We start from the raw sequence: 71,805 nt of genomic DNA on the forward strand, positions 1-71,805 counted from the left end.
ATAGAATGTATGATTGATATAACTGCCTTGCCAGTAATGTTAAAAGAATTTCATTGGAGAGAAGAAAAATTATATAGATTAGAAATTTGGATCACACACACACAAACAGTCTGAGAATTACATGAAGACATTTGACATTCTTTAGTTTTCTTATACCTATCTGATCTAATATAATAGATACAGGTTTGCTCAACATAATAATATCAGCAATGTATTGGGCAATACAATAGAGGAATTCAGAATAGTTTGTTATACCAGCACTACCCCTGAAGCCGGTATAGTGTTATTTGAAACTGTAGGCTCATTAGTTGTGAATGATATTCTACAAACTCTAGTGAATTCACTAGTAAAATTTAAGAAACAAATAGATTTACTCTACTCATAGAAGTAAGCAAATGGAATCATATACATGCTCAGTCAAAATGAAAGAAGGCAAAAAGGAGAAAGTTGAAAAAACAGAGTGTACAATAAATAGAAAACAATAACATATATGTGATATTAATCCAATTATATCAGTTATAACATAGAACAGTTATAACATAGTAAAAAAGGCAGGCACTGGCAGAGTATAATGAAAAAGAAGGCCCATCAATGTGCACAAGAAAACCATTTTAAACAGAAAGACACAGATACATTAAACAGAAAGGTATGGATAAATATATGCCATTCTAGCCCTAATCAAAAGAAATACGGAACAGCGATACTAAATTCAGATAAATAAGATTTTAGGTCAAAGAAAATTACATGCGATGGAGATATTTCATAATGATAAAGAGGTCAATCCTACAAGACATAATAATCCTTAATATCTATGCCCATAAACACAGATCATGAAAATACATAAAGCAAAAACTTATAAAACCACAAGGCAGAATACACAAATCTACAACTATAGTTGGAGGAAAACAACTCATCTCTTTCAATAATTGACAGATCAGTTTGGCAGAAAATCACTAATGATACACCTGAACTCAAGAATACTATTAATTAACTAGATTTAATTGATGTGTATTTATATCTTCATTGTACACCAACAGGCTACACATTATTTTCAAGCCCACATGACGTATACACCAAGATAGACCATACATATTCTGAATCATGAAACACACTTGAACAACTTTTTAAAAATAGAAATTCTATAAAGTATGCAATCAAACTGTATTATAATTAATGTAGCAATAAATAACAGAAACATACTTGAAAAGCCTAAAAAACCTGGAGATTTAAGTCACAAACCTCTCAACTTTTAAAATGTCAAAGAGAATTCTCAAGCAAATGTAAATACTGCAACATTGATAAAAAAGAGTATATCATAGCAAAAGTTTTAGAAAGTAGCAAAGGCAGTGCTTAGAAGGAAACTTAAAGATTTTAATGCAGGCTGGGTGCGGTGGCTCACGCCTGTAATCCCAGCACTTTGGGAGGCCAACGTGAGCGGATCACGAGGTCAGAAGATCAAGACTGTCCTGGCTAACACAGTGAAACCCCATCTCTACTTAAAAAAAAAAAAAAAAAAAATTAGCCAGGCATGGTGGCAGGCACCTATAGTCCCAGCTACTCCAGAGGCTGAGGCAGGAGAATGGTGTGAACCCGGCCGACGGAGCTTGTAGTGAGCCGAGATCACACCACTGCACTCCAACCTGGGCAACAGAGCCAGACTCCGTCTCAAAAAAAAAAAAGAATTGAATGCAATCTCTAGAGAGAAAAGATATAAAACCAATGCTTAAAAACCTTCCACTTCAGGAAACTAAAGAAAATTTAGTAAGATACATGTAAATCAAGCAGAGGAAAATAACAACGAGAGAAGGTATTAACGAAATAGCAAGCAAGAGATCAGTAGAAAACATCAACAATTCAAAAGCTGGTTCCTTCAAAAGATCAATAAAATGAGTAAGCCCATAGTCAAGCTAACTCAGAAGAAAGGGGAGTTATGATTACTAATCTTGTGTTCATTAAAGGACCTCAAAAGAGTATTAGGAACAACTGCTGCATGCCCACATAATTGATAAATTACATAGAATGCACCAATTCCTTGAATGACACAAGCTACCAAAATTAGTTCTCACTAAAGGAGAACTAAGTAATATGAAAAGTCTTACAACTATTAAAGAAATCGAATCAATAAATAATAAAAGTCCCAGGCCAGGCTGGGTGCACTGGTAGGCTAGGCTTGGTGGCTCACATGTGTAATGCCAGCACTTTGGGAGGCCAAGATCGGCAGACTGCTTGAGCCCAGGAGTTCAAGACCAGCCTGGGCAACAAGGTGAAACCCCATCTCTACAGAAAACACAAAAAATTAGCAGGATGTGGTGGCACGTGCCTGTAGTTCCAGCCACTCAGGAGGCTGAGGTGGGAGGATCACTTGAGCCCAGGAGGCAGAAGTTGCAGTGAGATCATGCCACTGCATTTCAGCCTAGACAACAAAGCAAAACTCCATTTCAAGCAAACAAACAAAAAGTCCTAAGAAAAAGGAACAGGCCAGCATGGTTTCACTGTTGAATTCTGGAAAACACTTAGGGAAGAAATGACACAAATTCTCTATAATCTCTTTCAGAAAATAGAAACAGAGGGGACAATTTCTAATTCATGTTGTAAGGCCAACACTGATAATATGGTTTGGCTCTGTGTCACCACCGAAATCTAATCTTGAACTGTAATCCCCATAACTCCCATGTATCAAGGGAGGGACCTGTGGGAGGTGACTGGATCACGGGGGTGATTTCCTGCATGCTGTTCTTGTGACAGTGGGTTCTCATGAAATCTGATGGTTTTATAAGTGTTTGACAGTTCCTACTTCACGTGTTGTCTTGCCTGCCACCATGTAAGAAGTGCCTGCTTCCCCTTCCGCCATGATTGTAAGTTTCCTAAGGCCTCCCTAGCCATGAGGAACTGTGAGTCAATTAAACTTATTTTCTGGTAGTTCTTTATAGCAGTGTGAAAATGGACTAATACAACTGCCTTAATACACAAAACTAGATAGACATTACAGACATATCTCCACCATGTGAGGGCATAAAGGGAAGAACGCCATTTGCAAATCAAGAAAGAGGCCCAGGTGGGGTGCGGTGGCTCACCCCTGTAATCCCAGCACTTTGGGAGGCCAAGGTATGCGAATCATGAGGTCAGGAGATCGAGACCATCCTGGCTAACACGGTGAAACACCGTCTCTACTAAAAATACAAAAAATTAGCTGGGCATGGTGGCATGTGCCTGTAGTCCCAGCTACTTGGGACGCTGAGGCAGGAGAATCGCTTGAACCCAGAAGGCGGAGGTTGCAGTGAGCTGAGATCATGCCACTGCACTCCAGCCTAGGTGACAGAGTAATACTCCATGTCAAAAAAAAGAAAGAAAAGAAAAGAAAGAGAAAGAGGCCCTTATTAGACAACTGATCTGCTGTTTGAAACTGAATTCCTAGCCTTTACAGCTTTGAGAAATGAATATCTGCTGTTTAAGGTATGCAGTCTATGGTAATTTGTTATAGCAGCCCAAAGGATTAAGTTAGGAAGGGTCTTTCTCTACCACACATCAAGGCTTTGAAGACTATAGTAATCAGGAGAGTATGATATTAGCAGACTGATGGATACATAAACCAATGAAAAATAGCAAATTCTGGAACAAGAGCATCTACTTAAGGTACAAGAACCTATGACACAGCAGGTATTGCCAGGCAGTGATACAAATGAGGGACACTTCAACGGAAATGATAGAGACAAATGGTTATCTACAGGAGAATAACCCATCTTCTGCCCAGCATCTCCATATACAATGATCAACTAACTATAGACTTTCTGGTTTTCATTAATTTTTACTCAGTTTGTTACCTCAGCTTCCATTTTGAATGTGGTTTTATGTTTTTCATGCCAAAAAAGGGGTTTTATGACCCTTGACACAGCTTCTAGTTCTCTATCTTCTCCCAGTTCTTCAATTTGGTTGATCCATATGCATCCCTTATACCATCATCTCCTTTCACCACCTCCCTATGGGTGCAGAGTGTGTCAAGTCAGGTCCTCCTGTCACCTGGAACATCCTCCATCCCCATGCTGCTCACCAAAGTGTTCAGTAACCACGATCCCAGGAGACACTACATTGTTAGCTTTTCAAGTTCTTGCACCACCTCAGTGGGGTTGGTTTTCCTGTCCGTAGGGATAGTTTTCTCCCTTCATTAGTGTGAGAGCATCAGAAGGGAAGAATCATTTCAGTCCTGTCCCCTTAATACCACCACCCAATTGGTTGGCCAGCCATATATCCCCAAGAAAGGGATGGGGGAAGAAAAGCTGAGTGTTCTAAGGAAGTAGCTTCTTGAGGAAGGGTATACCAGGAGACTCCTACTACAGGGCATCATTCTACTTCCCTACAAGGTCCCACCATCTCCACCTCAGGGTGTCCTCTGGAAGGAGTCACACAGGGACTGATATTCACTTGACACTATAAGAGACTTGGCAGTTGTGGGCATCTTGGGGTAGCCCCAGGCAGTTCTGAAACCCAGGACCAGGAAACCATAGAGGATGGGCTGGGGACTCATCACCCTGTAACATTTCCAAAGAGGAACCTCAATCCAAACACATTCTTAAAAGGTGTCTCTGTCTAGGGATGATGAAGGGAAGGCAGTAACAAAAATTTTATTTATTAATATTCATTTTTTTACAGCCAAGTGTCGTGGTTTTTCTCTGCTTCCTCGCATGTGAAATGTTCATAAACACAAAACCTTTTACAAAGAGCCATATATTGCTATGTATAAACAAAATGACAATGAAAATACTAGCCTCTGTTTGAAATATAAACTGGGGGACAAGGAGATCATAAAGTTGCTGTGAATTGAGAAGAGAAAGCCTGAGGAAGGCTCTGGAAACCAAGGGATTTTCTGTCCGCCCTAGGAGGAGTTAGGATGAGAGAACACAGTGGTGGATTTGAGACTCTGCTGCCCACATCTCTGGAAGACTCGGAGGGGAAGCAGTCGCCCTTGGGAAGAAAGAAGGGACTGAGGACCAAAGAGACCACAGGTCCTCCCACACACAAACCCCACACACGAGTCGGCCTGGTGACCTGTCGTCACCGTGCAGCCTCCTCACCGGGTTCACAGGAACTGCGAGCCAGGCTGGAGGCGAGATTGCAGTTAGATATTAACCAGATGCCCTCAGCCCCGCTGCCTCACGGGGTCGCCTCCCTGAGAGTCAGGTCACAGCAGACGCTGACTGCCGGCCTCCCCATTGTGCCTGGGGATGCGATCTCTGAGAGTTGCTCAAGGGCCGCCTGAGTTCTTTCTCGGATCCTGAATTCCAGTGGAAAGGCTGGCGCCAAGCAGGCTGAAGACCCCACAAGGGAGCCCACTCAGCAGAAGAAAGCGGTTTCACCTCCCGTCCCAGGAGTCACCCCTCACTTCCCCACCATCCAGCGACCCCACGCCCCAGCCGCCCCCGTCCACACCCCTAAACACCCCATTCCCAAACCTCTCAGGAAGGCAGATCTGGAGTGTCCTCCCCTCTCCCCCCATTAAACTGTTTCTGCTGCAGCCCTCAGCGTCTCGGTGCAGTTACTCGGGCCGCGAACCTGTGCCGGTTACAGCCGCACAATCCGGGGAGACGCGGGGCTGCGGGCGCGTAGTTGCCCAGGGAGGCCGCCAGGGCCAGGGCCGCAGTGGCAGCGCAAAGACGGGACAGGACGCCCGGGGTCCCGGCTGCCGCCCCAGCCCCATCCTGCGGCCGAGGGGACCGAGGGCCGAGCTGCGCCAGGGTGTCGCCAGCGGGGAAGCCCTGGTGCCACCACAGCCGGTTCCGGCCGGTTCCAACCAGTCTCTCCTCTCACGCGTTGGGACACCAGACCTCACACACTCACCATTTCCCGGCTTCCGGTGTCCGGGTTCCTCCCTCTGCCTCCCGCTGTCAGTGCGGGTCCCAGCGAGACAGAAGCTGCCACAGATGTTCCAGGGCGTCTCTCAGTGACAGAACCCGGAGCCCAGTGCGGGGGCGTGGAGAAGACTCGGCGGGTTCTTTGAACCTTGCACCCTCCTCCGGGCAGCGCGCCTGATTGACAGTTCCCACGACCCCGCCCCGCGGCCCTGATTGGATAGTGCGCCAGGTCCCTCCCCCGGGGACTGAGTAACGGAAGAAGCGATCTCAGCTGCGGAGTGGAGCCTGATAAACAGATTCCAGACACAGGCCTTGAGAGGACTAGCTTCCTCCCTGCGCTGTGACCTGACCTCCTCCCAGGGGATATTTGCATTTAGGCAGTATGTCCTGATTGTACTCAATGGGACCTTTCTCCTTCTTCCTCCTGGACAGGGACCCACAAGTCTGTGCAGGAAATTCCAGACTCACTGTCCAGTTGAGCTATCCCCTGATTTGAGAGCAGGAAGGGAGCCCAGGCCACACTGCAGCAGGAGGGAGGGCCTGATGTCCTCCAGGAATCAGGAGTTTGGGATAAGGCTGTTGGCTGCACAGGCTAAGCCTTTCTTCCACCTTATCTCTCAGTCTACTAATTTTCAGTGCAGAAGATAAAAACACCCCAACAAGGCCGGGCGCAGTGGCTCACACCTGTAATCCCAGCACTTTGGGAGGCCAAGGCAGGTGGATCACCTGAGGTCAGAAATTCGAGACCAGTCTGGCCAACATAGTGGCTCTGTCTCTAAAATACAAAAATTAGCCGTATGTGGTGACACATCCCCAGCTACTCAGGAAGCTGAGACAGGAATCGTTTGAACCCGGAAGGCAGAGGCTGCAGTGAGAGAGTGGGGGAGACAGAGGGAGACTCCATCTCGAAAAAAATAAAAATAAAAATAAAAACAAAATAAAATTGTTAAATGTGTGGAAAAACTGGAATTATGTGGCGGCAATATTTTATAAAGCAAAAACTTGAACTAGCTCAGATAAGCAGCCTGGTGCGTCCACAGTTCACAAGTCAACCCCTTTCAGGAGGCCAAACATATTCCAAAGCTTGGAGGCCAGATGATAATTCCTGAAATGGAGCCCTGAGGTGGATCAAAACCTGGGGATGAGTCAGGGGCACTAATGGATTTAACTCTGGGAGTTCAATTTGCCCTCGTGTCTCCTAAACACAGTGTGGAAATGCTCCTTCCATCAAGCCTTTAAATGTTATTGAATTAAATGCTTCAATCAAAGGCTGAGACATTAGACTTTGAATTTGAAAACATTCATCTTCATATTTTTATGAAGAATACCAGATATAAAAGCATTATGAGGCCAGGCACCATGACTCATGCCTGTAATCCCACCACTTTGGGAGGCTGGGGTGGGTGGTTTGCTTGAGCTCAGGAGCTCAAGACCAGCCTGGGCAATGTGGTGAAACCCCCATCTCTATTTAAAAACAAACAAAAAAAGACATTATGAACTGGGAGCTGGCACCCATGGCGATACGAAGAAAAAGAGGTTTAATTGACTCGCAGTTCAGCATGGCTGGGGAGGCCTCACAATCATGGTGGAAGGCGAAGGAGGAGCAAAAGCAAATGTTACACTGTGGCAGGCAAAATAGCATGTGCAGGGGAACTGCCCTTTATAAAGCCGTCAGATCTCATGAGACTTATTCACCCAAATCTCATTTTGAATTGTAGCTCCCATAATCCCCACATGTCATGGGAGTGATCCAGTGGGAGGTAATTGAATCATGGGGGCGGTTTTCCCACACTGTTCTCGTGATAGTGAATAAGTCTCATGAAATCTGATGGCTTTATAAAGGACAGTTTCCCTGTACATGCTCTCTTGCCTGCCGCCATGTAACATTTGCCTTTGTTCCTCCTTGGCCTTCCACCAACACCTGACCAAATGGACCTAATAGACATCTACAGAACTCTCCACCCAAAACCAGCAGATTATATATTCTTCTCCTCACCAAATGGCACATACTCTAAAATCAGTCACACAATCAGACATAAAATAACCCTCAGCAAATTAAAAAAACAAGCAAACAAAATCATACCAGCTGCACTCTCAGACCACAGTGCAATAAAAATAGAAATCAAGACTAAGAAAATCTCCCCAAACCATACAATTATGTGAAAATTAAATGGCCTGGTTCGGAATGACTTCTGAGTAAATAATGAAATTAACGCCAAAATTAAGAAATTCTTTGAAACTGAGAAGAAAGATGACAACATACCAGAATCTCTGGGACATAGCTAAAGAAGTGTTAAGATGGAAATTTATAGCACTAACTGCCCAAATCAAAAAGAAAGATCTGAACTAGAAGAACTAGAGGACGTTGTGAAAGATCACAACTAGAAGAACTAGAGAAGCAAGAGCAAACCAATTCCAAAGCTAGCAAAAGACGAGAAATGACCAAAATCAGAACTAAAATGACCAAAATCAGAGCTAAACTGAAGGAAATTGAGATACAAAAAAAAAAAAAAAGATCAGCAAATGCAAGAGTTGGTTCTTGAGAAAAAATAACTTAAAAATTCCCAAATAATCAAGGCAATCCTAAGCAAAAAGAACAAGCTGGAGGCATCATGCTACCAGACTTCAAACTATATACTACAGAGCTACGGTAATCAAAACAGCATGGTACTTTTACAAAAACTGACACATTACCAATGGAACAGAATACAGAGCCTAGAAATAATGCTGCACACCTACAACCATCTGATCTTTCACAAAGCTGACAAAAACAAGCAGTGGGGAAGTACTCATCAATGGTGCTGGGATAACTGGCTAGCCATATGCAAAAGATTGAAACTGAACCCCTTTCTTAAATTATATACAAAAATCAACTCAAGATGGATTAAAGACACTTTTCAAAAGAAGACATGCATGTAACCAACAAGCAAATGAAAAAAAAAATGCCCAGTATCACTAATCATTAGAGAAATGCACATCAAAACCACAAGGAGATACCATTTCACACCAATCAGAATGACTATTAATAAAAAGTCAAAAAATGACAGATGCTGGCAAGGTTGTCGAGAAAAGGGAATGCTTATACTCTGCTGGTGGGAGTTTAAGTTAGTTCAACCATTGTGAAAAGCAGAGTGGTGATTCCTCAAAGTACTAAAAACTGAATTATCATTTGACCCAGCAATCCAATTACTGGGTATATACCCAAAGGATATGAATTATTTTACCATAAAGACACATACACACCTATGTTCATTGCAGCACTATTGACAATAGCAAATATATGAAATCAACCTAAATGCCTATTGACAGTAGACCGAATAAAGAACATTTGGCACATATACACCAAGAAATACTATGCAGCCATAAAAAAGAACAAGATCATGTCTTTGCAGAAACATGAATGGAGCTGGAGGCTATTATCCTTAACTAACACAGGAACAGAAAACCAAATATCACATGTTCTCACTTATAAGTGGGAGTTACATAATGGGAATATGTGAACACAAAGAGAGGAACAACAGACACTGGGGCCTACTTAAGGGTGGGAGAAGGAAAAGGATCAGAAAAAAATAACTATCAGGTATCATGCTTAGTACCCAGGTGATGAAATAATCTGTACATCGAACTCCCGTGACACAAGTTTATCTATATAAAAAAAAACTGCCTATGTACCCTGGAACCTAAAATAAAGGTTAAAAGTAGACATTTGAATATTATAATAAGAGTAACTCTGTAAATCAAATTCTCCCCCTTCCTTTTTATGCTCTTTATGTTTGCTGCAGGCTGTAATTGTTTATTTGTTTGGTAACTTTCAAAAGTGTATTTATAGAGACCGTGTTCCTTGTCCAGTGTAGTCACTGAAGTCTCTGTTCCTTTAGCTTATATTCACCCAGTGTTCTGACAATGCCAGGAACAAAAGAAAAAGAGAAAATGAAACAAGCAAAAAATTGACCTCTCTCAGTCTCTGTGGATGGATCTGAGCTGGAGAATTCCTTGAATCCTTAGCCCAGCTTCTTAAAGCTCTGCTTTACCCTTCTCTTTCTGTTTAACCAAGCCTCAAGATCTACCAGCCCTGAAAATGATGCCGAGGCGAGCGGATCACCTGAGGTCGGGAGTTCCAGACCAGCCTGATCAACATGGAGAAACCCGGTCTCTACTAAAAATACAAAATTAGCCGGGCATGGTGGCACATGCCTGTAATCCCAGCTACTCGGGAGGCTGAGGCAGGAGAATCACTTGAACCCGGGAAGCAGAGGTTGCAGTGAGCCAAGATCGGCCATTGCACTCCAGCCTGGGCAACAAGAGAGAAACCCCATCTCAAAAAAAAAAAAAAAAAAAAGTCTCCCTTGAGCAAAACCACATGAAAGCAGTGTGTGTGGAGAAGTCAGCATGGGTCATTCGTGGTAATTGCTACCATAGAGCTCATGCTCAACACAAGCCACATGAGTATCAGGAATATGGAGAGAAGCCATGTACACATAAACAATGTGAGAAAGCCTCCAGTTACTGCGACTTCCTTTGAATACGTTAAAGGCCTAACCCTGGAAAGAAACTTAGTAACTAAAAGGAATGTGAGAAAGCACTTAATCATCTCAGAAGCTTTACACAGTGGAGATAGGCCTCATAAATGTAAGATATGTGGGAAAGACCCACATATTCAATTTTCACAGACCATTTCAAAGACATGAAAGAACTTACACTGGAGAGAAACATTATAAATGCAAACAATGTGGGAAAGCCTTCAGTTGTTCCTGTTACAGTCAAATACATGAAAAGACTCATACTGGAAAACAACCCTGTGAATGTCAGCAATGTGTAAAAGCATTTTCTCATCTCAGAGGCTTTCAAAGATACATGAGAACATACACTGGAAATAGAAATCATAAATGTAAGATATGTGGGAAAAGCTTTCATTATCTCAGTTTAGTTCAAAGACATGAAAGAACACACACTGAAGAGAAACCCTATCAATGTAAGCAATGTGGGAAAGCATTCTTTCATGCACAAGCTTTCAAAGACACGTGAAAACACACACTGGAGATGGATCTCAGAACTATGCAAGGTATGTGAGAAAGCCCTTGATTCTTCCAGTTTTCTACAAAGCCATAAAAGGACGCACACTGGGGAGAAACCCTATAAATCCTAAGCAAAAAGAACAAGCTGGAGGCATCATGCTACCAGACTTCAAACTATATACTACAGAGCTATGGTAATCAAAACAGCATGGTACTTTTACAAAAACTGATGTGGGAAGGCCTTTAGGGATGTTTGTTCTTTTTGAAATCGTTAAAAGACTCACACTGGAAAGAATCTCCATGAATGTAAGGAGTGTAGGAAAGCGTTTTGTTTTCGTCCGTTTCCCTCCTAAGGCATGAAAGAACTCACTGGGAGCAAGCCCATGAATGTATGTAATTTGGTAAAGCCTTCAGTTTTTCCAGTTCCCCTTGTATACATGAAAAAATCACACTGGAGAGAAACTGTATGAATGTAAGGCATGTGAAAAAGTATTCAGTTCTCCCACTTCCTTTAATTGACATAAAAGGACTCCCTAAAGAGAAACTCTCTGAACGTATGGAATGTGGGAGAAGCATTTGCTAGTCTTATTGTATTTAAGATACGAGGAAGAATTCACATTGGAGATAAGCACTTTGAATATAAAGATGTTATAAAGACTTAAGTAGTTTCCATTTATTTTGAATATAGTTATCTCTGGAGATCTTCAAGAGATTGGTTCTATTGCCTCCCAAGGATACCTGAATCCACAGATGCTGAAGTCCCTTTTTAAAAATGACATATTGGCATGTAACCTATGCACATCCTCCTGTACACTTTAAATCATTTTTAGGTTATTTATAATAATTCATGCATTGTAAATACTATGTAAATAGTTATATTGTTTAGGGAATTATAATGAGAAAAAGTCTATACTTATTCAGTAAGGGAGCAACCATCACAAGCCTCCTTAAATAGTACATGTCAGCCAGAAAGTTACAATTTCCTTCAATACACACAGATTCTTTTTGAGAATTGACCTGAAATAGTATGTTACTATTCAGCAAAATCCTAGTTTGTCTCTCTTGATTACCCAGGTATAATGACAGTGATGATGATCACTGTATAGTGCCTAACATTGTGATTTGTTGAGGTGACTAGACATGTGGTATTGTAGGTAAGTAGTGAGAGATCAGGTTAAATGGAATCTTCTGACAGAACATCAGAACAATCATCTGTGTTACAAGGACAAGGTTCCGATTGCAGATGTTGACTCTTTGGAGGAGGCTAAATGATACAGTCAGGATCTGTTTGGCTTGAGGGCTGAAGATCTATAAGTACTGAGGGTTCGGTCTTCATATTTGCAAATGCTTAGTTAGAAACATTGTTATAGGAACTTTATTCCTTTATTTCTTTGCATCATCAAATGTGTTTGTAGGCATGTTGTAATTATTCCGATGAGGTAGAGACTTTGCTCCACTGAGGGATCTTACTTGAGGGTAATAATCTTTTTTTTTTTTTTTCCTTGAGACGGAGTCTCGCTCTGTCGCCCAGGCTGGAGTGCAGTGGCGCGATCTCGGCTCACTGCAAGCTCCGCCTCCCGGGCTTACGCCATTCTCCTGCCTCAGCCTCCCGAGTAGCTGGGACTACAGGCGCCCGCCACCTCACCCGGCTAGTTTTTTGTATTTTTAGTAGAGACGGGGTTTCACCATGTTAGCCAGGATGGTCTCGATCTCCTGACCTCGTGATCCGCCCGTCTCGGCCTCCCAAAGTGCTGGGATTACAGGCTTGAGCCACCGCGCCCGGCCGAGGGTAATAATCTTTAACACCTCTGCCTGTTGAAAAACTGCTGCAATGTTTTCAGGTCCCAATCAATGGCTCTGCACTTTCTAAATCTTCTGCATCATCATAATGTCATTATTGTTGCCATCGTAGAGGATTTTAGCAGATCTTTTGAGTTCCTTGTTAGTAAACATTTGTCTTTGCTTTTGTGTTTTTCAGTGTCATCCTCGATCATGTCAGACAGCCTGTCCCACCAATTTCTTATCCAGAATATTGAGTCAAAGAAGGTTATTCTTATATGAAACTTAACTTCCGGGTTTTTGTCTTGCTTGGGAACTGTCACCACTTCCTCCTCTCATATTTCTCTTCTTTGAAATAGAAGTGCTTTTCCTAAGCCTGTCTCAACACTAGGCCACACAACCGGTTTGTTTTCTAAGGCTCACATTTGGAAAAGAATGTTGCCTCAGGATGAATGTTACCTCAACTCTCACCCATATCTGATTCAGCTGATATTTAATTGAGTTTGAGTTCAGGCTTTACAGCTCATTGTGGACTGACTCAAGACTTTTGATGCTGTTGAAATGAAATAAATGTATTTTGCATGTAGGGATATACATTTGGAAAGGCAGGGTAGAAAGTTACTGAGTTTGTCTCCTGAAATTCAAGTGTTGAAGCCCTACTTCCTAATGTATGGAATGAAGATATGGGATCTCAGGGAGGTAGTTAGAATTAGATGAGATCATGAGGGTAGTCCTTTATGAATGGGCTTATACGTTTCCCTAAGTAGCTTTCTTTTGCTCTTTACCATATGAGAACTCAATGAGATGACAGCCTTGCTTGTACCATGAAGCAGACCCTTACCAGGCACTGAATCTGCCACTACTTTGACCTTGGACTTACTTAATACCGTCTTGTACAGTGAGAATTAAAAGTTAGTGGGTTCAGTCGGCCAGGCACAGTGGCTCACGCCTGTAATCCCAGCACTTTGGGAGGCCGAGGCAGCCAGATCATGAGGTCAGAAGATCGAGACCATCCTGGCTAACACGGTGAGACCCCGTCTCTACTAAAAATACAAAAATTTAGCTGGGCGTGGTGGCAGGCGCCTATAGTCCCAGCTACTTGGGAGGCTGAGGCAGGAGAATGCCATGAACCTAAGAGGAAGAGGTTGCAGTGAGCCGAGATTGTGCCACTGCACTCTAGCCTGGGCAACAGAGCAAGACTCCATCTCAAAAAAAAAAAAAAAAAGGTTAGTGGGTTAATACCCTCAGTAGTTGGTATTTTGTTTCAGCAGTGCATGCTGGGTAAAATACAATTACATTGAAAAATGTGTTAGGGAATTGAATAGACATTCCTCTAATGAAATATACAAATAGGTGATAATCACGTAAAGATGTTCAACATCACTCATGGTTAGGGAAATGCAAATCAAAACCGCAATGACATCCATACACCCTCACCTTCATTATTTTGCCACTACCTAAGAACAACAAAATAACAAATGCTGGCAACTATGTGAATTAACCAAAACTCTTGGGTGCTATTGGTGGGAATGCAAAATGGTAAAACCAGAGGGAGGATGAAGCAAGATGGCCAAATAGAAGCCTTCACTAAATGTGCCCCCTACTGGAACATCAAATGTAACAACTGTTTACACACACACAAAAATCATCTTCCTAAGAACAAAAAAATCAGGTGAGCAATCACAGCACCTGTTTTTAACTTCATATCACTGAAAGTGGAACTGAAGAAATTAGAAAAGACAGTCTTGAATTGCTGTCACCAGCCCTCCCCATCCCCTGGCAGTGGCCATGTGCCTTGGAGAATCTGTGTGCTTGGTGAAGGAGATACAGTAATTAGGAGACCCTGCATTTGACTCAGTGCTGTCCTGTCACAGTGGAAAGCAAAACCAGGCTAAATAGCTGATGCCTACCCACAGAGGGAGCATTCAGACCAACCCTAGCCAGAGGGGAATTACCCATCCCAGCAGTTGGAACTTGAGTTTTTGCAAGCCTCGTCACTGTGGACTAAAGGGCTCTGAGGTTCTGAATAAACTTAAAAGGCAGGTTAGGCAATAAGGACTGCAATTCCTAGGCAAGTCCTAGTGCTGTGCTGGGCTCAGAGCCAGTGGACATGAGTGGGGAGGGGCTCATGACCTAGTGAGACATCAGGTGGGTGGCTAAGGGAGTGCTTGCACCACCTGTCCCCCAACCTCAGGCAGCACAGCTCACAGCGACAAAAGTGAGTCCTCCCTTCAATTTGAGGAGAGGAGAGGGAAGACTAAAGAGGACTTTGTCTTGCATCTTGGGTACCACCTCAGGCACCGTAGAATAGGGAACTGGGCAGAGTCAGCAGAGCCCCTTTCCAGGCCCTAGCTCCTGGGCAACATACCTAGACACACCCTTGGTCAGATGTGAACCCACTGCCTTGAAGGGAAGGATCTTGACCTGGCAAGATTCATCACCTGCTGTCTAAAGAACCCTTGAGCCCTGAACCACCAGTAGTAACACCCAGGTAGTATGCTGTGGGCCTTGGACGAGACTCTGAGGTGTGCTGGCTTCAGGTGAGACCCAGCACATTCCCACCTCTGGGAAATACAGTAAGATAATCTTTGTGCTTGAGAAAAATAGAGAAAAGTAGAGGGTACTTAGACCTGCACCTTAGGTACCAGCTCAGCCATAGTGGGGTAGAACACCAAGCGGGCTCCTGGGGTCTCCAATACCAGGTCTTGGCTCTTGCATGGCATGTCTTGACTTATCCTGAGCCAGAGAGGAGTCCACTGCTCTGAAGGGTGAGTTCCAGGCTGGCAGCATTCACCACAGGCTGACTGAAGAGCCCTTAGGTCTTAAGCGAATATCAGTAGCAGCCTGGCAAGATTACCCATGGGTTGTGATGTTGGTGACCATGGTGGGAGAGGCTTCTCTGCCTGTGGAAAGGGGAGAGAAGAGTGGGAAGACTTTGTCTCATGGTTTGAGTGCCAGCTTAGCCACAGTAGAATAGGGCATCAGGTAGGTTTCTAAGATTTTTGACTCCAGTCCGTGGCTCCTGGATGCCATCTCTGGACCCAGTCAGGGACTAGGGGAACTTGGTGCCCTGAAGGAAAGGACACAAACCTGGCTGGCTTCCCCGTCTGCTGATTGCAGATCCCTAGGGCCTTGAGCAAACATACGCTTTAGCCAGGTAGAGGTTACAGTGGGCTTTGGGTGAGATTCAGTGCTGTGCTGGCTTCAGATGTGACCCAACGCAGTCCCAGTGCTGGCGAACATGAGGCACTTGTGTGACCCCACCCCCAGCTGCAAGCGTCTCAGCACAGAGAGACTCCATTTATTTGGGAGAAAGTAAGGGAAGAGAACAAGAGACCCTGCCTGGTAATCCAGGGAATTCATCTGGATCTTATCTAAGACCAGCAAGGTGATACCACTGTGAGTCTGCAAAAACCAGGTGTAACTAGGCTTGGAGTACCCCACAAAGCAGAAATAGCTTAGACAAAAACACCCAAGTCCCTTTGAATACCTAGAAAGCCTTCCCAAAAGACGGGTCCAAACAAGCCCAGACTGCAAAGACTACAATAAATATCTAGTGCTTCAATGCCCAGACAGCAATGAACATCCACAAGCATCAAGACCATCGGGAGCCAGGCGCAGTGGCTCAGGCCTGTAATCCCAGCACTTTCGGAGGCCGAGGTGGGCAGATCATGAGGTCAGGAGATCAAGACCAGCCTGGCCAACATGGTGAAACTCAGTCTCTACTGAAAATACAAAAATTAGCCGGGCATGGTGGCATGCACCTGTAATCCCAGCTACTCAGGAGGCTGAGGCAGGAGAATTGCTTGAACCTGGGAGGTGGAGGTTGCAATGAGCCAAGATCACCCCACTGCACTCCAATCTGGCAACAGAGCAAGACTCCATCTCAAAACAAAACAAAACAAAAAACCATCCAGGAAAACATGACCATGACCTTACCAAGTGAACTAAATAAGACATCAGGGGCCAATCCTAGAGACACAGAAATATGTGACCTTTCAGAGAGAGAATTCAAAGTAGCTGTTTTAAGGAACACAGTGAAATCAAGATAACACAAAGAGGGAATTCAGAACCCTAGGAAGTGAATTTAACAAAAATATTGAAATAATTAAAAAGAATCAAGCAGGCCAGGCACAGTGGCTCACTGTAATCCTAGAACTTTGGGAGGCCAAGGCAGATGAATCACCTGAGGTGAGGAGTTCGAGACCAGCCTGGCCAACATGGTGAAACCCCATCTCTACTAATAATACAAAAATAACCCAGGTGTGGTGGTGTGTGCCTGTAATCCCAGCTACTTGGGAGGCTGAGGCAGGAGAATTGCTTGAACCTGGGAGGTGGAGGTTGCAGTGAGCCAAGATCATGCCGCTGCACTCCAGCCTGAGCAACAGAGTGAGACTCTGTTTTGAAAAATATAAAAAAAGAATCAAGCAGGAATCTTGAGCTGAAGATTAAAATAATTAAAATAATCAAGCAGAAATCTTGAGCTGAAAAATGCAATTGACATTTTGAAGAATGTATCATAGCCTCTTAACAGCAGAATTAATCAAGCAGAAGAAAGAATTAGTGAGCTTGAAGACAGGCTATTTGAAAAACTGTCAGAGGAGACAAAAGAAAGACTAAAAAAGAATGAAGCACACCTATGAGATCTAGGAAATGGCCTCAAAAAGGCAAATCTAGGAGTTATTAGCCTTAAAGAGGAGGCTGAGAAAGAGATAGGGGTAGAAAGTTTATTCAAAGAGATAATAACAGAGAACTTCCCAAACCTAGAGAAAGGTATCAATATCCAAGTACAAGAAGGTTGTAGAACACCAAGCAGATTTAGCCCAAGGAAGAATACCTCAAGGTATCTAATAATCAAACTCCCAAAGGTCAAGTATAAAGAAAGGATCCTAAAAGCATCAGGAGAAAAGAAATAAAGGAAACACGATGGAATTCTAATGTCTGGCAGAAGACTTTTTAAGGGAAAACTTACAGGGCGGGAGACAGTGGCATGGCCATATTTTAAATGTGCTGAAGGAAAAAACTTCTACCCTAAAGTAGTATATCTGGTAAAAATATCCTTCAAACATGAAGGAGAAATAAAGGCTTTCCAAGACAAACAAAAGCTAAGGGATTTCATGAACACCAGACTGTCCCACCAGAAATACTAAAGGCAGTTTTTCAGTTAGAAAGAAAAGGATGTTAATGAGCAATAAGAAATCCTCTGAAGGTTAAAAAAAAAAAAAAAAAGTCCCTGGTAGTAGTAAGTACATAGAAAAACACAAAATGTTAATATTATAATACTGGAATTGTGGTGTGTGACCGAATCTTAAGTAGAAAAACTAAAAGATGAATCATTCAAAAAATAATAACTATAATTTTTTCAGACATGGACAGTACAGTAGATATAAATAGAAACAACAAAAAGTTTTAGGGACAAAGTGTAGAGTTTTCATGAGTTTTCTTTTCTCGTTTGTTTGCACAATCACTGTTAAGTTGTCATCAGTTTAAAATAATGGGTTCTAAGATAGTGTTTGCAAGCCTAATGGTAACCTTAAATTTTAAAAAGTGTAAAACAGATACATAAAAAACAAAAAGCAAGAAATTAAATTCTACCATTAGAAAAAAATTACCTTCACAAAAAGGAAGACAGGAAGAAAGGAAAGAAGAAAGAGAAGACTAGAAAACAAATGAAAAAATAGCAGGAGTAAGTCCTTACTTATAAAAAATAACATTGAATGTTAATGGACTAAACTCTCCAATAAAAAGACATAGACTGGCTGAATGGATAAAAAAGCAAAATCCAGTGATCTGTTGCCCACAAGAAACATGCTTCACCTATAAAGACACACATAGACTGAAAATCAAGTGATGGAAAAAGATAGATATGACATGCCAATGGAAACAAAAAAAAAACAGGAGTAGATATATCAGATAAAATTGATTTAAAGATAAAAACTATAACAAGAGACAAAGAGGATCATGATATAATGATAAAGGGATCAATTTACCAAAAGGATATAACAATTTTAAATACATATGCACCCAACACTGGAGCACCCAGATATATAAGGCAAATATTATTAGAGCTAAAGAGAGAGATAGACACCAATACAATAGTGGAGACTTCAAGTCCCCACTTTCAATATTGGACAGATCTTCCAGACAGAAAATCCACAAAGAAACATCAGAATTAGTCTGCACTGTAGACCAAATGGACCTAATAGATGTTTACAGAACATTTCATCAAATGGCTGCAGAATACACATTATTTCCCTCAGCATATGGATTATTCTAAAAAAAATAGGCCATATGTTAGGTCAAAAAACAAGTCTTAAAACATTCAAAAAATTTAAATAGTATCAAGCATCTTCTCTGGCCACAGAGAAGATGGAATAAAACTAAAAATCAATAATGAGGCATTTTGGAGACTATACAAATAAATGGAAATTAAGAATATGCTCCTGAATGATCAGTGAGTCAAAAAAGACTTTAAGAAGAAAATTTGAAAACTTTCTAGAAAAAAGTCCTAATGGAAATACAACATACCAAAACCTATAAGATATGGCAAAAGCAGTACTGACAGAGAAGTTTATAGCTATGAGTTTATAAACTATAAGTCAAAAAAGAGAAACTTCAAATAAACAAAATGCATCTTAACTAGAAAAGCAAGAGCAAACCAAATCCAAAATCAGTAGAACAAAATAAATAATAAATATCAAAGCAGAAATAAATGAAATTGAAATGAAAACAGCACAAAAGATCAATAAAACAAAATGTTAGTTTTTTGAAAAGTTAAACAAAATTGACAAATTTTTAGCCAGACTAAGAAAAAAGAGAGAAGATCCAAATAAAATAAGATATGAAAAAGGAGACATTACAACTGATACCATAGATTTTCAAAGGATCAGTAGTGGCTACTATAGCAACTATATGCCAATAGATTGGAAAATCTAGAAGAAATGGACAAATTCCTAGACACATACAACCTACCAAGATTGAACCATGAAGAAACCCAAAACCTTAACAAACCAATAACAAGTAGTGAGATTGAAGCTGTAATAAACATTCTCCCAGGAAAACAAAAGCCCAGGACCCAGTGGTTCCGCTGGTGAATTCTACCAAATATTTAAAGAAGAGCTAATATCAATCCTACTCAAACTATTGCCCCCCGCAAAAAAAAAAAAAAAAAAAAAAATACAGATGAAGGAAATTCTTCCAAACCAATTCTACAAGGCCAGTATTACTCTGACACCAAAACTAGAAAAAACATCACAAAAAGAAACTACAGGTCAATATCTCTGATGAGATTGATGCAAAAATCCTCAATAAAATACTAGCAAACTGTATTCTACAATACATGAAAAAGATTATTCATTGTGACCAAGTGGGATTTATCCTTGGGATGCAATGTTGGCTTGATATACTGAAATCAATCAATGGGATACATCATATCAATAGAATGAAGGACAAAAAAAAACAAATAATCATTTCAATTGATACTGAAAAAGCATTTGATAAAATTACACATCCCTTAAGTTAGTTTCTTAAACATTTTTCTCCATTGTCTTCTAGTTTGCATTGTTTCTGATAATAAGTATGTAATAAATTTTTGCATCTCTGTGGTTAAGGTGGCTTTTTTCTCCAGTGGTTTTAAAATTTTTTCATTATCTCTGACTTTCAGCAGTTTGATGATGATGTGCCTTGGTGTAGATTTTTTCATACATTTTGTGCTTGTGGTTTGTTGAGCTTCTTGTATTTCAAGGTTTATAGTTTTCGTCTAATTTGGAAAATGTGTGGCTGATTTATTTTTGTTTTTTTTAATTAATTTATTTATTTTTGAGACAGGGTCTCATTCTGTCACCCAGGCTGGAGTGCAGTGGCACAATCTCAGCTCACTGGCAACCTCCATATCTCAGGTTTAAGAGATTCTCGTGCGGCCGGGCGCGGTGGCTCAAGCCTGTAATCCCAGCACTTTGGGAGGCCGAGACGGGCGGATCACGAGGTCAGGAGATCGAGACCATCCTGGTTAACACGGTGAAACCCCGTCTCTACTAAAAAATACAAAAATCTAGCCGGGCGAGGTGGCAGGCGCCTGTAGTCCCAGCTACTCGGGAGGCTGAGCCAGGAGAATGGCGTGAACCCAGGAGGCAGAGCTTGCAGTGAGCTGAGATCTGGCCACTGCACTCCAGCCTGGGCGACAGAGCTAGACTCCGTCTCAAAAAAAAAAAAAAAAAAAAAAAAAAAAGAAAGATGGAAAGAAAGAAATCAAGGGCATCCAAATTGGAAAGAAGAAATCCAATTATCTTTGTTTGCAGATGATATGTTCTTATATTTGGAAAAACCCAAAGACTACAAAAAACTGTCAGAACTGTGAACACATTTAGTAAAGTTGTGGGATAAAAAAAATCAACATACAGAAGTCAGTAGCATTTCTGTATGCCAACATACATAGTAGAGACGGGGTTTCACCATATTGGTCAGGCTGGTCTTGAACTCCTGACCTCAGGTGATCCACCCGCCTAGGTCTCCCAAAGTGCTAGGATTACAGGCGTGAGCCACCGTGCCCAGCCTGACATTTTCGAAAGAAGACATACAAATGGTAAACAGGCATATGAAAAGGTGCTCAACAACATTGATCTTTAGAGAAATCCAAATCAAAACTACAGTGTGATATCATCTCGCTCCAGTTAAAATGGTTTATATTCAAAAGACAAGCCAGGCGTGGTGGCCTACGCCTGTAATCCCAGTATTTTGGGATCACGAAATCAGATTGAGACCATCCTGGCTAACCCGGTGAAACCTGTCTCTACTTAAAATACAAAAATTAGCCAGGTGTGGTGGTGGGCGCCTGTAGTCCCAGCTATTCAGGTGGCCGAGGCAGGAGAATGGGGTGAACCCCGGAGGCGGAGCTCGCAGTGAGCCGAGATCGCGCCACTGCACTCCAGCCTGGGCGACCAGGTGAGACTCCATCTCAAAAATAATAATAATAAATAAGACAAGCAATAAGAAATGATGAAGAGCATGTAGAAAAGGGAAACATCATGGACTGTTGGTGGGAATGTAAGTTAGTACAACCACTATGGAGAACATTTTTGAGGTTCCTCAAAAAATGAAAAATAGAGCTACTGTATGATCCAGCAATCCCACTGCTGGGTATATACCCAAAAGAAAGGAAATCAATATATTCAAGAGACATCTGCACTCTCATGTTTGTTGCAGCACTGTTCATAATAGCTAATTTTTGGAACCTAAGTGTCCATAAACAGATGAATGGATAAAGAAAATACGGTATACATACACAATGGAGTATTTTTCAACCATAAAAAAGAATGAGACTGCTCTACCTATGGAGTGGCCATTGTTTTATTCCTTTATTTTCTTTTCTTTTTTTTTTTTTTTTTTTGAGACGGAGTCTCGCTGTGCTCCCAGGCTGGAGTGCAGTGGCCTGATCTCGGCTCACTGCAAGCTCCGCCTCCCGGGTTCACGCCATTCTCCCGCCTCAGCCTCCCAAGTAGCTGAGACTACAGGCGCCCGCCACCACGCCCGGCTAGTTTTTTGTATTTTCAGTAGAGACGGGGTTTCACCATGTTAGCCAGGATGGTCTCGATCTCCTGACCTCGTGATCCACCCGCCTCGGCCTCCCAAAGTGCTGGGATTACAGGCTTGAGCCACCGCGCCCGGCCCCTTTATTTTCTTAATAAATTTATTTTCCCTTAAAAACAGAATGAGATCCTGTCATTTGCAACAAATGGATGTGACTGGAGATCATTATGTTAAATGAAATAAGCCAGACACAAAAATACAAACATTGCATATTCTCACTTATTTGTGGATCTAAAATTCAAAACAATTGAACTCGTGGAGATAGAAAGTAGAAGGATGGTTACTAGAGGCTGGGAAGAGTAGCGGAGTGGTGATGGAGAGGTGGGGATGGTTAATGGGCACAAAAATAGAAAGATTAAGTAATACTTACTATTTGATAACATAACAGGATGAGTATAGTCAACAATAATCTGGTTATACACTTTAAAATAATTAATAGCATAAAATTGGATTGTTTAAAACCCAAAGGATAAATACTTGAGTGGATGGATACCCCATTCCCCATAATGTGGTTATTGGACTTTGCATGCCTGTTTCAAAACCTCTCATGTGACTCATAAATATACACACCACTATGGCCGGGCGCGGTGGCTCACGCCTGTAATCCCAGCACTTTGGGAGGCCGAGGCAGGCGGATCACGAGGTCAGGAGATCGAGACCAGCCTGGCCAACACAGTGAAACCCGTCTCTACTAAAAATTGAAAATATTAGCCAGGCGTGATGGTGGACGCCTGTAGTCCCAGGTACTCGGGAGGCTGAGGCAGGAGAATGGCGTGAACCCCGGAGGTGGAGCTTGCAGTGAGCCGAGATGGTGCCACTGCACTCCAGCCTGGGTGACAGAGCGAGACTCCGTTAAAAAAAAAAAAAAAATCAGAATTAAACAGGCAGAGATACGTTTTACAGGACTTCTGATGTAGTGAAGGAGAGTTAAGGATAAATTTTATTTTCCAGAGCCCCTCAATGCTGCCTCTTACTCAGAGGAGGAAGACTGGAGGAAGATTACTGGAGGGGAAGTCAAGGGTTATGTTTATGTCTGGCCATAATAAGTTTGAGCCAAACGAGGGAGGTGTTGTGCAGGCCTAGGAGTCTGGAACCTGAGAGAAAGTTCTGGATGCCGCTTTGAAAGTCCTTAGTGGCCGGGTGCGGTGGTTCACGCCTGTAATCCCAGCACTTTGGGAGGCTGAGGCGGGCAGATCACGAGATTAGGTGATCGAGACCATCCTGGCTAATACAGTGAAACCCCATCTCTACTAAAAATACAAAAAAATTAGCCGGGCATGGTGGCGGGCGCCTGTAGTCCCAGCTACTCAGGAGGCTGAGGCAGGAGAATGGCGTGAACCCGGGAGGCAGAGCTTGCAGTGAGCCGAGATCATGCCACTGCACTCCAGCCTGGGCCACAAAGCGAGACTCCATCTCAAAAAAAAAAAAGAAAAAAAGAAAGTCCTTAGCATATGAAGACCATTTAAAGCCCTGGTTCCAGAAGAGGTTACCTGGTTTCAGGGTGAGGGACAAAATATAGCAGAAGAAAAGGGTTCAGAAGGAGACCAGAGGCTGTCCACCTCTGAGTGTAGCAAGAGGAAGAGCCTGCAAAAGACTGGGCAGGCCAGTAAGGTGGGAAGGAGAATAGGTGGGTGTCCTCTCCTGGAAGCTTGCAGAAGGCATTTCAAGATGGGGATAGTGGTCAACTGTGTCACAGGTCACTGAGCATTTGAATCAGATAAGGAATGCAGGTTAACTGTAGAGTTTGGCAAGTGCTTGGTCACTGCGGGCCTTGGAGAGCTGTTTCATTAGAGTATTCATGAGAATACCTTATATTGAAATGTACTCCAAATAAATGGTAAGATGTTGCCTAGAGGGCAGTGTTACCCTTGGAACTGCCAGGTGTAATCACTGCAACTGCCTTTCTGTGAGACCGCTTCTTTTTTTTTTTTTTTTTTGAGAGGGGGTGTTTTTCTTGTTTTTCCGGCCCGGGTGGAATGGCGCCACCTTGGCTCACCACAACCTCCACCTCCCGGGTTCAAGCAATTCTCCTGCCTCAGTCTCCCGAGCGGCTGGGATTACAGGCACATGCCACCACGCCTAGCTATTTTTTTTGTATTTTTAGTAGAGACGGGGTTTCTCTATGTTGGTCAGGCTGGTCTCGAACTCCCGACCTCAGGTGATCCACCGACCTCGGCCTCCCAAAGTGCTGGAATTACAGGCGTGAACCACTGTGCCCAGCCAGACCACTTCTTAGTGTTGATTCAAACTAGAATTCACATAGGATGGGATCATTTGTATACATGTTACTACACACCTTGCTATTTTCATTTGACATTTCATACACATACACACGTACCTCTTACTTTTAAATAGATTCATAATTCATAGTGTAACTCTACAATATTATATTGAATCTTTATCCTAAACCACTGGATCACATGGGTGAGTATAGTTCTGGTATGATTATTCTATTCCATCAATGTATTCACCTGTCTTTGTGCCAAAGCCACGTTTTCTTGATTCAGCTTTATTAAGTCCTCCGTTTTTTTGTTGTTCATTTGTTTTGCTTAGAATTGTTTGGCTATTTGTTTGCTGATTGCAGCTCCTTTCCATATTAATTGTGTAATGCCATAATAAATTGCTATTTGTCTTTCATTTTCTGGTTTTTTTTTTTTTTTTTTTTTGAGACGGAGTCTCGCTCTGTCGCCCAGGCTGGAGTGCAGTGGCTGGATCTCAGCTCACTGCAAGCTCCTCCTCCTGGGTTCATGCCATTCTCCTGCCTCAGCCTCCCAAGTAGCTGGGACTACAGGCGCCCACCACCTCACCCGGCTAGTTTTTTGTATTTTTTTAGGAGAGACGGGGTTTCACCGTGGTAGCCAGGATGGTCTCGATCTCCTGACCTCGTGATCCGCCCGTCTCGGCCTCTCAAAGTGCTGGGATTACAGGCTTGAGCCACCGCGCCCGGCCTTGTCTTTCATTTTCTTACCCCTCAACTTTAGTTTTTTTAGGTTTTTTTTTTTTTTTGGCAGATTCAATGATCTTTTATTTTCAAAATAGACAATAGTAAAAACTCCTTTGTATCTACTCAAGTAGTTAGCATTTCTGGTGCTTTTCATTCTTCACAGATTTCCATCTGGTAACATTTTTCTTCTGCCCCGGGAATTCAATTGACAATCAGCAAGTATGCTGATTACAAACACTGTTACCATGACTGAATAAAGTATTTGTTTTCCCTTTATTTGGAAAGGTATTTGCTGAACATAGAATTCTTGGTTGGCATATTTGGTTTTTTAGTTTCTTAAACATTTTTCTCCATTGTCTTCTAATTTGCATTGTTTCTGATAATAAGTATGTAATCAATTTTTGCATCTCTGTGGTTAAGGTGTCTTTTTTTCTCCAGTGGTTTTAAAATTTTTTCATTATCTCTGACTTTCGGCAGTTTGATGATGATGTGCCTTGGTGTAGATTTTTTCATACATTTTGTGCTTGTGGTTTGTTGAGTTTTTTGTATTTCAACGTTTATAGTTTTCGTCTAATTTGGAAAATGTGTGGCTGATTTATTTTTGTTTATTTTTTATTTATTTATTTGTTTTTGAGACAGGGTCTCATTCTGTCACCCAGGCTGGAGTGCAGTGGCACAATCTCAGCTCACTGGCAACCTCCATATCTCAGGTTTAAAAGATTCTCGTGCCTCAGCCTCCGGAGTAGCTGGGATTACAGGCATGCGCCACCACACCTGGCTAATTTTTGTATTTTTTAGTAGAGATGGGGTTTTGCCATGTTGGCCAGGCTGGTATTGAATTCCTGGTCTTTTTTTTTTTTTTTTTTTTGAGACGGAGTCTCGCTCTGTCGCCCAGGCTGGAGTGCAGTGGCCAGATCTCAGCTCACTGCAAGCTCCGCCTCCTGGGTTCACGCCATTCTCCTGCCTCAGCCTCCCAAGTAGCTGGGACTACAGGCGCCCGCCACCTCGCCCGGCTAGTTTTTTGTACTTTTTAGTAGAGACGGGGTTTCACCGTATTAACCAGGGTGGTCTCGATCTCCTGACCTCGTGATTCGCCCGTCTCGGCCTCCCAAAGTGCTGGGATTACAGGCTTGAGCCACCGTGCCCGGCCTGAACTCCTGGTCTTAAGTGATCTGTTCTCCTCAGCCTCCCAAAGTGCTGGAATTAGAGGCGTGAGCCACTGCACCTGGCCATGGCTGATATTTCTTTAACAGAAGTTTTTATTCTATGTTTCCTCCTGCTCTTTTAGGAGCCTTTGTAGTTGTCCCATCACACAACTCATTGATATTCTGATTTTTTTTTTTTTTTTCTGAGACAGAGTTTCGCTCTTATTGCCCAGGCTGGAGTACAATGGTGCTATCTTAGCTCACTGCAACCTCCACCTCCTGGGTTCAAGTGATTCTTCTGCCTCAGCCTCCCACATAGCTGGGATTACAGGCATGTGCCACCACACCCAGCTAATTTTGTATTTTTAGTAGAGATGGGGTTTCACCATGTCAGTCAGGCTGGTCTCAAACTCCTGACCTCACGTGATACACCTGCGTTGGCCTCCCAAAGTGCTGGGATTACAGGCGTAAGCCACCACACCCGGCCTCTGATTGTTTTTGAAACGTTACTTGTTGGTCAGGCGTGGTGGCTCACGCCTGTAATTCTAGCACTTTGGGAGGCCAAGGCAGGTAGATTCTGAGGTCAAGAGTTTAAGACCAGCCTGGCCAAGATGGTGAAACCCTGTCTCTACCAAAAATACAAAAATTAGCCAGGTGTGGTGGTAGGCACCTGTAACCCCAGCTACTCAGGAGGCTGAGGCAGAGAATTGCTTGAACTCAGAAGGCAGAGGTTGCAGTGAGCCAAGATCACGCCACTGCATTCCAGCCTGTGTGATAGAGTGAGACTTCATCTCAAAAAAAAAAAAAAAAAAAAGTTACTTGTAGCTGTGTAGTCACCACCACACAGTTCATTGATGTTCTGTTCATATTTTTTGGTCATTTTTTTTTGGTGGGTATTTCATTTTAAATACCTTCTACTGCTATTCTCTCTCTCTTTCTCTCTTTCTCTTCTTTTTTTTTTTTTTTTTTTAAGTCATGGTCTTGCTTTCTCACCCAGGTTGGTATGCAGTGGTGTGATAATGGCTCACTGAAGCATCAAATTCCTGGGCTCAGGTGATTCTCCCACTTCAGCCTTCAAATTGCTGGGACAACAGGCATGCAACAGCACACTGTACTAAGTTTTAAAATTTATTTAGAGACCAGGTCTCACTATGTGGCCCAGGCAGGTCTTGAACTCCTGGCCTGAAGGGATCCTCCCACACCATCCTCCCAAGTAGCTGGAATTACAGGAATGAGCCACCATGTGTGGCTTCAGCCAGTGTATTATTATTATTTTATTATTATTCTCTTTAGAGGTGGGGTCTGGCTATGTTGCCACAGTTGGATTTTAATTCCTAGGTTCAAGTGATCTTGCCACCTCAGACTCCAGAGTAGCTACAGGGAGATACCAATATGCACAGTCCTATCCAGTGTATGTTTTCATCCCAGATATAGTTATGTTCCTCTCTAATAACTGGAATTGTGTCGTCTTTCGTTTATAAATTGTGTTGAAGTAACACATAGTAACATAAAATTTGCCATTGAATTTTTTTTTTTTTAGAGGGCGTCTCACTCCATCACAAGGCTGGAGTGCAGTCACTTACTGCAACTTCTGCCTAACAGGTTCAAGCAATTCTCCTGCCTCAGCCTCCCAAGTAGCTGGTGGGATTACAGGTGCCCGCCACCATGCCCAGCTAATTTTTGTATTTTTAGTAGAGATGGGGTTTCACCATGTTGGCCAGGATGGTCTCAATCTCCTGACCTCGTGATCTGCCCAGCTCGGCCTCCCGAAGTGCTGGGATTGCAGGCATGAGCTACTGCGTATGGAATTCAGTAGCATTCAATACATTTATGACGTAGTGTGACCACCGCAGCTATCTCCAGAACTTTTCATCACGCCACACAGAAACTCATTACCCAGTAAATAAAAGAACTCATTCTGCCTTATCGTCAAGCCCTGATAATCTCTCTTCTACTTTCTTGCTCTATGAATTTGACTATTCTAGGTACTTCATAAGTAAAAGTCTACAATATTTCTCCTTATGTGTCTGACCTATTTCACTTAGCAAAATGTTTTCAAGGTTCTTCCATGTCGCAGAATGTACCAGTGATTCAGTTTTTTACGCCTGAATATTCTATTTTATGGGTAAACCACCCTTTGCTTCTTCACTCAGAGGCTGATGAACATGTGGGTTATATCCACAATACTGTTTTGGGAATTGTGAATAAGGCTGCCATGAAATTGGGGTACGTGTGTCTGTGTGCGTTTCTGATTTCTGTTTCTTTGGATGTATACTTAGGAGTTGAATGGCTGGCTTACAGAGAAATTCTAAGTTCACCTTTTTCAGGAATACTTACACTGTTTTACACAGTGACTGCAGTATTTAACATTCTCCCCAGCAATGTACAAGGGTTGTCATTTCTTTCATCCTCTCCCACATTGGCTGTATAATAGCCATGCTAATGGGTGTGAATTAGAATTTCATTGTGGTTTTGATTTACATTTCCTTAATGACCAATGATGGTGAGCATCATTTCATGTACATAATTGTCTTTTATATATCTTCTTTGAACAACTTCGTTAATTAATTAATTAATTAATTTTTTTTTTTTGAGACAGAGTTTTGCTCTTATTGCCCAGGCTGGAGTTCAGTGGCATGATGTCGGCTCACTGCAGCCTCCGCTTACCGGGTTCAAGCAATTCTCCTGCCTCAGCTTCCTGAGTAGCTGGGATTACAGGCACGCGCCACCACGCCTGGCTAATTTTTGTATTTTTAGCAGAGACGGGGTTTCTCCATGTTGGTCAGGCTGGTCTCGAACTCCCGACCTCAGGTGATCCACCTGCCTTGGCCTCCCAAAGTGCTGGGATTACAGGTGTGAGCCACTGCGCCCAGCTGAACAACTTTATTTCAAGTCCTTTGTTTATCTTGAATCAGGTCATTTTGTTTGTTTGTTTGTTTGTTTTTGTCTATATTTTGTGATGCCATTTATTTCTGGAGCCTGGAAATTGGCTCTGATGATCCTTCTTGGTGGTTACCTGTAGAAATGGTCTTCCATTTGTCCTTGAAATACTGATACATGCCAAGTTTGACATGGCTTACGTGAATTCATGGCTCTTATATATGAAACATGGTTCTTATTTTGAATGACGATGGCTCTTACTTTGATGGCAGGCAAGGGTACATCATAATGTTCTGCCCAGCAAGACATCAGCTCATATTTTGTTCTTCTGGCCATTGATGTTCAGTGTTCTGACAGATGCTACTCTAAAGCCCCTCTTGCCCTGTATGTTTAGATTTTTACATTTGCCCTGATGATTAAGGATGGTGTAAAATGTTAGTAAGTCCTCCATAGTTTTTGGAAGAATGTGTTTTATATCAGCTATAAAATTACTTCCATGGTCTGATTCAGCCTACGAAGGAATGCCAAAATGAGAAATAATTTCAGTTATCAATTACTTCACCATTCACACATGAGCACGTGTAGCTGTACAGCACTGAGCCCATCCATTAAACATGCAGACAATCTCCAAACAATGGGAATGGCCTCAAGCTGGAAAGAAACTAATCCATTTGGATTACTGTGAGGGGCAGCATGGGCATTGGAGTATTCTCTGAGATATGTTGGTTTCATGCAACATATAGTTGGGTTATAAATTTTGTGCATGCCAAGGCAGCCAGTCAGTTACCTTTTAGATTATTAAGTATCCATCATCTTCGTCTACGTCCAACCCAGTGGAAGATTAGCACAAGGCAAAGCATCAAAAGAAAGAAGCTACAGTCCGGGCGCGGTGGCTCAAGCCTGTAATCCCAGCACTTTGGGAGGCCGAGACAGGCGGATCACGAGGTCAGGAGATCGAGACCATCCTGGCTAACACGGTGAAACCCCGTCTCTACTAAAAAATACAAAAAAATTAGCCGGGCAAGGTGGCGGGCGCCTGTAGTCCCAGCTACTTGGGAGGCTGAGGCAGGAAAATGGCGTAAACCCGGGAGGTGGAGCTTGCAGTGAGCTGAGATCCGGCCACTGCACTCCAGCCTGGGCAACAGAGCCAGACTCCATCTCAAAAAAAAAAAAAAAAAGAGAAGAAAGGAGCTACAGTGTGATTGGCCTAATGTATAATCTGTGCAATAGTTGTCTCCCCTTCGTACCTATTGATGGTTTTCCGATTATTGAGTTTTACTTGATAATATAAATCAAGGATAACGGCAGGTTTGTAAATTCAGCAGAGATCAGGTGCCATTTTTGGCTTCCTGTTTAGCAGTCTTTTGTTTTGTTTTGTTTTTGAGATGGAGTTTCGCTCTTATTGCCCAGGCTGGAGTGCAATGGTGTGATCTCAGCTCACCGCATCCGCTGCCTCCTAGGTTCAAGTGATTCTCCTGCCTCAGCCTCCCAAGTAGCTGGGACTACAGGCATATGCCATCATGCCTGGCTAATTTTGTATTTTTGGTAGAGATGGGGTTTCTCCATGTTGGCCAGGCTGGTCTTGAGCTTTTGACCTCAGGTGATCCGCCTGCCTCAGCCTCCCAAAATATTGGGATTACAGGCGTGAGCCATCTTGCCCCACCCTGTTTAGCAGTCTTTTAATGCCCAGAGATGTAGTAGAAGCCTCCTTAGTATGGGCTAGACAGTGAACAATAGCCATTTTAGTAGAGAGGTGAACAACTTCTAATAGTGTCCCAGTTATATATGTTCATTGGCAATGGGTGTAACAGAACAAGTTGTAAATGCAAAGGATTTTCAGATTGTGCCAACAGCAAAAAAGATTCCCAAAGCATATCTGGAATTAGTGTCAATGGTGGCAGTTTCCCCTTTGCCAACATGCAAGATCTAGTAAGAGCAATGAGCTAGAGGCTCAGGCTGATTTAGCAGTGAGAAAAGAGTATGCCTCAATTGTTTCATGTGGAGAAATGATGACAAAACCAGTTACTATGTTTTCCCCACATTTGTGTTAAGAGGGGCCTTCTCAAAATGATAGTCAGTCTAGGTCATCCACGGAGGTGTCTAGGAGATCTTCCTGTGGCTTTAAGACCATTTCTATCTGTGCGTGACAGTCATGTGAAATGGGGTGGGGCTCTCCAACATCAGGTCAAGGTAGTATAGTGGCCAGATTTACTGGGAAGATGTCAGAAATAAATCAATACGACAGAAGTGAGAGTCTGGAAATAACCCCCTTTGCTATCATTTGAATGTTTGTGTTCCCTCAAAATTCATAGGTTAGAACTCAATCCCCAGCACCACAGTTTTGGGAGGTGGAGACTTTTGGTCTTTTGGCAGAGCCCTCATGAATAGACTAATGCCACTATAACGGGTTTGATGGATGGGGTTCACCCTCTCTTGCCTTTCTGTCTTCTGCCCTGTGAGGATGCAGTGTTCCTTCCCTCCAGAAGATGCAGTAAGAGGGCCTTCCCTAGGTGCCAGCACCTTTATCTTGGAATTCCCAGCATCCAGAACTATGAGAAAACTGATTAATATTCTTTACAAATTGCCCATTTGGCAGTATTTCATTATAGCAGCACACACGGACTAAGACACTCTTCATGGATAGTTAATTAATTTGCAACAAATAGGCCAAGATAAATTAAAGGGGAAAGTCTTTTCAACAAGCTACTAGAGAAGTTGAATATTGACCTTCAGAAACATGAACTGAGCTCCTGACAGCATGCATTAAAGTTAACTCACACTGAAATGGTAAAAATATATATAAATTCAGCAACAGATATTAGAGGGTCTTTGTGACAGAGGGTTGGGGAAGGAGCTGTGTTTCATTTTCTTTAAAAAAAAAAAAAAAAAAAAAAACTCAGCCGGGCATGGTGACTTACGGCTGTAATCCCAGCACTTTGGAAGGCCAAGGCAGGTGGATCACAAGGTCAGGAGATGAAGACCACGGTGAAACCCCGTCCCTACTAAAAATACAAAAAATCAGCTGGGCGCGGTGGCGGGTGCCTGTAGTCCCAGCTACTTGGGAGGCTGAGGCAGGAGAATGGCGTAAACCTGGGAGGCAGAGCTTGCAGTGAGCTGAGATTGGGCCACTGCACTCCAGCCTGGGCGACAGAGCGAGACTCCGTCTCAAAAAAAAAAAAAAAAAAAAAAAACCTCAGAAATAAACATCCTAATTCAGAAAAGCATAGTGTTGCCATAGAACTGACTGTGAGGAAACTAACAGCAATAATTTCTATATTGTGTTTAAACTTGCACACACACATTTTGAGCTTTCTAGCTTCTCTTAGGATTTCTTTTGTCCTTTCTCCCTGTTGGGGGTTGGGGAAAGTGGGTCTCATGATTGTTGATTTTTCCTTCATCATGGTAATGTGAACAGCTATTTTTGTCTGGAAGCTTTTATATGTATTTAAATCATTGCGGAAATCAACTACTTACTTGTTGCCATTTGTAAAAATATACGAAATCTGTATATAAATCCCTGACAATCAGTTAGTTTGATACATTGTGCTCTCTTTTAACATGTGTGGAAACAAATAAATAGAACATTGTTCCAGGAGCAGTTAATGTGAGGAGTGAGGGGTGGAGCATTTCATAGAATAGAATGGTAGTTTATCTTTCAGAAAGCAGTTTCTAGCATAATAGACTGGGAGTGTGTGTGTATGTGAGTGTGTGCGCGCTTAATTTTTTATTTATTTTTTATTTTTTTTATTTTTTTTTGAGACGGAGTCTCGCTGTCTTTCGGGCTGGAGTGCAGGGGCATGATCCTGATCTCCGCTCACCACAACCTCCGCCTACCGGGTTCAAGCGATTCTCCTGCCTCAGCCTCCTAAGTAGCTGGGATTACAGGCGCGTGCAACAGCGCCCGGCTAATTTTTTGTATTTTAGTAGAGACGGGGTTTCACCGTGTTAGCCAGGATGGTCTCGATCTCCTGACCTCATGATCCGCCCGCCTCGGCCTCCCAAAGTGCTGGGATTATAGGCGTGAGCCACCGCACCCGGCCGAGACATCATTTTTTTCATTCGTTTTCTAAACATGTCCATTTGTCCTGGCAGAAAATGCTATAGTTTCTAGAAGTTGATTGAAGATTTCATTTGATCCATTGACATCTCATGTTCAGCTCCTTTCTATTTAGCCATGAGTACCAGCTTCTAGTTTATAACAAGTTTTTTTTTTTTTTTTGAGATGGAGTTTTGTTTTGTTTTGTTTTGTTTCTCGCTCTGTAGCCCAGGCTGGAGTGCAGTGGTGTGATGTTGGCTCACTGAAACCTCTGCCTCCCAGGTTAAAGCGATTCTCCTGCCTCAGCTTCCTGAGTAGCCGGGGTTATAGGCGCGCGCCACCACGCCCAGCTAATCTTTGTATTTTTAGTAGAGACGGGGTTTCACCGTGTTTGTCAGGCAGGCTGGTCTCGGACTCCTGACCTCGTGATCCCTTTTTTTTTTTTTTTTTTTTGAGACGGAGTTTCGCTGTTGTTGCCCAGGCTGGAGTGCAATGGCACGATCTCGGCGCACCGCAACCTCCGCCTCCCGGGTTCAAGCGATTCTCCTGCCTCAGCCTCCTGAGTAGCTGTGATTACAGGCGTGCGCCACCACACCCGGCTAATTTCGTATTTTTAGTAGAAACGGGGTTTCACCACGTTTGTCAGGCTGGTCTCAAACTCCCGACCTCAGGTGATCCACCCGTCTCGGCCTCCCAAAGTGCTGGGATTACAGGCATCAGCCACTGCGCCCGGCCATAACGCTTTTAAGTCTAATATTCTTACTTCATAAATATATGGAGAAAGGCTAATGTTTTCAAATTCAAAGTCTAATGTCTTGGCTTTTGATTGAAGCGTTTAATTTATGAACATTTAATGGCATAAGGAGGGAGAATTTCCACGCTGTCCAGAGGGGACAGGTATTTTGAGATCTCAGAGTTAAATTCTTAATCGTCCCTCCCACCAACACCAGCTTCTGATCCACCCCGGGGCTCCGTCTTAGGAATCATTGTCTGGCTTCCCAGCTTGGGGATACGTTTGACCTCCTGAAAGGGGGTCTGCTTGTGAACAGTTGGTGGAATAGGCTGCTTCTCTGAGCTAGTTCAACTTTTTGCTTTTCTTCTCTTTTGATTCTTTACAAAATATTGCTGCCATATAATTCCAGTTTTTCCACATACTTAACAATTTTATTTTGTTGTCGTGTTTTTATCTTCTGGGCTGCAAATGAGTAGATTGTGAGATAAGGTGAGGGAACGGCTTGACCACGTCGCCAACAGCCTCATCCCAAATTCCTGATCCCTGGAGGACATCAGGCCCTCCCTCCTGCTGCAGGGTGGCCTGTGTGCCCTGGGATCCCCTCCTGCTCCGAGGTCCGGGAATGGCCCCACTGGACAGGGAGCCTCGAATTCCCTGCACACACTTGTGAGTCCCTGTCCAGGAGAAAAAAGCAGGAAGAATCCACTGAGTACAATCAGGAAATTCTAAAATGCAAACGTCACTTCGGGAGGGGTCAGGTCACCGCGTTGGGAGGAAGCCCGCCTTGCCAAGGGCAGTGTCTGGAACCTGTTCATCCGGCTCCACTCAGCACTGCGAGATCGCTTCTTCTGTCAATCAGTCACCAAGGGGCGGGATCTGGAGCACTATCCAATCAGGGCCGAGGGGGCGGGGGGTGTGAGAACTGTCAATCAGGCACGCTGCAGGGAGGAGGGTGCGACGTTCAAAGAGCCCGCGGAGTCTTCTCCACGCCCCTGCGCTCTGAGTCCTGGGTCTGTCGCTGAGAGAGAGACGCCCTGGAAGGTCTGTATCAGCGTCTGTCTCACCGGGACCCACACTGGACGCTGGCTTATAGGGAGGACACCCGGACACCAAGAAGCCGGGAAATGGTGAGTGTGCAGGGCCCGGCGTCCCGAGGCAAAGAAGGGGCAGGTTGGAACTGGCCGGAACCGACCGTGAGGGGACCCGGGCCTCGTCCTGGGCGACTCTGGGGTCTGCAAACCAGAGTGCCCCTGGCGCAGCTCGGCCCTTGGTCCCCTCGGCCGCAAGATGGGGCTGAGGCTGCAGCCGGGACCCCGGGCGTCCTGTCCCGTCCCTGCGCGGCCACTGCGGCCGGCGCCCTCTCTGGGCAGCTCCGCGCCCGCAGCTCCGCGTCTCCCCAGATTGTGCGGCTGTAACCGGCACAGGTTCGCGGCCCGAGTCACTGCACTGAGACGCCGAAGGCTACATCAGAAACAGTTTAATGGGGGAGAGGGAAGGAAACCCCAGATCCGCGTCCCTGAGAGGTTTGGGGATGGGGTGTTTGGGGGTGTGGACAGGGGAGGCTGGGGTGTGGGGTCGCTGGTTGGTGGGGAAGTGAGGGGTGACTCCTGGGACTGGAGGTGAAGAAACCGTATTCTCCTGCTGAGTGGGCTCCCTCGTGGGGTCTTCAGCCTGCTTGGCGCCAGCCTTTCCACTGCAATTCAGGATCCGAGAAAGAACTCAGGCGACTCTTGAGCAACTCTCAGAGATCTTATCCCCAGGCACGATGAGGAAGCCGGCGGTCAGCGTCTGCTGTGACCTGACTCTCAGGGAGGCGGCCTTGCGAGGCAGCGGGGCTGAGAGCAGCTGGTTAATATCTAACTGCAATCTCGCCTCCAGCCTGGCTCGCAGTTCCTGTGAACCCGGTGAGGAGGCTGCACGGTGACAACGGAGGGTCACCAGGCAGAATCCAGACTCGTGTGTGTGGGCTTTGTGCTTGGGAAGAGGAGCTGTGGTGGGTTCCCCAGTCCCTTTTTTCTTCCCAAGGGTGACCGGTTCCCCTCCGAGTCTTCCACAGATGTGGGCAGCAGGGTCTCAAATCCACCACCCTGTCCCCCATCCTAACTCCTCCTAGGGCTGGCAGCAAATCCCTTGGTTTCAGAGCCTTCCCCAGGCTAACTTTCTCTCAATTCACAGCAACTTTATGAACTCTTTGTCCCTCAGGCAATATTTCAAACAGAGGCATTATTTTAATTGTCACTTTCTTTTCACATAGCAAGTAAGGTTCTTTTTAAAAGATTTGTTTTGGGTTTGTGAACATTTCACATGTGAGGAAGCAAAGAATGACCACTTGACTCCACTGCAAAAAAAAAAAAAAGTGTTTGTGTGACTGTCCTTTATCCTGTCTACATAGAGATATCCGAATATTTTCAGTCAAGGTTCCTCTTTGCAAATGGCATAGGGTGATCTGTCCTCAGCCCAGTCTCTGTGGTGTCCTGGTCCTGGGTTACAGAACTGTTTGTGGCTGCTCCAAGATGCTCGTAGCTGCTAAGTCTTTTGTAGTGTCTAGTGAATATCAGCTTTGAGTAACTCCTCCCAGAGGACAGCCTGAGGTGGGGGGTGGGACCTTATAGGGGAGCGGCCGGATGCCTTGGGGTGGGAGGAGTTCCCTGGTATACTGTTCCTCAAAAAGCAAAGCCCTTAACACATTCAGTTTTTCTTCCCCAACCCCAGTTTCCATTCCTTGGGGACACGTGGCTGGTGAGCCAGCTGGTTGGCGGTATTGAGGGAGCTTCTCCTGGGAGGGTAATTACTCAGCAGTTCATGGGGGTGGAAGATGTCCCAAGTGATAGGAGGACCTGACCTGACACTTGAGTCAGATTTGTCTGTGTTCCAGTCAGCCCCTCCCTGCATTTGTCATCTTGAAAAGATTTGTTCACTCATTTCAGCTTCAGCTTTTTATTAACTGCTAAATGCATTTTATCATTAGAGCTTAATAAAGAAAGCAAAGTATGTTCAAAACGGCAAGAACAAGTTGGGTGTCAGAAAACTAATTACATATTTAGTCCTATATTTTATTTCTTTTTAAAACTTTTATTTACTTTTTTTTTTTTTTTGAGACGGAGTCTCACTCTGTTGCCCAGGCTGGAGTACAGTGGCGTGATCTCGGCTCACTGCAGTCTCAACCTCCTGGGTTCAAGCAATCCTCCCACCTTGGCCTCCTGAGTAGCTAGGATTACAGATGTACGCTACCACGCCCAGCTAATTTTTAAAATATTTTTAGTAGAGACAGGGTTTCACCATGTTGGCCAGGCTGGTCTCGAACTCCTGACCTCAAGTGTTCCACCTGCCTTAGGCGTCCCAAAGTGCTGGGATTACAGCAGTGAGCCACCACGCCTGGCCTCAGGTCTGTTTTTTTATTGGATGATTTCAAATGGAATTTCAGGGCCTAGCAGTGAAAAGAAATTGGGAAAAACTCTTTTCCTTTATGACTGCAGAAAAATGAATACATTTTTGCAAGAAAGTGTGGTGGATATATTGATGAATTATAAAGATTTACCAAAGTGTTAGTTCCTCTCCTTTGTAGAGTGGAGAATCTGAGACAGTGGATAACTCTATTCTGTTCCTGTTATGTGGACTTGACAGATAAATGCTAAATCCTGTGGGACAGGACTTTCCAACAGCTAAAGAACTCAGATATCATTATTCATTTACTAAATGATTTATTATTATGGAAAGTGATAAATTAATGACATTTGTTTTCTGAAACGGATAGATACTTGTGCTTTTTCTATTGAGCTATAAAATATAGATGCGTTGCGGTTTTCTTCCCTCCTATAAATGTAAATTGGAGTGATTTTGCTGAACTCATCACACATGGTATGTTTTTTTTAAATCCCCGTGTAAGGCAGGTAAGGGTAAGTGAGTAGCCTTGACTGGGGTGGAGAAGCCTGAGGCCACTGACTCTGAGCTAAGATCAATCTGGAGCCTGCAAAGGGAGGTCATTGAAGACCCAGATGAGTTGGTTCTTCCTGGGGAACCTCCCTGGCAGGTGTCCCAACCTGTTCATTCCAAACATGGGAGGAGCCCTTTATACTGAGAGAAGCTACAGAGTACTGGAAAGTTGGAGATCCACAGGCAGAGACATTTGGGGTGATGCCCTGTCTGAGGTAGTCTTTGTTACCGTTGTGGGGATGTTGCTAGATGTTCTCAAGTAAAATGAATCTGGATTTGGACAAGAAGTGACTTCATTCTAAAAACATATTGCAAAAGGAGAAAACTACCAACTATAAGATCTGCAAGGATCTCAAAGCTTAGGCAGAAAATTGCTTTCCTTTTTCTTTTTTGAGACGGGGTCTCGCTCTGCTGCCCAGGCTGGGTGCAGTGGTGCGATCTCAGTTCACTGCAATCTCCGCCTCCCAGGTTCAAGTGATTCTCCTGCCTCAGCCTCCTGTGTAGCTAGGATTACAGGTGCCCGCCACCATGCCCAGCTAATTTTTGTATTTTTAGTAGAGATGGGGCTTCACCGTGTTAGCCAGGATGGTCTCCATCTTTTGACCTCAACTGATCAGCCTGCCTCGGCCTCCCAAAGTGGTGGGATTACAGGCATGAGCCCCCACGCACAGCCAGAAAAATTGCTTTTCAAAGTGAAGAGCAAACAATATTAGAAAGAAGGTAGGAGAGAGAGCAGGATGGAAGGTGAAAATCAGATCCTACATCACAGAATGTTTCACCTTGACTTCAGTCAGTTCTTAGGAGAGGTTAAAAAGGAGGGATTGTGGCCAGGCACATGGCTCACGCCTGTAATCCCAACACTTTGGGAGGCCAAGGCGAGTGGATCACCTGAAGCCGGGAGTTCGAGACCAGCCTGGCCAACTTGGCAAAACCCCGTCTCTACTAAAAATACAAAAATTACCTGGGTGTGGTGGCACGCGCCTATAGTCCCAGCTACTCCGGAGACTGAGGCAGGAGAATCGCTTGAACTCGGGAGGCAGAGGTTGCAGTGAGCCGAGATTGTGAGCCACCTCACTCCAGCCTGGGTGACAGAGCAAGACTCCATCTCAAAATAAATAAATAAATAAATAGATTAATTAAAAAGAGGAATTGTGGCTCAGACTGAGTCTAGCAGGGAGAGAAACTTAAGGAAGGTTTGCTCTACATTAATTTTGTGCAGGCTGGTTAGTGAAGACAAAATTGTTCAGCTAATCATTTCTGAGGCAAAAGTGGGAATTTGGTGGGGTTTTTGTCTGGTCTTGTTACAGGTTAAAAAGGGGGCATAGTCGAAGCAATGCAGAGGGTGTTACATTGCATTCAGCTGCTTGTTCAGAACACACAGGACAGGTGGTAGAAGGCTGAGGTGATTTCTTTTCTTTTCTTTTTATTTTTTAAGGCAGAGTCTCACTCTGTTTCCCAGGCTAGAGTGCAGTGGCATGATCTCAGCTCACTGCAACCTCCACCTTGCCTCCCAGGCTCAAGCGATCCTCCCACCTCAGCCTCCCGAGTAGCGGAAACTACAGGCATGCGCCACTAGGCCCAGCTAATTTTTGTATTTTTCATAGAGATGAGGTTTCGCCATGTTGCCCAGGCTGGTCTTGAACTCGTGGGCTTAAGTGATCCAGCTGCCTCGGCCTCCCAAAGTACTGAGATTACAGGTGTGAGCCACCTAACCTGGTCTGAGGTGATTTATTTAATTCTAGCTATTAACCGAGATTACAGAGCTGGGGTTAAATTCAACATTATTAGAAGTCTGGTTTTACATTCACTGTGTTTGTTTTTTTTTTTTTTTTTTTTTTTTTTTTTTTTTTTGTGAGACGGAGTCTCGCTCTGCCGCCCAGGCTGGAGTGCAGTGGCCGGATCTCAGCTCACTGCAAGCTCCGCCTCCCGGGTTCACGCCATTCTCCTGCCTCAGCCTCCCGAGTAGTTGGGACTACAGGCGCCCGCCACCGCGCCCGGCTATTTTTTTGTATTTTTTAGTAGAGACGGGGTTTCACCGTGTTAGCCAGGATGGTCTCGATCTCCTGACCTCATGATCCGCCCGTCTCGGCCTCCCAAAGTGCTGGGATTACAGGCTTGAGCCACCGCGCCCGGCCCCACTGTGTTTGTTTAATCAGAGTATTGTACAAATTTAAAAGTCTGTTGGGGCTGACTTAGAGAAAGACTCCTTTTGATTCTGCCTGCTGGATGAAGGGGTTTATGAATCTGAGAGTTTATTTGGGTCTATGATATAATTTTTAAAAATATTTGGTCTTTTTAAATTTTTGAGACAGAATCTTGTTCTGCCTTCTAGGCTGGAGTGCAGTGGCATGATCTCAGCTCACTGCAACCTCCATCTCCTGGGCTCAAACAATCTTCCTGCCTCAACCCCCCAAGTAGCTGGAACTACAAGCGTGCACCATCATGCCCAGCTAATTTTTGTATTTTTTGTAGAGACAGGGTTTTGCCATGTTGCCCAGGCTGGTCTTGAATTCCCAACCTCAGGTGATTCTCCTACCTTGGCCTCCCAAAGTGCTGAGAATACAGATGTGAGTCACCGTGCCCAGCCTTAAAAAAATTGGTAGTTGTTTCTTTTTTTCTTTTCTTTTCTTTTTTTTTTGAGGTGGAGTCTCACTCTCTCTCCAGGCTGGAGTGCAGTGGCGCAATCTCGGCTCACTGCAACCTCCGCCTCCTGGATCAAGCGATCCTCCTGCCTCAGCCTCCCAAATAGCTAGGACTACAGGCATGTACCACCATGCCTGGCTAATTTTGCCTTTTTTGTAGAGGTGGGGTTTCTCCATGTTGGCCAGGCTGGTCTCGAACTCCTGACCTCAGGTGATCCACCTGCCCTGGCCTCCCAAAATGCTGGGATTACAGGTGTGAGCCACTGTGCCTGGCCTTTAGCCAGTTATTGAACTGGAGGATGGTGCTGTTGTATTTATACACAGTTGGTTAAAAGGTTAGTTCCTGGGGCTTATAAATGACATCTGCAGTGGGGGCCTGTTGTGGGACGGGGCCTGTTGTGGGACTGAGCCCTCTAGTAAGAAACTTAAGGGATCTGTGTTAATTCTGGGTAGGGTGAGAATTGAATTGTTGGACACCCAGTTGTTGCTGGAGAATTGGTTGGTGTTCAGCGAACAGCACACCTTTGTTATGAGAAGTCAGAGGCACCACAGGTCAAAGCCTTAAACTGACTGTCTATTATTCATTATATGTTTATCATGTGTGAATCCAGATGCATAGTTTTCTCTCTTCTGAGTTTTCAGTTAATTAATATTACACTTAATATTCCATTAATATGATGCTGAAAAGGTTTTTTTGTTTTTTTGAGACGGAGTTTTGCTCTTGTTGTTGCCCAGGCTGAAGTGCAGTGGTGCAATCTTGGCTCATGGCAACCTCTGCCTCCCGGGTTCAAGTGATTCTCCTGCCTCAGCCTCCTGAGAAGCTGGGATTACAGGCATGCACCACCACGCCTGGCTAATTTTGTATTTTTAGTAGAGACAGGGTTTCTCCATGTTTGTCAGGCTAGTCTCGAACTCCCGACCCCAGGTGATCCGCCTGCCTCAGCCTTCCAAAATGCCGGGATTGCAGAGTGAGCCACCACGCCTGGCCAGTTTTTTTTAGTTTCTTTGCCTCAGTCTGTTTGATACATGCTGCTGTCTGAGGCGTGGGTCACCCACTTCACTCTCATATTCCACAGCTCATAGGATTTGAATTGTTTCATTTTTGTTGGACTTCGTTGACAATGTCATCTTTGTTTTTGTCCCCAAATGATAACACTTTATAAATTTTGTACATACGGGGGGAAATGTGCTGGGTTGTAGATTATGGATAAATTTAAATGTACTAGGAAAACCTGTTGGCACATTTGGATTAACTGGCAGACCATGTGTGCATGTGTGTTTATTCCTTACAAATATTTATCTCCGTGTGATTATATGTTGCTTTTTACTGATTAGCATTGGTGCTGAGCATTTCTTCTATATGGTCTTTCATCTTCTGTGAAATAATTTTCAGCCATTTTCTCATTAATTAATTAATTAATTTTTAAGTCAGGGTCTTGCACTGTCACCCAGGCTGGAGTGCAGTTCTGGGATCATGGCTCACTGCAGCCTCAGATTCCTGGGCTCAAGCAATCCTCCTGCCTTAGTCTCCTATGTAGCTGGAACTGCAGGCACATGCCACCATCCCTGGCTAATTTTTAAATTTTTTTGTAGAGATGAGGTTTTGCCATGCTGCCTAGGCTGGTCTCAAACTCAAGCAGTCCTCCCGCCCCAACCTCCCAGAGTGTTGGGATGACAGGCATAAGTCATGCACAACTCTTCTTAATTTTCAGAGTTGAATTTCTCAGTTCCTTCCTTTGGGACCTACTTACATAAGAAAACGGCCGGGTGCGGTGGCTCACGCCTGTAATCCCAGCACTTTGGGAGGCTGAGGCGGGTGGATCACCTGAGGTTGGGAGTTCAAGACCACCCTGACCAACACGGTGAGACCCTGTCTGTACTAAAAATACAAAATTAGCTGGGCAGGGTGGCACAGGCCTGTAATCCCAGCTACTTGGGAGGCTGAGGCAGAAAAATCACTTGAACCCAGGAGACAGAGGTTGCAGTGAGCTGAGATCACGCCATTGCACTCCAACCTGGGCAACAAGAGCGAAACTCTGTCCCCCCCTCCAAAAAAAAAAAAGATTCTTTACTCAGGGACAAGATGTAAGCCCTAAATCATAAGACCTCCCCAAACAGGTTAATTTCCAAACGTAACCTGTAGGATAGTACTTCTTTATCTGGCCAGGTGACCTAATTGTTTTTTCTGGTAGACACCTTATGGCCCATTGTCTGACCTGTTTTTATTTTATTATTACCAAGGTAGCCACTGCCAAAATAATCTTACAAAGAAAGCCCTGACTGGGTAGAAATTAGATTCAGGTATATTGGTCAGGTAAGACACAGAGAAAGCAACTCAACAAAATGCAAGAAATAACAGAAACTATGTATTACTTAGAGATCCCAGAAAGAAGAGGTTAGCAAGCATTGAATGCCAGTAGGTACTGGGAAGCCATCTAGGGCATGTGTATTTTGCCATGTGGTTTTATAAGTTTTGCCTTATGTATTTTGATGATTTGTTTTATGAGCGTAGATATTAAGGATTATTATGTCTTCTTGTAGAATTGACTTCTTTATCTTTATGAAATCTCTTCATCCCTTGTATCTTTCCTTGACCTAAAATGTGATTTATCTGAATTTAAAATAGCTGTTCCATATTTCTTCTGATTAGGGCAAGAATGTCATATATTCCTCCATACCTTTACATTTCATGTATGTGTGTCTTTCAGTTTAAAATGGTTTTCATGTACACATTGCTGAGTCTTGTTTTATTTGTTGGTTTTTTTTTAGAGACAGAGTCTTGCTGTCTTGCCCAGGCTGGAGTGCAGTGGCACAATCTCAGCTCACTGCAGCCTCCGCCTCCTGGGTTCGAGTGAATCTCATGCCTCAGCCTCCCGAGTAGCTGAGATTATAGGCATGCATCACCACGCCAGGCTAATTTTTTTGTATTTTTAGTAAAGACGGGATTTCACCACATTGGCCAGGCTGGTCTCAAACTCCTGGCCTCAAGCAATGCACCCGCCTCAGCATTCCAAAATGCAGGGCTTACAGGCATGAGTCACCGTGCTGACCAGCCTTGTTTTTTTTATTCTATTCAGCCAGTCCATGTCTTTTTAACTGGTATGTATAGCTAATACACATTCAAAGTGGTATTGACATAATTGGTAATATGTATATATGTTATTGTTTTCTATTCTTATACTTGACTGTTTTTTTAACTTCTTCACTTTTTCTGCTTTCATTTTAACTGAGCATTCTGTATGATTCTTTTTTTTTTGAGACGGAGTTTTGCTTTTGTCACCTAGGCTGGAGTACAATGGCACGATCTCGGCTCACTACAACCTCTGCCTCCCAGGTTCAAGCAATTCTCCTGCCTCAGCTTCCCAATAGCTGGGATTACAGGCATGCCACCATGCCCGGCTAATTTTTGTATTTTTAGTAGAGACGGAGTTTCACCATGTTGGTCAGGCTAGTCTTGATCTCCTGACCTCGTGATCCACTTGCCTCGCCTCCCAAAGTGCTGGGATTACAGGCGTGAGCCACCGCACCCGGCCATAAGTCTACTTGTTTCTTAAATTTTATTAGTGAATTCCCTAGAGTTTGTAGTACACCATTTACAACTAATGGACCTTCAGTTTCAAATAATGCTATACTGGCTTTGAGAGTAGCACTGGTATTACTTACTGTTCCAAATTCCTTCCTCCCATCCAATATAACATCACTGTCATTCATTTGCCCTATTGGAACCTGTTACTACCCAATACATTGCTAGTATTATTTCAAACAAATTTGTATCTGTTAGATCAGGTAGGTATAACAAAAATATTCCCTAATATAACTGGGTGCTTTTCAGTACCTTAATTTCTTTCTTTTTTTTTTTTTTTTTTCGAGATGGAGTCTCACTCTGTTGCCCAGGCTGGAGTGCAGTGGTGCGATCTCAGCTCACTGCAACTTCCGCCTACTGGGTTTTAAGCAATTCTCTCTGCCTCAGCCTCCTGAGTAACTGAGATTACAAGGAGCTCACCACCACGCCCAAGCTGGAGTGCAGTGGCGCAATCTTGGCTCACTGCAAGCTCTGCTTCGCGGATTCACGCCATTCTCCTGCCTCAGCCTCCTGAGTAGCTGGGACTACAGGCGCCCGCTACCATACCTGGCTAATTTTTTTTTTTTTAATTAGGGGTTTCACTGTGTTAGCCAGGATGGTCTCAATCTCCTGACCTCGTGATCCACCCACCTCGGCTTCCCAAAGTGCTGGGATTACAGGCGTGAGCCACCGCGCCTGGCCAATTTTTTTTGTATTTTTAGTAGAGACAGGGTTTTGCCATGTTGGCCAGGCTGGTTTTGAACTCCTGACCTCAGGTGATCCACCCGCCTTGGGCTCCCAAAGTGCCAAGATTACAGGCATGAGCCATCGTGCCTGGCCTCCAGTACCCTAATTTCTGAAGGAAATTTTATCTCCAGCTTTTCTTCCCACGACTTAGTAGGTCTGCTGTGCGTCTTTTTTTTTTTTTTTTTTTTTTTGTTTGAGACGGAGTCTCGCTCTGTCGCCCAGGCTGGAGTGCAGTGGCCGGATCTCAGCTCACTGCAAGCTCCGCCTCCCGGGTTCCCGCCATTCTCCTGCCTCAGCCTCCCGAGCAGCTGGGACTACAGGCGCCGCCACCTCACCCGGCTAGTTTTTTGTATTTTTTAGTAGAGACGGGGTTTCACCGTGTTAGCCAGGATGGTCTCGATCTCCTGACCTCGTGATCCGCCCGTCTCGGCCTCCCAAAGTGCTAGGATTACAGGCTTGAGCCACCGCGCCCGGCTGCTGTGCGTCTTAACTGTAATCTGTTGTTCCAGGAGGTTGCAGGCTTTTTGTGTATTTTGCAACATTTTGAAACAGTTCTTGACACATTTGACCCTGATTGGGTTCCATTACTGATGAAGTAGAAAAGAGAACCTCCTTTCAGACCTTTGGATAGTCCCCAGACGATTGGAAAATACAAAGGCAATAATTTGCAGATAAGACCTGATCTCCTACCTCTAGGGATCCACACTGAAAACTTGGTCTGCTGTCTTTGAGATTGGCTTTGATGTGAGGAGGGATTGGGCCAAGGACAGATAAAAACTCACTAAGGGCCGGGCGCGGTGGCTCAAGCCTGTAATCCCAGCACTTTGGGAGGCCGAGGCGGGTGGATCACGAGGTCAGGAGATCGAGACTATCCTGGCTAACATGGTGAAACCCCGTCTCTACTAAAAATACAAAAAACTAGCCGGGCGTGGTGGCGGGCGCCTGTAGTCTCAGCTACTTGGGAGGCTGAGGCGGGAGAATGGCGTGAACCCGGGAGGCGGAGCTTGCAGTGAGCCGAGATCACGCCACTGCACTCCAGCCTGGGAGCACAGCGAGACTCCGTCTCAAAAAAAAAACAAAAAAAACAAAAAAAACAAAAAACTCCACTAAGCTCTTCTACCATTTTTTGCTTTCCTTTTTCTGTCTGTTTATCTCCCTGTTAATAGTATGGGGATGCCAAATATTATAGTTTCAAAATCCTTTATCTGTTTTTGGAAAGCTATAACTTTCTTGGTTAGAAGGGTTTTTGGGGGGGTTTCTTTTTGTTTTTTGTTTGTTTGTTTTTGAGACGGAGTCTCACTCTGTCACCAGGCTGGACTGCAGTGGTGTGATCTTGGCTCATTGCAGTGTCCGCCTCCCAGGTTCAAGCAATTCTCTTGCCCCAGCCTCCTCAGTAGCTGGGATTACACGCCTGCACACCACCACACCCAGCTAAGTTTTTTGGTATTTTTAGTAGAGACAGGATTTCACCATGTTGGCCAGGATGGTCTCAATCTCCTGACCTTGTGGTCCACCCACCTCGGCCTCCCAAAGTGCTGGGATTACAGGCGTGAGCCACCGCGCCCGGCTGGTTAGAAGGTTTTTAACCTTTTCAGACATTGGTGACTTTTATTAGGTTTGGCAATATAATCTTTGTTGACTACTAAAAGTCTCTTTGGGAATTTAGGGAATATTATAGATAATCATGAGAGGTGACATTGAGTTTTTTCTTAGAACATGTGCAATCTTTCCCCGTCTTTCCTTCTCCTTTGTCATTACCCAGTGCAAAATTTGTAATTTTTCCATTGAGATAGTGAGTTCTTTTTGGTTTTGTTTTTTGAGACAGAGTCTTGCTCTTTTCTCCAGGCTGGAGTCCAGTGGCACGATCTCAGTTTACTGCAACCTGTCTGCAATTCTGCAATTCAAGCAATTCTGTCTGCCTCAGCCTCCCAGGTAGCTGGGATTACAGGCGCCCGCCACAATGCCTGCCTAATTTTTGTACTTTTTAGTAGAGACGGAGTTTTGCCATGTTGGCCAGCTGGTCTTGAATTTCTGACCTCAGGTGATCCGCCCATCCGGCTTCCCAAAGTGCTAGGATTACAGGTGTGAGCCACCGTGCCCGGCCTGCGAAATATTTTTTATTAGTCTTTTGTCGTGCTTAACTACGTTTGGTCTAGAGGAAACCAGTTGCCAGTTTCCAAATGTTCTCTCTTAGTGTAATTGCATAGGATGGGCTGAATATCCCATGTAACAAATTGCAACCAAACATGTGAAACATTAGATACTAGGGTCCCTCAGTAGCGATCCAGTGTCCAGAGTGTTTACTCATAACTGTCTTAGTCTGATTTTGTTACTTATAACAGGATTACCTGAGCCTGGGTAATTTATAAAAAACACTGTTTTTTATACTTCTGGAGGCTAGGAGGCCCAAGATCAAGGCTTGGCATCTGGTAAGAGCCTCCTTGCTGGTGGGGACTCTGCAGAGTCCCTAGGTGGCACAGGATATTGCATGGCCAGGGGCCCAGAGAAGAGTTCAGGTCTCTTCCTCTTCTCATAAGGACACTAGGCCTACTCCTGAGATACCCCGTTTATTCATTAAGCCATTTATCTATGAATGGATTAGTACATTCCTGAGGTCCAAACCCTCAAGATCCAATCAACTCTTTTTTTTTTTTTTTTGAGACAGAGTCTTGCTCTGTCGCCCAGGCTGGAGTGCAGTGGCACGATCTCGGCTCACTGCAAGCTCTGCCTCCCGGGTTCACGCCATTCTCCTGCCTCAGCCTCCCAAGTAGCTAGGACTACAGGTGCCCGTCACCACACCCAGCTAATATTTTGTATTTTTAGTAGAGATGGAGTTTCACTGTATTAGCCAGGATGGTCTCAATCTCCTGACCTCCCAAAGTGCTGGAATTACAGGTGTGAGCCACCGCGCCCAGTCCCAATCAACTCTTAAAGCCCCACATTTCATTATTGTCATATTGAGGATGAAGTTTCAGCATGAGTTTTGGAGAGCACAAGCATTCACACCTAGCAGTGGCTAACAGGTATTCTCTCTCTGCTGACCATATAACAAACTTCCAAACCCTCAGAGGGGGAATAGGAGTTAAAATATATATTACATACATATATATTTTTACTTTTATTATATTTTTTGAGACAGGATCTCACTGTATTTTTTAAGCTGGAGTATAGTGGCATGATCACGGCTTACTGCAGCCCCAACCTCCTGGGCTTGGGTGATGCTCTCACCTCAGCATCCTGGATATCTGGGACTACAGGCATGTGCCACCACATCTTGGTATTTTTTTATTATTATTATTATTTGTAGAGACAAGGTCTCACCATGTTGCCCAGGCTGGTCTCGAACTCCTGGGCTTAAGTGATGCACCTGTCTTGGCCTCCCAAAGTGCTGGGATTACAGGCATGAGCCACTGAGTCAGACCTAGTTTTATTTTTTGTTGAGAAAAGGGCTCACTATGTTACCCATGCTAGTCCTAAACTCCTGTTCTTAAGTGATCCTTCCACTTTGGCCTCCCAAAGTGATGGGATGGCAGGCCTGAGTCACCATGCCTGGCCCCGATATTTTGCATAAACAGTTTAGGCCCACTCAGCCTCTGCTTTAGTTACGTTGGTGGGACCCCTTTCTTAGTCCAGTGCCTAGACACCATGAAAGATCCAAGTTTGCAAACGAGCCTTTGTCAGGATATGCAGTTTCAGGACTGGGAGTGGTAATTCTTCTACACAATAGGTAGTTATACTTTGTCATGACAAGAACTACACAAACCGCTGTAGAAATAGACATCACGGTGACACAGGCAATAAGACTCACTCACTTAACTCACCAACAAGAGGCAGGTTCCTATTCGACTGTTACTTTACCAAACACATTCAGCTAAAGCATCACAATGGTTTTGTCGGAAAAAGTGAGTGTAGACAGAGTAAGAGTGGGTTTACTATGTCATTGAATAAATGCGTGGAAACCACAGCATCATGCAAAGTTTATGCAGTGAGTATGGATTCTCAGTGCTGTCCGTCTCAACCTTCCTCCTCTGCACATGTGGGATGTTTCAGGACTCAGTGGCCTTTGAAGATGTGGCTGTGAACTTCACACAAGAGGAGTGGGCTTTGCTGGGTCCATCACAGAAGAGTCTCTACAGAAATGTCATGCAGGAAACCATTAGGAATCTGGACTGTATAGGTAAGGATGACATCATCTCTTCACTCAGTCAATTGGAGACATTTGTTTCCTGGTCATCAACGCTGTTCATGATTTGATATATGGAAAGGGCATATGGTTGGCCCTTGAACAACACAGGGTTTAGAGGTGCCAGCCCCTCAAATAGACTTACATCCTTTAATAACTTTTTTTGTCCCCCACAACTTAACCACTAATAATCTATTGTTGACTGGCCCACTTATCGATAACATAAACATTAGATTAATCCATATATTGTATGTCACATGTATTATATACTGTACTCTCACAATAAAGTGAGCTAGGGAAGGAAAATGTTGATGAGAATCATAAGAAGAGAAACTGGCCGGATGCGGTGGCTCACGCCTGTAATCCCAGGACCTTGGGAGGCCGAGGCGGATGGATCACGAAGTCAGGAGATCGAGACCATCCTGGCTAATGGTGATTAGCCCGTTTAATTTAGTAGAAACCCCGTTTCTACTAAAATTACAAAAAAAATTAGCCAGGCGTGGTGGCGGGCGCCTGTAGTCCCAGCTACTCGGGAGGCTGAGGCAGGAGAATGGCGTGAACCCGGGAGGCAGAGCTTACAGTGAGCTGAGATCGTGCCCACTGCTCTCCAGCCTCAGTGACAGAGCAAGACTCCGTCTCAAAAAAAAAAAAGAAGAGCAACTATATTTACTATTCATTAAGTGGAAGTAGATCATCATAAAGGTTCTCACTCTTGTCGTCTTCACATTGAGTGGGCTAAGGAAGAGAAGGGGTTGGTCTTGCCATCCCAGGGGTAGCAGAGACTGAAGAACATTCATGTATAAGTGGAGCTGTGCAGTTCAAACCCATGTTGTTGAAGAGTCACATGTACTTTGGTGAATGAATCATGCCTGATTGCAGTACACGTAAAATCTTAAGAGTTTTTCTATAATTTTGTAAAAATTTTTAGTGATTTTCCTGGGTCTACCTTTTAGAAACGAAATGGGAGGACCAGAACATTGGAGATCAGTGCCAAAATGCCAGGAGAAATCTAAGGTAATTTGCGCTCACAAAAGAAAGCTATGTCCCTGCAGTGGTTCATAGAATGATAAGAAAATTTTAAAAACAAGCAGAGAAAGTAAACAAGCCCAGCTTAAATTTATTCATTCTAATAATTCTTTTTCTGACCAAGCACAGTGGCTCACACATGTAATCTCAGCACTTTGGGAGGCCAAGGTGGGAGGATTACTTGAGTCTAGGAGTTTGAGATCAGCCTGGGCAACATAGTGAGATCCCCATCTCTATAAAAAAAATTTTCCCCAGGAACATATAGTTAAATGTGACATAGCTATTCAGTCTTTGCAAAATAGTTCCCTTGGAAATGGAATTAAGAATCTCCATGTGGGCCAGGAGTGGTGGCTCACGCCTATAATCCCAGCACTTTCGGGGGCTGAGGTGGGTAGATCACCCGAGGTTGGGAGTTCAAGACCAGCCTGGCCAACATGGAGAAACTCCGTCTCTACTAAAAATACAAAATTAGCCAGGCGTGGTGGCGCATGCCTGTAATCCTAGTTACTTGGGAGGCTGAGGCAGGAGGATTGCTTGAACCTGGGAGGCAAAGGTTGCGGTGAGCCAAGATTGCGCCATTGCACTCCAGCCTGGGCAACAAGCGCAAAGCTCCGTTTCAAAAAAAAGAAAGAAAGAAAGAAAGAATCTCCATGTGAATATCACTGTTTTGCTAATAGCTGTCATGGGACCATCTTACACAGCACTGTCTCTTCACATTCAAACGGGATGAAGCCTGTACTTTGCATGATAATGTTAAAAATGTAAATCTAGTACTTCAATACACATAAAATCACTTGTAAACAAACCTTTAGTAATGTATTTCTTATTTGTTACAGAAGTCATACATGTGAAATTAAAGATGATAGTCAATGTGGAGAAACTTTTGGCCAGATTCCAGATAGTATTGTGAACAAGAACACTCCTCAAGTAAATCCATGTGACAGCAGTGAGTGTGGAGAAGTCGCCATGGGTCATTCATCTCTTAATTGCAACATCAGAGTTGACACTGGACACAAATCATGTGAGCATCAGGAATATGGAGAGAAGCCATATACACATAAACAACGTGGGAAAACCATCAGTCATCAGCACTCCTTTCAGACACATGAAAGGCCTCCCACCGGAAAGAAACCCTTCGATTGTAAAGAATGTGCAAAAACCTTTAGTTCTCTTGGAAACCTTCGCAGACACATGGCGGCACATCATGGAGATGGACCTTATAAATGTAAGTTGTGTGGGAAAGCCTTTGTTTGGCCCAGTTTATTTCATTTGCACGAAAGAACGCACACTGGAGAGAAACCGTATGAATGTAAGCAGTGTTCCAAAGCCTTTCCTTTTTACAGTTCCTATCTAAGACATGAGAGAATCCACACGGGAGAGAAAGCGTATGAATGTAAACAGTGTTCCAAAGCCTTCCCTGATTACAGTACCTATCTAAGACATGAAAGAACTCACACCGGAGAGAAACCCTATAAATGTACACAATGTGGGAAAGCCTTCAGCTGTTACTATTACACTCGACTCCACGAAAGGACTCACACGGGAGAACAACCCTATGCGTGTCAGCAATGTGGGAAAACGTTTTATCATCACACAAGCTTTCGAAGACACATGATAAGGCACACTGGAGATGGACCTCATAAATGTAAGATATGTGGGAAAGGCTTTGATTGTCCTAGTTCGGTTCGAAATCATGAAACGACTCACACTGGAGAGAAACCCTATGAATGTAAGCAGTGTGGGAAAGTTTTATCTCATAGCTCGAGCTTTCGAAGTCACATGATAACACACACAGGAGATGGACCCCAGAAATGCAAGATATGTGGGAAAGCCTTCGGTTGTCCCAGTTTATTTCAAAGACACGAAAGGACTCACACTGGAGAGAAACCCTATCAATGTAAACAATGTGGTAAAGCCTTCAGTCTGTCCGGTTCCCTTCGAAGACATGAAGCAACTCACACTGGAGTGAAACCGTATAAATGTAAATGTGGGAAAGCCTTTAGCGATCTCTCTTCCTTTCAAAATCATGAGACAACGCACACTGGAGAGAAGCCGTATGAGTGTAAGGAATGTGGGAAAGCGTTCAGTTGTTTCAAATACCTTTCTCAGCATAAAAGGATCCACACAGTAGAAAAACCTTATGAGTGTAAAACATGTAGGAAAGCCTTCAGTCATTTCAGTAACTTAAAAGTCCACGAAAGGATTCACTCTGGAGAGAAGCCGTATGAATGTAAGGAATGTGGGAAAGCATTCTCTTGGCTCACTTGCCTTCTAAGACATGAAAGAATTCACACTGGAGAGAAACCCTATGAATGTCTCCAATGTGGTAAAGCCTTCACTCGTTCCCGTTTCCTTCGAGGACATGAAAAAACTCACGCTGGAGAGAAGCTGTATGAATGTAAGGAATGTGGGAAGGCACTGAGTTCTCTCCGTTCCTTGCATAGACATAAAAGGACTCACTGGAAAGATACTCTGTAAATGTATGGAATGTGGGAAAACATTCAGTACTTTTATTCAATTTCAGAAACTGAAAGAACTCACTTTGGAGATAGACCCTATGAATGTAAACACGGGATAAAGCCTTCAGTAGTTTCAATTTTTTAAATACAGTTATCCCCCAATATATTGCAAGGGATTGGTTCCAGCACCCCCTAAATCCACAGATGTCAAGTCCTTTGTTATATGGCATATTTGCATGTAACCTATGCACATCCTCCTGTATACTGTGTAAGTCATCTCTAGATTACTTTTAATACCTCATACATTGTAAAAGCTGTGTAAATAGTTGTTTGATTGTATTGTTTAGAGAATCATGACAAGAAAAATAGTCTCTACGTGTTCAACGCAGACACAACCATTGCAGGCCCACCTACAGAGTATATGTCACCCAGAACATTAAAATTTCTTCGTTTTAACATTCACAGATTGCTTTTGTTTTGTGACCTGAACGAGCATGTGAACACTCATCAAAATCCTGCTTCTCTCTTGATAACCCAAGTATGATGATGATGATGATGATGATGATGATGATTGCTGGATGGTGCCTAACACTGTCACGTGTTGTAGCATCGTAGATAAGCAGTGAGACATCAGGCTAAGTTGAATCTTGACAGAATGTCAGGATGATCATCAGTGTTGAAAGAACTAGGTTCTGATGCAGATGTTGACTTGTTGGAGGAGGCCAAATAATACTACTGTCAAGATCTGTTCAGCTTCAGTGCTGCAGATCCTTAACCTTGGAAGGTTCTGTGTTTACGTTTGCAGGTGCTTAGTGAGAAGTGTAGGAAGCTACTTTTTCTTTTTTTTTTTTTGAGTCATCAAAAAAATCTTGCACTGTTTGTTGGCATGTTATTCCGTGGGTGACATGGAGGCTTAGTTCCATCAAAGGATCTTACTTGAGGATGATGAACTTTCTTAATACTTTTGTCTATTGAAAAACTGCACATGTTTCAAGTGTCCAAATCTGTGGCCCTGCCTCTTTTAAGTCATCGTCATCATCATCAATCTATAGAGCATTTCAGCACATCTTTGAGTTCCTTGTTGTAAGAATTTATGCTCTTCCGTGTGTTCCTCCACATCGTCTTCAGTCCTGTCAGAGATAGCCTTTCTTACCAACTTCCCTTGCAATATTTAAGATATTCTTGGCCAGGCGCGGTGGCTCATGCCTGTAATCCCAACACTGGGAGGCCGAGGAGGGTGGGTCACCTGAGGTCAGGAGTTCGAGACCAGCCTGAGCAATATGATGAAACCCTGTCTTTACTAAAAATACAAAAATTAGCCAGGTGTGGTGGCATGCACCTGTAATCTCAGCCACTCAGGAGGCTGAGACAGGAGAATCACTTTAACCCAGGAGGTGGAGGTTGCAATGAGCCGAGATCACACCATTGCACTCCAGCCTGGGCAACAGAGTGAGACTCCATCTCGAAAAAAAAAAAGATATTCTTAACTATTGCATCAATAGTGGGGAAGCCCCTGAAATCATTGACTCCCTCTCTCCGTAATGGCTTCCAGCTTGCTTTGGGGTTCTTGAGCTTTGGGGCATCTATAGCCTCTGCAGTGAGAACTGTTGCATGTGCAATTGTGAAGTGCTTTCATAAATCCACTATGGTACAGTCAGAGTTAGCATCAGGATGGCATGAATCCTCCCGAAGGTCAGGTAAGTATAAGTCACCTTAATCTACTTGATTATGCCTTAATTGAGTAGCTGTCACTGTGATGTAGTGTTAGGAGCAGGGACATCACTTCCACATTCTTAGTGGCAAAGCAGAGATTGGAGATGATCAGGAGCATTGTCAATTATGAGAAGGACCTTGAGTGGCAGTCCCTTCTCTTCAAGGTATTTCTCTTTTTTTTTGAGATAGAGTCTCACTCTGTCACCAGGCTGGAGTGCAGTGGCGCGATCTCAGCTCACTGCAACCTCTGCCTCCCAGGTTCAAGCGATTCTCCTGCCTCAGCCTCCCGAGTAGCTGAGACTACAGGCACATGCCACCAAGCCCAGCTAATTTTTGTAATTTTTTTTTTTTTTTTTACTAGAGATGGGGTTTCACCATGTTGGCCAGGATGGTCTCGATCTCTTGGCCTCGTGATCTGCCCACCTCAGCCTCCCAAAGTGCTGGGATTACAGGTGTGAGCCACTGTGCCCAGCCTCTTCAAGACATTTCTTCCTTTTTTTTTTTTTTTTTTTTCCTGGAGATGAAGTCTTGCTTTGTCACCCAGGTTGGAGTGCAGTGGCGCGATCTTGGCTCACTGTAACCTCCATCTCCTGGGTTCATGCAATTCTCCTGCCCCAGCCGCCTGAGTAGCTGGGGTTACAGGCATGTGCCACCACGCCTGGCTAATTTTTGTATTTTTGGTAAAGACAGGGTTTCACCATATTGGTCAGGCTGGTCTTGAACTCCTGACCTCAAGTGATCCACCCACTTCAGCCTCCCAAAGTGCTGAGATTACAGGCATGAGCCACCACGCCCAGCCTCTTCAAGGTATTTCTTCACATCAGGAATGAAGCTTTGGTAGAACCATTCCAAGGACAAGATGGCCATTACTCAAGCCTTCTTGTATTTTTGCCAGAAAGGAGGCAGGCAAGTTTTGCTTTTGTTCTAAAGGACCTAGGGATTATTTGCTCAAGAGCCAAGGCCTGGCTTGTTCTTGTGACCTGCCACATTGCCACACTGCACCAGAGTAGGTGATCTTTCCGGGCCCTGAACCCCAGGGCCTCCTTGGCAGTCATGGATGTAGGTACCACTGGACCTCTTTTTTTTTCTAGGGCTTACCCAATTCATTGCAATGGAGGACTTGCTTTGGAAGGTAGACTTTCTTTTTATGAGTTTTGTGAGCTCTGCTGGGAACGCTAATATTGCGTTGGCATAAGCCAGTGTCAATTCTCCTATAGTCTTTAAATGTTTGAGGCTCTGGTGCTTTATGTAGCTAGCGCAGCCAGACAATACTGGCCTGAAACTCCTTTTTCTTGCTCTCCTCAACCTTCTCACAGTGGTATTCATAGAGGCTGTTTTTTCACACTTTATTTTATTATTAAAAGGGATGTTGTTTAGCGATGTGTCCTCTAGCCACACACTTAATGCTTTCTCAGTCTTTATACACAGTTTATCATGAAGCAGAGGAGTCGTTTTTCCCATTATAGAGGCAGCTCTAAGACTTCCAAGAATTTCAGCTTCTTTCTGCTTTAGTGTGTGAATGCTTAGTTTGTTCTTACCATGTGGCCCACTTTCAAAAGTGACATGGCATTTTTCAAAACACCTCTCTAAGATTTTTTTTTTCTCATTGAGAAATAGCACTTTTTGCTCCCTGCTAGCCTTTTAGGGATAGCTTTGACCACTTGATTAGTTTTTAGGACCCATTTTTCCATTTTTTTACATATGGCATCTCAAGGGACTCTGAACAGACAAAACAAGAATTGAAAAACAAGAGCAAAGTTGGTAGACTGACACTTCCTGATTTCAAAACTTAGAGCAAATTTATACTAATAAAAAATTTTAGTGTCAGCATACTGACACAGAAATAGACAATTGTGACAAAATACACAGGACAGAAATACATGTTTGCCTAGTGTCCAACAATTTTTGACACGCATACTATGATGATACAATGGAAGATAAGATCGTGTTTCCATAGACTGATGCTGGAGGAAAATGCACATCCATGTGCAACAGAATGAAAATGTACCCTTCCCTGGCCAGGCACGGTGGCTCACGCCTGTAATCCCAGCACTTTGGGAGGCTAAGGCTGGCAAATCACCTGAGTTCAGGAGTTCAAAACCAGCCTGACCACACCGTCTCTATTAAAAATACAAAATTAGCTGGGCATGGTAGCGCATTCCTGTAATCCCAGCTACTTGGGAGGTTGAGGAAAGAGAATTGCTTGAACCCAGGAGGTGGAGGTTGCAGTGAGCTGAGATGGCTCCACTGCCCTCCAGCCTGGTGACAGAGTGAGACTCCATCTCAAAAAAAAAAAAAAAAAAGTATATGGCAAAAGCTTTATGAACGTGGATTTTCCAATGATTTCCTGGATATGACACCAAAGGCATGACCCGTAAGAGAAAAAAGAAATGGAAATGTATGAAATTTTAAAACTTTTGGCATCAAAATAGACAACCCATAGAATGAGAGAAAGCATTTCCATTCGTGTATCTGACAAGAAATTAATATGCAGACTGCTGAGAGAACTCTAAAAAGTCAACAACAAAAAGCAGACCGCCTGTTATGGAATAAATGTGTCCTCATAAAATTCACTCATTCTAATCCATTTCCCTAATGTGACAGAATTAGGGAATGTCTTCTTTGGAATATAATACAGACTAGGTTAGATCATGAGAGTGGAGCCTCAATAATGAAATCGGTTACCTATTGTGAATCCTCCCAACAGCTTGCTTTTTTGCTGTCTGCCTTGGGGGATACATTAAGATAGCTATCTATGAGGCTAGGCATGGTGGTTCATGCCTGTAATCCAAGCACTCTGGGAGGCTGAGGTGGGCAGATCACTTGAGCCCAGGAGTTCAAGACCAGCCTGGGCAACATGATAAAGTCCCATTTCTACAAAGAATACAAAAATGAGCTGGGCATGGTGGCACATGCCTGTAGTTCCAGCTACTCGGGAGGCTGAGGTGGGAGGATCACCCAAGCCCAGGGAAGCCGAGGCTGCAGTGAGTCATGGTCATGCCACTGCACTGCAGCCTGGGTGACAGAGTGAGACTGTGTCTCAAAAAACAAACCAACAAACAAAGCTATCTGTGAATCAGAAAATAGGCCCTCATCAGACACTAAATCTGCCAGTACCTAAATTTGTAATTTTGTCTTTGGACACTGGTAAGAGCTCACAAAAGAGGACAGGTAGGCCAGGCATGGTGGCTCATGCCTGTAATGCCAGCACTTTGGGAGGATGAGGAAGGAGGATCGCTTGAGCCCAGGAGTTCAAGACCAGCCTAGGCAGTGTGGCAAGACCCCATCTATAAAAAATAAAAATAAAAAGAGGCATAAAGCAAGTTTTCATCTTACTAGGGCACATAAAAAATCATGTACAAAATTTTGGTGGATATATGGACAATAAAGGCAATACTGATGCCGTCTCAGAATTGAGGATAATATTATTGCATAATACAGAAAAGATGAACCGTTGTAGAAAGTGGCAAAGAACTTGGTGCACTGTACTTCAGTGCTGTTTTGGAGAAAGTAGAACTAAGAAGTGATGAAATTTGATATTGAGCCGACAATATTTCTTGGAAGTGTTGAAAAAAACAACTTGGTTCCTCTTGACTGCATATACTAAAATGTGAGGAGAGACCAGGCTTGGTGGCTCACACCTGTAATCCCAGCACTTTCGGAGGCTGAGGCGGGCAGATCACTTTAGGTTAGGAGTTCGAATCCAGCCTGGCCAACGTGGTGAAACCCTGTCTCTACTAAAAATACAAAAATTAGCCAGGTGTGGTGGCGCATGCCTGTAATCCCAGCTGCTCGGGAGGCTAAGGCAGGAGAATCGCTTGAACTCGGGTGGCGGAGGTTGCAGTGAGCCGTGATCACATCAGTGCACTCCAGCCTGGGTGACAGGCTGCCTCAAATAAATAAATAAATAAAGTGTGAGTAGAGAAAAATGTTGGAGATGGAAATATTCAGCAAGAAGAAATTGAAATGAAAATGTTTAGAAAAGGATTATTGCAAAGATGAAAAGGCATGTTGGGAAGAGCGCACCAAGGGTGTGTCCAAGACCTTTTGATAGGAAGAGCGGTATGCTTGCCAACCATGGACTTAGCCACCTCAGCAGTAAAATAGCCCCTTTGAACTGAAAGTGAAGATCACAGGAAGAAAGGAATGAAAGCTGTTGAACCTGTGTTATTTTACAGGAATCATCCATAGAGCCGAATGTGTGGTATTCTTAGAGGCAAGAGAAGAAGGATCCCTGTAGCTATTTAGAGGTTATGAAGGCTGCCTCCTGAGTATAAACAGTAGGGGACATTTTGAAGTGTCCACAAACACCCAGAAGTGTGGATGCGGCGCCATCAAACGCTATTTGGGTTTGACCCGTGTCTAACAGAGTTGCTGGGACACAATTGCTGTGTCCCAGTTCCTTGAGGGCAGAGTACCGAATGAAAAGGGATTATTATTTAGCCTTAAGATCTTATGAAGTTTACCTTTCTAGGTTTTGGACTTGCTTGGGAACTGTCAGTCTTCCACCCGTTATATTGCTCCCCTTTGGAATAGCCTTGTTTATCTTATAACTGTTCCACCATTATATTTTACAAGCACACAACTGATTTGATTTTACATCTGGAGAAGAATGTTGGCTCAGCGTGAATGTTACCTCAACTCTCACCTCTATCTGATTCAGATGCTATTTAAATGAGACTTCGATTTTAGGCTTCAGAGTTAATGATAGAATGAGTCAAGACTTTTGGTGGTATTAGGATGGAATAAATGATGATTCCGCATGTGAGGAAATAAATTGGGGTGGCGAGTACAATATTATTGAGTTTATTTGTCCCCTGAAATTCATATGTTGAAAGCCTACTCTCTAATATATGGAATGAGGAGATGGGATCTCTGGGAGGTCATTAGGATGAAATGAGACCATGAGGGTAGGGCCCTCATGAATAGGGTTAAGAGGGTAAATTTTGGCCAGGCACAGTGGCTCATCCCTGTAATCCCAGAACTTTGGGAGGCTGAGGCAGGGGGATCACAAGGTCAGGAGATCGAGACCATCCTGGCCAACATGGTGAAACCCCGTCTCTACTAAAAATACAAAAATTAGCTGGGTGTGGTGGTGCACGCCTATAGTCCCAGCTAGTCGGGAGGCTGAGGCAGGAGAATCGCTTGAACCCAGGAGGCAGAGGTTGCAGTGAACCGAGATCGTGCCATTGCATTCCAACTTGGTGACAGAGTGAGACCCCGTCTAAAAAAAAAAAAAAAACAAGAGAGTAAATTTTATTTTATGTGTATTTTTGCACCATAAATAAAGTCGGGGGAAAAGCCACAGTAGTGCAGAGATTTGGATTATCAAGATACCAAGCAGCCCTTGGTCACATTTTTCCTTGTCCTGAGCACTTTGTTCATTTTCTTCTGTCCATGAAAACCCTGTTCCCATGCAGTCCCTTTGACTGTCAGGTAACCTTTAGATTTGATCCCCAGGCTTAGGTCACCTACTGCCACACAGCTTTGCTCCCAATTTGCACCATACTGACTTTGGACCCATGGATGATGCTAACACCTTCCTGTTGTTTATTTAGAAGGGACTGTCTTCATTTCCTCTGCATAATATTCATAAGCTGAAGTTGAGCCACTAAAAAGTTTTATTCATGATTGAGTCTTCTAAAATATGAGAAAAATTAAGCAGCACAAACTAAAAATAACAATAAAGTAGAAAAGAATTTCCTAACTATAAAAAATTGAGAACATATAATGCAACATAAGGGATTGTTGAAATGTAATTCTGTACCTGGGCTAGAAGTTCAAGAAATGGATATAGAGAGATCACGACCTGCACAAGAAACAATTTTCTGATTCTAATTGTAGAGTGAATGGTGAAGGGGAAATATGTAATATAACATGGAAATTTCCAGGTTGGATGGATGAGGGAAATCTTATCCTCATAATGTTATAGAATATATGTAGAGTTCATTTTTAATTTAGGAAGGACAGTAAATTCTGCTTTCATCCAATATGTCTTTACAATGTAGGATGACTTGAGGTTCTGTCATGTTTACTCAAGTGTTTATCATGTAAATTACTTACCACAATCAGGATCAATTCTCCAGTGATCTATGGATAAATTCCAGTGATATACAAGCATATTTATCCTCTAAAGCCCTATTTTTTTTTTTTTTTTTGAGATGGAGTCTCACTCTCTTGCCCGGGCTGGAGTGCAGTGGCGTGATCTCGGCTCACTGCAAGCTCCACCTCCTGGGTTCATGCCATTCTCCTGCCTCAGCCTCCCGAGTAGCTGGGACTACAGGCGCCCACCACCACGCCCGGCTAATTTTTTGTATTTCTAGTAGAGATGGGGTTTCACTGTGTTAGCCAGGATGGTCTCAATCTCCTGACCTCATGATCCGCCCACCTTGACCTCCCAAAGTGCTGGGATTACAGGCATGAGCCACTGTGCCCAGCCTAAAGCCCTATTATATTTTTGCCTTTCTGAGGTATTTTGTTGCATGTGTTAACAACCCTTAGGTTTACACATCCAACAATACATTCTTTCTACTTTGCTATGGTAGTCATTTAGTTAGCTTACTTTTTTATGGTTTCATTTGTAAATATAATGTACATGTTACATTCTTCTATATTGCAGGCCCCACAATCCATTAACTACTTATTATTTTACGCAGTTGCCTTTTAAATCTATAACGAGAAGATGAAGAAATACACATACCGTTTGTCTTTCCCGCTTACTTAATCTCTAATGGTGCTCTTTGTTTTTCCCTGTAGATTTTGACATGTTTTTATTTCAAATTGAAGACCTTCCTTTGATCTTTCTTGTAGGGCTGGTGTAGTAGGAACACATTCTCTTTATATATATATTTTTAAGCCTGGGGTAGTTTTTCTTTTGTCTTCCATTTTGAAGATGAATTTTTTGGATATAGGATTCTTCATTAAGGTATGTTTCAAAGCACAGCATGATGAGGAACTGGTAGGTGAGAGGTTTCCCAGTGAAAGGAGGAACAGAATCTAATGAAAGCAAATATAGCCAGGAGCGGTGGCTCACGCCTGTAATCCCAGCACTTTGGAAGGCTGAGGCGGGCGGATCACGAGGTCAGGAGATTGAGACCATCCTGGCTAACATGGTGAAACCTCCTCTCTACCAAAAATACAAAAAAGTTAGCCAGGTGTGGTGGCAGGCACCTGTAGTCCCACCTACTCGGGAGGCTGAGGCAGGAGAATGGTGTGAACCTGGAAGGCGGAGATTGCAGTGAGCCAAGATTGTGCCACTGCACTCCAGCCTGGGTGACAGAGTAAGACTCTGTCTCAAAAAAAAAAAAAAAAGAAAGCAAATATGTCTATTTCACCCGAGTCATTTATTATTACAGTAGTCTATATTACTTACTGTCAAAAAATGATCATTATGTTGGGAGGCTGAGGCAGGCGGATCACTTGAGGTCAGGAGTTCAAGACCAACCTGACCAACATGGCGCAACCCCACGTCTACTAAAAATACAAAAACTAGCCGGGTGTGGTGGTGGGTGCCTGTAATCCCAGCTACTCAGAAGGCTGAAGTGGGAAAATCACTTGAACCCGGGAGGCAGAGGTTGCAGTGAGCTGAGATTGCACCGCTACACTCCAGCCTGGGTGATAGCGTGAGACTCAGTCTCAAAAAAAAAAAAATCACTATGAAGAACCAGACGGAAGAAGCAAGTATTGTGATTGGAGGTGATAGCACTATTTGCCCAGGAAACTAAAAACAAAACACCTGGAAAAGTATTAAACCTGATAATGGAGACAAGTTCCTGCTTACGGAATAAACATATGCTGTGTACACAATAACATAAACTATATACTATCGAATTAAAATCACATTTCTTACAAATATATATAAATTTCTGAGGAATGGAACTAATTCCATGTGCAGCATCTATGTGCTGACAAGTGTGAGAGTTTCCTGATGAAATGACCTGCTTGTCACCTCCATGGATATATGTCTACAACTGTGTTGGATTGAAGGCTCCTCATCTTCACCCAACTGGAGGTAAACGTACATAAGTAATTCAGGAAAGCTTTAACCAAATTAATTCATGTATAATATTCCAGAAAAGTTGCCGCATCAAAGAGATGTTATAAAATATATAAGTATTATCTTTCTCAGTCGCTCATTGACAAAGTGGATCTTCACTATAGATTCCTAAGTCTTATATTAATAAATTAATGTGAGGTATCTTTGTAAATTTTCTTTACACAAAGGTTCATCACAGCCATTAAAAAAAAAAATCAGCCAGGTGCAGTGGCTCACGCCTGTAATCCCAGCACTTTGGAAGGCATGTATCACCTGAGGTCAGGAGTTCAAGACCAGCCTGGCCAACATGGTGAAACCCTGTCTCTATTAAAAATACAAAAATTAGCCCAGGGTAGTGGTGCATCTTTGTGGTCCCAGCTACTCGGGAGGCTGAGGCGGGAGAATTGCTTGAACCTTGGAGGTAGAAGTTACAGTGAGCTGAGATCGTGCCACTGCCCTCCAACCTGGGCGACAGAGTGAGACTCTGTCTTGGAAAAAAAAAAAAAAAGAATAAAATCATGTCCTTTGATGCAACATGGATGCGGCTGGAGGCTGTTATCCTAAACAAATTAACACAGGAACAGAAACCAAGTACCACATATTCTCACTTAGAAATGGGAGTTAAACAGCCGGGTGCAGTGGCTCACTCGTGTAATCCCAGCACTTTGGGAGGCCGAAGCAGGCAGATCACGAGGTCAGGAGTTCAAGACCAGCCTGACCAACATGGTGAAACCCCGTCTCTAATAAAAATGCAAAAATTAGCTGGGTATGGTGGCAGGCTCCTGTAATCCCAGCTACTCGGGAGGCTAAGGCAGGAGAATCGTTTGAACCCGGGAGGTGGAAGTTGCAGTGATCTGAGATCGTGCCATTGCACTCCAGCCTGGGCGATAGGGTGAGACTCCATCTCAAAAAAATAATAATAAATGGGAGTTAAACATTGAGTAAACATGAACATAAAGATGGGAACAATACATACTGGGGACTAGTAGATGGGGGAGGGAGGGAGGTGAAAGGCTGAAAAACTGCCTGTTGGATACTATGCTCACTACCTGGGTGATGAAATCAATCATTCTTTAAACCTCAGCATCACACAAAATACCCAAGTAACAAACCTGCATGTGTACTCCCTGAATCTAAAATAAAAGTTGATTTAAAAAAGAGCTTTCATAAGTTGAATAGGTGGTGGGTTTGTTTTGGTAAAGTCAGTTAATAAAATTTTTCTTTCCATTTTGTATTCTGTTGGATCCTTGAGTTGCTTGAAGCTTATGTGTAATAGACAAGTAGATTCACTTCTTTTTTTATTATTATTTTTAGAGATAGCATCTTATTCTGTCATCCAGGCTGGAGTGCAGTGGTGCAATCATAGCTCACAGCAGCCTTGAACACTTGGGCTCATGACATCCTCCTGCCTCAGTCTTAAGTAGTTAAGACTACTGGAAAAAAAAAAAAAAAAAAAAGACTACTGGTGCATGGTACTAAACTCAGCTATTTTTTTTTTTTTTTTTTAAGAAATGGGGTCTCGCTATCTTGCTCAGGCTGTCTTGAACTCCTAGCCTTGAGCTATCTTCCCGCCTTAGTCTCCCAAAGTGTTGTGATTGCAGGCATGAGTCATGGTGCCTGGCAACAAGTTTAATTCTTTTTTTTTTTTTTTTTTTTTTTTTGGGTGGGGGTGTCGCTCTGTCGCCCAGGCTGGAGTGCAGTGGCCGGATCTCAGCTCACTGCAAGCTCCGCCTCCCAGGTCTACGCCATTCTCCTGCCTCAGCCTCCCCAGTAGCTGGGACTACAGGCGCCCGCCACCTCGCCCGGCTAGTTTTTTGTATGTTTTTTTTAATAGAGACGGGGTTTCACCGTGTTAGCCAGGCTAGTCTCGATCTCCTGACCTCGTGATCCGCCCGTCTCGGCCTCCCAAAGTGCTGGGATTACAGGCTTGAGCCACCGCGCCCGGCAAGTTTAATTCTTATATGGTTTTAAAATCAATGCTTATCTAAAGAACCTTTGAAACATGACATTCTGGTATTTGTGGTGACTTTACTACTGGCCTTGTGTGGCAGGTACTGGATATCCGCCCCATCCCACCCCTGAACTCTGTTAGAGTCTGTCGTTCTCATGTCAGACAGTGACTTTTGGCCCTTGGAGGAAGCAGAAACCTCTCTCCTCCATCACGTTCTGCCCATCCCCTTCCAGGATCCTCGTGTTTCTCCTGCTTGCCTGTGTGCATGGCTCCCTGAATCCCAGGGTGAGCACATCAGTCAAGGGGTGCAAGCACTCCAGCCTCAGGGTGTGAGCACATCGGTCACGGGGTGTGAGCACTCCAACCTCAGTGTGCAAGCACTGCAGCCTCAGGGTGCGAGCGCTGCAGCCTCAGTGTGCGAGCGCTCCAGCCTCAGTGTGCGAGCACTGCAGCCTCAGGGTGCGAGCATAAGGGAGGAGACCACCCCTCATAGTGTCTTATGCCCAATTTCTGCCTCCAAAGAAAGAAGAAGTAAAAACTAAAAGGCAGAAATGAAATCCACTGGCAGACAGCCCAGAGCCACACCCTGGGCCTGGTAGTTAAAGATCGACCTCTCACCTAATCGGTTATTTTATCTGTAGATTACAGACATTGTATAGAAAAGTACTGTGAAAATCCCTGCCCTGTTCTGTTCTGTTCTGTTCTAATTACGGGTGCATGCAGCCCCCAGTCACATCACCCCCTGCTTGCTCAATCGATCACAACCCTCTCACGCAGACCCCCTTAGAGTTGTCAGCCCTTAAGAGGAACAGGAATTGCTCACTCGGGGAGTTCGGTTTTTAAGATGTGAGTCTTGTCGATGCTCCTGGTCGAATAAAGCCCTTCCTTCTTTAACTCGGTGTCTTAGGGGTTTTGTCTGTGGCTCGTCCTGCTACAAGCGCTCCAGCCTCAGTGTGTTGCTGACTGCGCACACAGTCACTCCCAATCAGTTCCCATGAGTGGCCATTCCTGTACTTCAGGAGTGGTGGGACATGCCACGGCAGTGCTGGAAAGGCAGCCTCGCCCTTGGCCGCATGGTCTTCTTGGGACCTCTCCCAGTTCCAGCCCAAGCATTTTGCAGCCCTCCTGGGTCTCCACCACCTCAGACATTCTGTTGATTCAAATATCTCAGTGGTGAGGAATATGCAATACCCATAGGGCTGAATCAGGCTGAGGGGGAAGCTTATGAGACTCACTTCTCAAACTTTCACAGGAAATACGGATCTTCAAATTCAGCTTCTGATTCAGCAGATTAAGAGTAGGGCATAAAAGTCCGCATTCCTGGCCAGGCGCGGTGGCTCACGCTTCTAATCCCAGCACTTCGGGAGGCCGAGGCAGGTGGATTGCCTGAGGTCAGGAGTTCGAAACCAGTCTGGCCAACATGATGAAACCCCATCTCTACTAAAAATACAAAAATTAGCCAGGTGTGGTGGTGTGTGTCTGTAATCCCAGCTACTCAGGAGGCTGAGGCAGGAGAATTGCTTGAATCCGAGAGGCGGAGGTTGCAGTGAGCCGAGATCGCGACATTGCACTCCAGCTTGGGCAACAAGAACGAAAGTCCATTTCAAAAAAAAGAAGAAAGGAGGGAAGAAAGGAAGAAAGACAGAAAGAAAGGAAGTCTGCATTCATAATTTGCTTCCAGGTGTCATCTATATTGTTGTCCCTTGGACCACAGATAGAGTGCCAAGGTAATAACAAACGGGCTTCAATAGGTAGGCAGGGGCCAGATCACATGGGATCTTGTCACCATGTTATAGACAGTTACTGGATTTTGAGCAAAGCTGCAATTTTCTTTTTTTTTTTTTTTTTTTTTTTGAGGCGGAGTCTCGCTCTGTCGCCCAGGCTGGAGTGCAGTGGCCAGATCTCAGCTCACTGCAAGCTCCGCCTCCTGGGTTTACGCCATTCTCCTGCCTCAGCCTCCCGAGTAGCTGGGACTACAGGCGCCCGCCACCTCGCCCGGCTAGTTTTTTGTATTTTTAGTAGAGACGGGGTTTCACCGTGTTAGCCAGGATGGTCTTGATCTCCTGACCTCGTGATCCGCCCGTCTCGGCCTCCCAAAGTGCTGGGATTACAGGCTTGAGCCACCGCGCCCGGCCGCAAAGCTGCAATTTTCATTAGCATTTGAAGAAGCTTACTCCTTCTGTTGGGTGGGAAAAATGGTGGTAGAGGGGAGCTGGAAGACCAGTTTGAAAATCATACTAGTAGTTGCAAGATAGGTTGTGCTGGCCTGGACTTGGGTAGTGTTAGTGGATGTTAACAGAAGGTTGTGTATTTAGAAATCTTGATATGAACCTGAGCAGTGTTTTTGGAGCCGGGTGGGATGGTAGAGAAAGGCTCTACCATTCCCACTATTTAGTGGAGTCTGGACATAAAGATAAAGGACCAGTGCCGATAGTGTTCAGTGCAGTAGAGAAGGGTGTGTGGATCTGAGAGCATAAGACAATGGAGGAGGTTCCCAAACGAGTCTGAGAGGTTAGTGGGGCCTTCCCTGGTGTGGGGAGTGATGCTCAAAATAAAACCGGAAACCTGAGTAGGGGTGAATCAGGCAGAGGTAGCTCCTACACAACTTCTGATGAAGTGAAAAGAGAAAGGAGAGTCCAGGATGCACCCTACTGTTCAGAGCCCCGGGTGCTGCCTCTCACTCAGAGGAACAAGACTCAGGGGAGTTGATAGGAGGGGAAGTCAAGGGTTACGCTTCATGTTCAGCCATGATATATTTGAGCCAAACAAGGGAAGATGTTGAGCGGGCCATTGGACCTGGGAGTCTAGAGCTTGCGAGGAAGATCCGGATGGAATATTGAGAATATTATCATGTGGAGGTTATTTGAAGCCCTGAGTCCAGAACAGGCCACCTGTTTTCAGAGTTAGGAGCAAATTATAACAGAAGATGAGTGCTCAGCCAGGTGCGGTGGCTCACGCCTGTAATCCCAGCACTTTGGGAGGCCGAGGCGGGCAGATCATGAGCTCAGGAGTTTGAGACCAGCCTGGCCAATATGGTGAAACCCCATCTCTAATAAAAATACAAAAATTAGCCAGGTGTGGTGACAGGCACCTGTAGTCCCAGCTACTCGGGAGGGTGAGGCAGGAGAATTGCTTGAACACAGGAGGTGGAGGTTGCAGTGAGCCAAGGTCATGCCACTGCACTTCAGCCTGGGAAACAGAGCGAGACTCCATCTCAAAAAAAAAAAAAAAAAATTGAGTACTCAAGAGGAGTCCAGGTGCTGGCGACCCCTGAGGTTAGCAGAAGAGCCTGGAAGAGACTAGGCAGACCAGTGAGGCAGGAGGAGTAAGAGGTGGATTTCCTCTCAGGGAAGCCTCCAGAAGAAGGTATTTCAGGATGAGAGAGTGGCCAACTCTGTCACAGGAAACCGAGAGTTTGAGGAAGACAAGGAAACAGGGTTGACGTAGATTTTGGCAGGGGTTTGATCGCTGGGTGCCTTGATAAGAGCTGTTTTATTGCAGTATTGTAAGAATAAATTGCACTGAAATGTAATTCAGACAGACTTCCAAGATGTGGCCCAGGGGACACGGTTGCCTATGGCAAGTGTAACCACTGGCACTGTCCATCTGGAAGACGCTTTTTCAATGCTGGTACAAACTAAAATACATACTGGATGGGATCATACGATACATGTTACCATACCAGTTGCTATTTCTACTTAGTATTCCATATACATACACATAATTCCCTACTCTTTCCTACCCCCAGGTCCTGATAATCTCTATTCTATTTTCTGTCTATGTGAATTTGACTATGCTAAGCACCTCATATAAGTGAAAGCATACAATATGTGTGCTTCCATATCTGGCTAATTTCACTTAGCATAATATTTTCTTTTCTTTTTTTGTGTGTTGGCGGGGCAGACAGAGTCTCGCTCTGTGGTCCAGGCTGGAGTGCAGTGGTGCCATCTCGGCTCACTGCAAGCTCCACCTCCCGAGTTCTCCTGCCTCAGCCTCCCGAGTAGCTGGGACTACAGGTGCCTGTCACCACCATGCCTGGCTGATTTTTTGTATTTTTAGTAGAGATGAGGTTTCACCGTGTTAGCTAGGATGGTCTCGATCTCCTGACCTCATGATCTGCCCGCCTTGGCCTCCCAAAGTGCTGGGATTACAGGTGTGAGCCACTGCGCCTGGCCTTAGCATAATATTTTCAAGATTCACCCATGTGATGGCAGGTATCAGAAATTCTTGTTTAGTGCCTGAATGATTTTCCATTGTATAGTTAAAACACATTGTTCTCATCCATTTATATGTTGATTAAAATGTGGGTTTCTACAATCACATTTTGCCTACTGTGAATCAAGCTGCTATAGAATTAGAATACATGTGTCTGTGTGAGTCCCTGCCTTCAATTCTCTTGAATATATACATAGGAATGAAATTGTGTGACATTTACAAGTAAGTAGTGCTGTGAGAAATAATTGGGTCAGAAATTTTGTAAATGCCAGGGCACAGCCAGTTGCCTTTTATTTTCTTAACTATTTCCCATCTCTGTAAATGTCCCAACTGGTGGGAGATTAGTGCAAAGCAAAAGATCAAAAGAAAGGGGCTGGCTGGGTGTGGTGGCTCACACCTGTAATCCCAGCACTTTGGGAGGCCAAGGCGGGTGGATCACCTGAGCTCCGGGGTTCGAGACCAGCCTAACATGGTGAAACCCTGTCTCCACTAAAAAATACAAAAAATTAACTGGGCGTGGTGGCGCATGCCTGTAATCCCAGCTACTCGGGAGGCTGAGGCAGGAGAATTGCTTGAACCAGGGAGGCGGAGGTTGCAGTGAGCCGAGATCGTGCCACTGCACTCCAGCCTGGGCAATAAGAGTGAAACTCCATCTCAAAGAAAAAAAAAAAAGAAAGAAAGGGGCTACAGGGAGTATGTTTGGTATAATCTGATTTTCATCCCTAATCATGAGACAGGTATATAATCTCTCCAATAATTGTTTGTCTCCCTTTTGTATCTACTGGTCTCCTTCAGATTATTGGACATTTACTTGATAGTCATATCAACCAGAGTTAAAGACAATCTTTACAAAAAATAAAAATATAAATTATCTGGGCATGGTGGCACATGTCTGTGGTCTCAGCTACTTTGGAGGCTGAAGTCGGAGGATCACTTGAGCCTGGAAGATCAAGGCTGCAGTGAGCTGTGATCATGCCACTGCCCTCCAGCCTGGATGACAGAGCAAGACCCCACCTCAAAAAAAAAAAAAAAAAAAAAGAAAGAAAGAAAAAAGGCAGGCTTATAAATTGGGGGGAGAAAGGACGAAGGGGTACATTTCTGTCTTTCTATTTAGCAGTATTTAAGCCTTATCATTCCTGAAAGACATAGGATAAGTCTCCTTAATATGGACTGAACAGTGAACAGTAGCCACTTTGGTAGGAAGATGAATAACCTGTAATAGTGCATGAATTACATGTCCATTGGTAATAGGTGATAGGTGATAGGTAATAGGTAACCAGAACAAGTTGTAAATCCTCCAGGTTTTGAGACTGTGTCCACTGCATGAAAGACTCCCAAAGTGTATCTGGTGTCAGTGTAAATTGTAGCTGTTTTCTTTTTGTTTTTTCTTTTTGAGGTGGAATCTGGCCGTGTGGCTCAAACTGGCCTCCAACTCCTGGCCTCAAGAATCCCCTTGCCTCAGCCTCCTGAGGAGCTGAGATTACGGGTGGGGAAGCTTACTGTCTGTGGCAGTTTTCTTGTCTGCCAATGTGCAAGCTTTCCTAAGAGCTATGAGTTCAGTCCTTGGGCTGATTTTACCGTGAGTGAAGACAATGCCCCGAGCGTTGCATGTGGAGCAACCATGCTATGACCCATTTTTATGTTTTCCAGAAAATTTCATTTACAGGATGTATCCTAAAATAGAAGTACATCTAGGTTGTCTAAGGGATGCTCTTGTGGCTTTAAAACCATTTCTATACCTGCATGACTGTCATGTGGAATGGCATGGGGTGTTCCATCATCAGGGTGGGTAGTAAAGTAACCAGATTTACTGGCAAATTGTCAGCTGTATAGACCAGCAAGACGGAATCAAGATTCCCTTTGCTATGGTTTCAATATTTGTGTTCCCTCTAAAATTTGTAAGTCAGAACTTGGCCGGGCGCGGTGGCTCATGCCTGTAATCCCAGCACTTTGGGAGGTCGGGAGATCGAGACCAGCCTGACCACCATGGAGAAATCCCGTCTCTACTAAAAATGCAAAATTAGCCGGGCATGGCGGTGCATGTCTGTAATCCCAGCTACTCAGGAGGCTGAGGCAGGAGAATTGCTTGAACCTGGGAGGCGGAGGTTGCAGTGAGCCGAGATGGCGCCATTGCACTCCAGCCTGGGCAATAAGAGCGAAACTCCGTCTCAATAAATAAATAAATAAATAAATAAATAAATAAATAAATAAGAACTTAATTTGCATTGCAACACTATTGGGAGGTGGGGCCTTTTGGTGTTCAGGTCTTGAGGACTCTGCCCTAATGAATAGATTAATGCCATTATACAGGGTTTGATGAATGCAATTTGCTCCCTCTTGCCCTCCTGTCTTCCACCCTGTGAGAATGCAGCATTGCTGAATCCAGATGCCAGTGCCTTCTTGGATTTCTAAGCCTCCTAAACTGTGAGAAAATCAATTTCTATTCTTTATAAATTACCCAGTCTGTGGTATTCCGTGATAGCAGCACAAATGGACTAAGACACTCTTTGTTTATTGCTCATTAATTTTCAACAAATGGGCCAAGACACTTTAATAGGGAATGGGTTTTCAACAACGTACTGGGAAAATGGGATACTGACCTGCAGAAAGATGAACTGAGAACCCTTTCTCACATTATACATTAAAATTAACTCACATTGCCAGGCGCTGTGGCTCATGCCTGTAATCCCAGCACTTGGGGAAGCCGAAGCGAGCAGATCCCTTGAGGTCAGGAGTTCCAGACCAGCCTGGCCAACATGGCGAAACCCTGTCTCTACTAAAAATACAAATAAATTGGCCAAGCATGGTGATGCATGCCTGTAATTCCAGCTACTTGGGAGGCTGAGGCAGGAGAATCGCATGCCTGTAATCCCAGCTATTTGGGAGGTATGAGAATCACTTGAACCCAGGAGGCAGAGGTTGCAGTGAGCCAAGATCGTACCACTGCACTCCAACCTGGACGACAGAGCAAGACTCTGTCTCAAAATGAATAGATAAAGTAATTCCTGATAAGGACTTGGTTTTGTCATTTTTCTATTTGTTTTCAATATGCCTTGTAGCTTTCTTCTTCTCATTTCATGCATTTTCTCCATTATTTTGCTTCTTAATTGCTTTTTGTAGTGAAACATTTAAATTTCTTTATAGTTGCCTTTTGTGTATACACTACTGCTCTGTTCATTACCATGGGGATTGTGTTTACCATCCTAAGGTTATAACACTCTAAATTTATGCCAATTAAACATCAATAGCATAAAAATACAATGCTCCATGGCATGCCTGTTGACACACCTTTCAGTTTGATGTCATAAATTTACATCTTTTTTTTTTTTTTTTTTTTTGAGACGGAATCTCGCTCTGCCGCCCAGGCTGGAGTGCA

General features: G+C 44.0%; 2 protein-coding genes across 6 annotated transcripts in view; one reads left to right on the forward strand and one right to left on the reverse strand.

Annotated features, from left to right (window-relative positions):
* ZNF441 (zinc finger protein 441) overlaps positions 1-6,169 on the reverse strand; it is a 15,950-nt gene extending 9,781 nt beyond the window's left edge. Inside the window, exon 1 of one of the 2 annotated variants that reach the window (XM_021930721.2) lies at positions 5,833-6,168. In XM_021930721.2, coding sequence (XP_021786413.2) covers positions 5,833-5,835 — 3 coding nt within the window. In that variant the 5' untranslated portion in view covers positions 5,836-6,168. Of the gene's footprint in view, positions 1-5,832 lie in introns of both variants that reach the window. The other variant, XM_031659875.1, reaches the window with a different exon arrangement.
* A 28,726-nt stretch (positions 6,170-34,895) lies between these two features.
* ZNF823 (zinc finger protein 823) lies at positions 34,896-52,979 on the forward strand. Of its 4 annotated transcripts, none has more exons than XM_021930719.2 (4): positions 34,896-35,090; positions 48,898-49,024; positions 49,984-50,044; positions 50,893-52,979. In XM_021930719.2, exons 1-4 carry the CDS (start codon positions 35,088-35,090, stop codon positions 52,532-52,534), a joined length of 1,833 nt encoding a protein of 610 aa, XP_021786411.2. In that variant the 5' UTR covers positions 34,896-35,087; the 3' UTR covers positions 52,535-52,979. The 4 variants fall into 4 exon arrangements, with proteins under 4 accessions (XP_021786411.2, XP_031515738.1, XP_031515737.1 ...); XM_031659877.1 differs by lacking the exon at positions 34,896-35,090 and adding an exon at positions 47,674-47,870; XM_031659878.1 differs by lacking the exon at positions 49,984-50,044.
* The last annotated feature ends 18,826 nt before the right edge of the window (positions 52,980-71,805 follow it).

Source organism: Papio anubis, chromosome 20 (genome assembly GCF_008728515.1).
Source record: "Papio anubis isolate 15944 chromosome 20, Panubis1.0, whole genome shotgun sequence".
Lineage (NCBI taxonomy): Eukaryota > Metazoa > Chordata > Mammalia > Primates > Cercopithecidae > Papio > Papio anubis.

Excerpts from the sequence above, each read along its gene's own strand:
- ZNF823 (XM_031659876.1), top strand. The coding sequence starts at position 48,796 with ATGCGTGGAAACCACAGCATCATGCAAAGTTTATGCAGTGAGTATGGA. Across the intron at positions 49,025-49,983 it reads TAGGAATCTGGACTGTATAG|AAACGAAATGGGAGGACCAG; the intron begins GTAAGGATGACA and ends TCTACCTTTTAG. Across the intron at positions 50,045-50,892 it reads AATGCCAGGAGAAATCTAAG|AAGTCATACATGTGAAATTA; the intron begins GTAATTTGCGCT and ends TATTTGTTACAG.